Source organism: Trachurus trachurus (assembly GCF_905171665.1).
Source record: "Trachurus trachurus genome assembly, chromosome: 10".
NCBI lineage: Eukaryota > Metazoa > Chordata > Actinopteri > Carangiformes > Carangidae > Trachurus > Trachurus trachurus.
Genome location: NC_139894.1, coordinates 17152762 through 17224850, shown reverse-complemented (window position 1 = coordinate 17224850; position 72089 = coordinate 17152762). Strand labels below are relative to the sequence as shown.

Below are 72089 nucleotides of genomic sequence, written 5' to 3'. Positions count from 1 at the left end.
CCATCAAGAACACTGAAAAACAAGAAAATCGAAGGTGGCAATGAATACGGTAGAGGGGCCCACACCGATATTCTTTCAGGGGGCCCAGAATTCCTAGCAACTGCCCTGGGTAGACCTCGGCTCAATCCCGGGGGGGGATGAAGGCTGTCTTTCAAACTGCCTCTGCACGCAATAGGGTAGCGCTACGACTAATCAGAGCAAAGAGCAGGATGATGTTAGCCTGACAAGCCAATTAAAATGTATGTCGTCATTGCGTTAAGCCGCCCAACGACTCTCTAAACAGATAGAGCACTGTGATTGGTGAACACAATCGGTGTTCGAGACTCAAAAAGTTCCTATGGCTCGTTTCTAGACCCACCTACGGAGCAAATATTTTTGCTGCCGCTAGGGTGCGTCTAGATTTCTAGGCTAAGTCAGCGGTGCATTCAAATGAGAAACGTAATAGTTGTCATAACGGTGAAAATCCATGAAAATAGCAATGCTGGGTTGAGTGGATTCGACCTAAGCCGGCATCTTGTCCAGGAGATCACGTGACTCATCTCTCTCTTCCTCTTTCTGAGAGATAGAGAGAGAGAGAGAGAGAGAGAGAGAGAGAGAGAGAGAGAGAGAGAGAGAGAGAGAGAGAGAGAGAGTGTGTGATTTGTATTTGAACACATGTTTGTTTTTTCCCTGTTTGTGCTCTAGCTCCATGTTTCATAAGTGGAGTCTTCCTTGCACAGCATCCTGCCCCACGTCATAAATTGTTGCTGATAAGCTTTCTGTGCAGCTGAGGTCACCAACAACTTGTTCTCTCCTTTGAAGTGAACAGGTAGCCTATATCTGGCTAAATCCGCAAAAAAGACTTCAGTCAGGGGGAATGTGTCTGTAGTTGAGTGAGTTCTTTTCAATCCAAACTAATGGTCAGAGGTGAAGGTCAACTCAAGATACAGTGGAAAATGAGCTGCATGCTGTTGACTTTACCCTTTGCATAAGCTTCAGCTTGGGTGCACAAAGAGAATGTGCACCAACAGAGTTATGTTTATTTGTGTGTTCAACTTACTTGGTTGTGTGTGGGGGGAGGGGGTCATATGTGTTTGAGTTGAGCACAAGTATGGAAATACACTTGCAGTTTATTTTTAATGTGTGCATAGTGTGTGTACAGTATGAGTGTTCCCCATGCCACAGTAATGCATGTCCCATGCCAGTGATGCCGTTTTATTCGCAGTATGGCAGAACGGCACTCCTGAATCCAGGCCAAGTTATGTTTATACTCCTAACCTTATTGTCTGCAACTGCGGCTCTAATGGTGGCACGAATTAGAACACAATGTTCAGCACCTCCACAGTTGTAGTCTGGGATGGTAAACGATGACCGTATACACCACCTATAGGCAGTAAAAGAGGCAAAGTGAATGATGTCATGAAGATAAAACACGCTGACATTATCACTAAAAAAGTCATATTGTTGCTGACATTGTAGGACAAAACACACATTCTTCACATAATATCCTCCCTTCCTTTGGTCTCACTGCACTTATATCTCAGGGTGAATGCTATTTTGTTTGTTTTTTCTCCTTGAGGCCACTGAGTTCAAGACATCTTTGACCCAGTGACGAGTTCTCTTTTTTTTTTTTTTTTTGCAATGCAGTGCCGTTTATTTTAATATTTGGAGTATGTACAAAATGTGCCTGTTACACAAGTGGATTAGTGTCTGCTGCCTGTCAAATCTATCACACCCAGGCTATGAGTGGAGCGCTTCACACTGAGCTCCATTAACGGTTTGTTATCAGTCTCTCTCTCTCTCGCTGTCAGTCATCTGAACCGGAGCAGCTGGGAATGTTTTCTTGCTGATGTGCCTCCTCTGCAAGTCGACACCTCGTAGCCTCAAAGCTCGCCGATACCACCTGACGACAGATGATTTACAGATCAAAGAGGCTGTGGACATGCACATGTTTACCATTGATGAATTACTTCAGTAGCATTCGCGCAGACAATGTTTCTATTAAAGCGCTGAAGCGATGTAATAAATTATTTTAAAAGGACGAAGGTTGATTTTGAAGAATACTGAAAAATTTGTGTTATAGCTCCAGCAAAATTGTAATGTTTTTAAATCTGTTTTGATACACTATAACTGCTATAATGTCAGTTATTAACAGCTGTTTACTCAGCAGTTGAGGAAATATGTTACAAGTTCATCACCACCACCCGCTCCAGGCAAGAAAACACATTCAGTGGGAGAGACGATCATAGCTACATATAGCACCTTTTAATGACTAGATTTTCACATTTTGGCAGTACAAAGTTTAGTGTAATTGATCTGAGTTATCAAGTAGTCAAGAGTTGAATGTGTTTACGTATTCCTTTTACACTGGAGGTTGAGAGGTTCAAAACATGTGTGAGTGTGTTAATTTGTGTGGCTGGCAATAAAACGTGTTATGTAATAAACGCAGTGTGAATTGTGAATTGTTCGGCTAAAACACATCCCTCTCATGCATGAACTTCGGTGATGTAAAGTTCACTGTGTTAGAGGCTTGTGCTTCCTTTTTTTAAATGTCATCCTGTTTTCATTAATCCACAGTAATTAGTAAATGATGGATATGCACCACATATTTACAATTTATGGTTTTGACTTTTTATTTAGCAACAATAATAAAGTTCACCAATCCAGAAAGGATGCTGATCTCAGGTTATTCACACAGATGGTGACATATTTCTCCCAAAATGCACATTAACTATAATGAATTCTAAGTTAGATCCAAGCTCAACACTGACACAAACACAACCACTATTCATTCATCCCATATCATATCACTAACAGAATTTCAATTCAGTTTTCTTTTGTCACTTCACTACCGGCAGGATGGGAGTGCACGCATGGGACTCATATGTTGAAAATTACATTCAGCAGTGAAAAGGGAATTACACTGCTTACACTGACAAAAGTGGGTTAAAGGCACATCAGCACAGATAGCACTTGTCATTCATTGTCAGGGGAGACAAAGACAGCTGCTGCAATGTTCTGCTTCCATAATTGATCAAGAATCATAATTGTTCATTCTCACGGCAGTTAATGGAACATGGTAATGCAAATACTTAAAGAATGGAAAAGTTAAGATATCATCAAGTGTGTAGTTAACAAGTGTCACTGTGTGAATTATAATACAATTAATTTATTCATAAGGGTAAAAAAGTGTACAGGGCTAACAAAAAAAAGCAAAACAATATTATTATTATTATTATTACTTTTATCTGGGACAAAGATAAAAGTTTCCAAGCCAGCATATCAACCTTCATTAAACAGATAAGACCTTATTTTGCAGCCGCAATTGTTTTTCCAAAAGATTTAATTTTGATTTTCCATTGTTTTGTTTATTTGTATTTGTCTATATACATTTGCACACATGCACACTTATTATGCTACATTTTCCTGTGGGAAAGAAATGTGTACTTATAAAAAAAAAGATTATTAGCTGTTAGTCCTTGAAGGGGCAGCATCTATGGTCAACAACTCTTGTGAATGCATTATAAAAGAAAGAAACACAGCAGTTACCTAATGTGTAATTTAAAAAAAAAAAACATAACCAACCAGTATGAGGACATAAAGATTTGTCCCACTATCTAACAATCATTCCTGATCCACAATAGCTTCACACAGCTGGGGACAGGTTGAACGGCTGTTAAACAACACTCATAAAGTTCACAACCCCGGAAAAACCGCAGGACAGCAATGAACCCTCACAAAACATGTTGTTCTGCCATACATAAGCAGACAGCCTCCCAACAAGCAGACAGGTCGGAACAGGTGTGAACTCTGAGGGCTTGAAGTCACTGTATTCTATCTGGCACCGTGTGTACCTTTATATAATATAATTGTATGTTCAGTTGTAGGATCAATTAGCTATAAGCACCCAATTCCATGTTTCAAAATCTACAGCAGGGTGTAAACAAATAGTAATTATACCTCCTCCCCTGCTGAGTGTAATCACTGAAATATCTCTTCAAAGTAAAGTCGATGAAATTGAATTAAATCAAATTATATTAGAATAAATAGTTGTGTAAAAATGAAAACAAATAACTATAGTGATTTTGGAGATTTTTGTGTTGATGGATCTATATTTACAAAACTAAAATAATAACAGTAATAGCAATAACAATAAGAGTGATAATAGTGATGGATGTCATTCAATTCATAAGAATTTCAAACAGATATGTGTCTGTGATGGTTCACACTGCTTCCACACAGAACCAAATAGTCAAATTCAACATTACATAAAGTCTTCTATAATTGTTTGGTACACGTTATCAGATTCAGTGTTACGCAAGTTTTTGGCATCACCCGCTTGACACGCAATTCGCCCCCTGTTCAACTTTGGGATAGCAGTCTGTCAGACACACCTGAGAAAAGACCGGAGAGGTGAAAGAGTCACGTCTTTGTGTAATACTGTGTGCCCCCGTCACCCTTTGGCCATCGGCTGTCTATCATGCACAGCGATTAGGTTCATGCGACAATTAACAGGTCACAAAATTTTCATTTAGGCAAACCTGTTTAAGCAATATCTGTTGAGACATTGGGCACTTCTCCCGCTGAGTCAGCCTGTTCTTTCCACAGCATTTCCCTTGTGTGAATTTATAAGAAATCGATGTGGATACTGTAAACGCTCACAAGACTGAAATCTGGCATGACACATAAAAACACATTTTAGCCACGAGAAAGAAGGAATTTGCAGATGATCATGTGACACACTGAGCACACACTGTACCTTACAAGTGTTTTCTTATTGATGGGTGAAAAAACTCACTGAAAGTTATGTTTTCCTCATGCTATGTTTGACTGAATACCAATGGATGTTCTTTAAAACAAGGAAATGTGTGACTGTGTCAAAGAGTAATAACAATAACACTCTCCACTTGAACCTGTTTCAAATTGCACAATGGTTAACTGCCTTTCATAAAAACACTGTACCTGAGACAAACAGTTTTTCCAGACATTGAGTAAAAATATGAGATAGAGTGGAAATCTTATCTGTGGCTGTAACAAATTCTGTGCTGCCACACCAAGTGGACTTGGACTGGTGGAATTTGGTAGTTTAACAATGAGGAAGCGTGATTGATAGCCTGCATATATTTTTTTTTACTGTATTCAATAAATGGCCATGAACCATTTTGACACATCAGACACTTAACATGTCACAGCAGGGGAAACCTAGTTGTAACATCACTTACGTCTCAATTTCTTTTGGTTAGCCCATTCCATGGCTCTGATAGGTGGCTCACTGACACACTTGTGTAACAGTGTTTTTAGGTATGCCTGTGTTTTGACATGCTATGACATGTCATTAGATTTGGATTTATTGCTGCCACACCATCCAATGTGTTGAAATGGCTCGAACATCCATTCCTCATCATTCTGGTACGTATAATAAACCACAGGGGGAAAAAAGCACCATGGGTAAATCCTCAAACTCCTTTTGGCTTTGTTTGCTGTGCCCACCAAAATGACAGAACACACTGGTTCCTCATAACATGGCACTGATGAGATCCCTTGCAAAAATATGGTTGAAGAAATTAAGTACAACAGTCTCTAAGGTGCTATTTGTCTAAGGCATTGTTAGCATACTAATTCAAGATCACACTTATTGGGTGTGGGATGTGGGTCCCATAAAAAGGCAGCAACTTTATTCGATAAATTGCATAGTACAAGTAAAAATGCTAAAGCTATTAAAGCTATTGTAGCTACAGTATTAAACCAGATCATGACCATAACCTTAGCCAAGTGCTGGACATAAATAAGTGTAATATTGCTGTAGTCACATTATGTTGATATTTTACTGCCAGAAAAAAGGGACAATTCCTGTCCATTTGGCTACACACACATCATCACATAAAATGTTGTGAATACTGTATCTAACAAACTGCAAATCACCCTGGTCATGAAAATCATAGGAAAATAACTGAATTGATATGATAAAATTGATTACACGTTGAAACTATTTAATGATAGCTGCTGGGTTGGTTGTTCATCACAGCAGAATCTGTAAAACTTGATTTTCTATTGGTTTTCCATTACATTATCCATGTCTTTTACTTGTTTGTATGTTTTCCTGCCTGGCATGTCACAACAAAAGACTGTTTTTTCCCTTCGGTATTATAGGACAGAGACATTGCCGTTATTGTCATGTAGTCTAATATTCTGTTGCCCATGTCGTGTTCTTGACATGACTTGCTGCTGTAGACACCCAGCCAACCCCGCCCTACAGCACGCAATGAAAAGAAACTAAACCTGGATCTGGGAACATTGTGTTGATGTCAAAAAGTTTCAATAGCTCATGCATGAGGCACAGTATCCTACTTAAGCCTGCACATTAAAATGTAACACATTTCCCGATTGATGTTGTCAGACTTTATAATCCAAAAGTCTCTGTGGCCCAAGGATCATTGTGGCCTTAATATTTTCTCATATAGTTTTATTATGTTAAATAACTAAATGGTTGTTATTTATCATTTGTATATGATTAGCCTGAAAAGAAACCCTCTACCAGCTCTTTATAACACAAATATATTCCCAAGGTTGTCTGGGGTTCATTTCCTGCTCTGTTTACATCTTTAACTTCCTGCAGCCCACTGACAGTTCTCTTCACATGGGCCAAAACTAGAACAGAGGATGAGGAATGTTTACCACACAAAAGAGAACACACATTGACTGCAGCGGAGGGAAGGTTGCATAATCCTTAAAAAACTAACTAACCAAACCAAATAACTGTTGAACCCAATTTTTGTGGTAGAAAATAATATGACTGTAAAAACTGTGCCGTAAACCATTCCATAAACTCAACACTGTGAACTGCCTTCTTGTCTTTGTGCATTGGCGGAGGTTTACTGGAGCTTCAGGAACCACCCTCATCTTTAAGTACTGCCATATTAAACTCGGCATCTTTCATTTGCTGCTTTGTTTACTTGCATCCTGCATATACAAGAGGTTAAATATAGATCAAAAACTGCCTTTGCAGAGTCTTTAAAACCACTACATAGCCATTCTGTGCATTTTAAGTTAACTTTATTTACATCTACTAGAGCTCCTGGAAAATATGTACTGTATACAGAGCCACACCCATGGGCGCTGGGTGGGGCTCTGTATAAAAGAACACAAACTGCATACAAGAACACAAACTTGCACCAAAGTATTTTGGTTTTCATTTTGGCCACCTGAAAAATATATTTATATCAAACCATAAGAAGAAAATCTTGTTATAATTAATTTAACGTATTAACGTACGTATAACATGAGAGAAAAAGTATTTTTGTCCCAATACGTTCAATAGTCAGAAGATGATCTTGTGACTGGTAACTGCTGCACATTTTCTGTATTGTGCAGGTTATGCAACCACCTCCCCTTTGACCTTACATGTGTCACATGTTAAGGTTGGGGGGCTGCAGGGCTTTAAATTATGTGCAGACGCTTGCTGTGCAGTGGTGCCATGAACCGGGGTATCGGCATAAATCCGAAACCAGGGGCCTGACCTGACCTTTTGTCTTTAGAATAAGATGTCCTGAGTTGGCCGCATTCCTCAAGTGGCTTTGATCCACTGGGATACAAACATTGCTGACACCGCCGTGAATAAAAACAAGAGGTTCTCAAGTGATCCCACACAATGGCCAAGACTTAAGCCACGGAAATACTAACTGTATTGTTTTAATTATGCCGTCTTTATTTCAAATTAAATGCCCTTGAAAACCAACCAAAATCAGATTTTATGTGCTTTTTTATGTTTTGTCACGGAAAAAAAAAAACAGTGCAGAAAATAATTTGCTGTCTCATTCTACATGGAAAACGTTTTATAACAAATTAACTGTTCAGGAAAGTATATTAGGAACGGCCTGTGCTTGTTTGTATTTGTTATTACACAGACACGCTAACTAGATCTAGCCATTATAATAAATCAAACCGACAGCTTGGATTAAGGTCCGACTCTGTAACATCCTCAGGCATGACGAACCTTATCAAATTTACAGCTTGTTTTTAAAAAAACATGACGAACTCCACAGACTCCCATGAGTATACTTAAAATTCAAGAGTTCATGAGGTTCATCTTCCAAATGGCGCAATATTCTCATTCATAACTGGACCAGACGGTCCTTGAAGACGTTTCACCCCTCATCCATCTTCAGAAACTCCAAATAAAGTCCAATAGCATTTGTATGGTGCTTCAGGAGGCTATTTACTGGCTGTTGAACAATATTGTCAACAAATTAGGGCAGGGAGATTGTTACTGGAGTTTGTGTTATAACCCACTCAGAGAGAAACAGAGAGTCATGGCTTCTGGTAAAACCAAAGTAAACACTTAGAGCCAAGAAACCCCACTCACGTCAAACCCTGTGACCTCACTACAACTGTTGACAATTTAGGAGATTACCGTTTGGCTGTCACGACAAAAATAGACTGCTACGTGCATGAGGATAAACATATCTCTTATACGTCAGATATGCAATGCATTCGAAGATTAATTTGGTTATTTATGATTTAAGGAACACTGTGGCGCAATAACAACTCAGTCTGGGAGGATATACTGTACATTTGAGCAGGCCACAGAGGTAAAGATTGTGTCCTCTCAACATTGTCAGAGTCAAGAAAAAGAAACACCCTGAGTTACATATAGTGTAATTACAAAGCTACAAACTGAATAAAGTATTACACATATCAATAACGTGCAAAGGCAGCAATGAATCACTCTGGGTCTGACATGATGGAACAAAGTCATGCACCCGCTATGAAGAGGTCATGCTACACTTTCCACAACATAATTAAAAAAGGTGTGAAGGAAGGTATCTGTGAAGTCATGTTTTAAGTTGTGTAAAGTGTCCCTGAAGCTAGTAACCAGTTTTCTGATGGGCGGGACCAATAATGTCACATTTTGTGCATTACATAACCATCTGTCATCAACTATTTGTGACTCTTTTGAACTGAGAAAAACAGAGTGATTCTGTATTCATATTACAGGGACTATGCAGTGCATGACATGAAAAGGGTCTGACATTTTCCATCTTAAGCTCTGGCTTTAATGTTGACATGATGAATATACTGGCTTCAGAGGACACACAAGTTGTATATGTCTGCATGAAAAGCAGTCGGACCAAATTATTCCTCTGCATGCAAACCCAACCACATTGAGGCAGGGCTCGCTTATCCCGGCACAACACCTGAATTTCCATATGAAACAGATGTGCTTTTTTTTTCATTGCATAACACTGGTAATCCAACACGAACTCTCCACTTGGCGGCCTAGTTTCAAGCAAGTCCCAATGTAAAGTTTAATTCCACACAGGAGGCTCTTCCCGTGTTTTTAATATGTAATATGTATGCCAATGATGTACAGTGACTGGTGCTTTGACTCAGAGTTTCCCCCTTTTTAGAAAGTCCGAAAACCAAAAGCGGATAACATTCTTTAGTCATTAACAAATGAATGACTGTGAACACGTCCTACACATCAACTAGTGAGCTTTTAACCAGGGTGAGATCAATGTTTGATATGATTTCAACATTGTAACCGTGCTGAAAATGGGAAGAACTGGATGACACATTTAGTGCTTCAATCATACACTTGGTACATCGACACAGGTATGTTACAGTGACGCACCAGTTCATATGAGATCAGAGTGTACTAGAGTCCCATCATTTGCATTTTCATTTATCAATACTAGAAAAAAAATTTTTTTCCCCAGCTGTTACTGGGAATAAATAAACAAAAGGCCAATGAAAAAGCCTAAGCAGCAAACATGATGTTGGCCAAAAGACAAATATGTCTTTAGAGGTAATTTCCTGATTTGCCTTCATTTTCAAACTGGAGATTTATAGCGAATCCATTTCACATAAAAAGCCACATGCACTGAAGTAATTCAAGAACATAGTGTTGCTAGACCGGTCCCAAAATAGAATGACTGAAAGTCTTAAATGAAAACAGTAAATCAAGCCAGAGTCCTAATTGTCTTCAGACGTCTTGTGAGCCTCTAGTCTTTGGCGCACTATAGCTGCACCGCCAGATGATTTTTTTTCCCACTGTGTCTGAGGCTGCATTAGCCATTAGCACAAGTATGATGGTGCTGCAGTAGCAAGCTGACCTTACAGCCTCTTTTCATTGACATGCACCAATGCATTCAGGTGTGTGGATAAAGTCTTGCTCTAATTATCTCGTGCAAAGGAGCCAATAAACACCTGTCCCTCTCCTCTTTACATTACATTAAACAAATGTCCTCCTTCCGTCGATACGCTGCACACCCCTCCAGCCACTAATTAAATGCATTTCAGACAGGCAGTATCGATCGGGACCATCGGTTTCACATCGAATCAGTTGTTTTGACATAGAACACCAGGAGACACCACAGTTTCGTGTGTAAAAGGGAGCAATGGGGAAGACACTGTGTTTCCTCTAGTGCTACTTGATCTGTGTTGGTGGTTCTGGGCCAGCGCTGAGTCTCTCTCTCCTCTCAACGATAGATGGATGTGAGCCTGGTCTACGCACCAGGGAAGCCACATCATATCTAGTTACACACAGGCTGCACTGACTGGCTGCCAATCTGTCTGAAGGGAAACGCTACTAGGACAAACTGTTTTTCTCTAGCAGATTCAAATCCAGTGGCAACCAGCTATTATTACTTCACTATCATTAGTGGTCATCCTGTTTTTGACTCTGAGGCCAAAGAAAAGAATGTTTGTGTACTTCTTAACATTGATTTTCTTTCTTAAAAATCTCAATGAGTGAGACAATGAAATTCCTTTTTTCCGTGTCTGAGGAGCCAACACGCAAAATTAAAAAGTAGCCTTGTGTGAAGCTAAATGTGCTCACTGCAGCATTGTGCCGAATCTTACAAATCACATGCTTGTCAGACCGACCTTGTAAACATAAACAAGGCTCGCAAAGTCGCATGGCAAAAACAGCCTACGTGTGCATGAATGCAGTGATGAAGTTGCTCCAGCTTCAGAAAATAAAAACCATCCTGGGTTGTTGTTACAGACGTCTCCCAGACTGTCTTCTTTGACTGGATTTCCAGTGAGTAAAAGGCTCCATTACATAGAGGATACAGCCTTAAAAAACACAAGTATGAAGGGAAAAAACTCCAAATCTGGCCTGTTTTGATGGTCTCTGGTATTCCCCTTCAACTACACTCTATTAGAGTGTTAGGCACTGGGAAAATTAAGCAGTGACACATTCCATAATGGTTGTTTGGGATGAAACTAAATGTTTTACATGTCCAAAAAATAAATGTAACTCCATTCATAACTCATTCTTAAACAATACTCTCTTCTTAGCATAGCCCGATACTGAATGTTTTTCTTTCTTTGAGTAGTCTTTCTCTGACGGGTGCCCATAGGTGCCAAAGAGAAATTATCCATCTGTTATTTTGGTGTCAAACTCCTGATGCAATAGTGGTTTTTATGTGCAGAAATTTAAAAGATAAACTGGATAAATTAGTAGGATAAGGATGACAAGTCCCCCATCCATAGGGCATAGGGGTAATTGAATGTTTTGTTAGTGTAAAGGTGTGAATCAGCAGCTTTCAACCCAATTAAACACCTATGGGAGAATGTGAAGCAACATGAAACAGCTTTTGCCACCAGTGTCATGAACTCTACATGAGGGAATATGACAACTGATGTTGTTTTTTTTTCCTTTGTCAAGTTGTCGGTGTGTCTTATGTTGTGCATGGAATGAACAAAAAACAAGTGTATCAGTGTATTGTATTCTTGTAAACATAAGGTTTATTGCAAATGTGCAGTTGTATCCAAACACCATAGTGAACAACCGTTTCCAGGATACTGTACAGCAACAATACCGTTATCTTTACAAAACACATAGAAACTTTAGCACTAGCTACAAACAAGACTTCTCCCTGTGAAGTTGTACACATGGTCCTGGTTTGCTCGACTTCTGTTGTTTAAAAAAAAAAAAAAAAAAAAAAAGGCAAAATCTTTGGTAGCTAGAAAACAACAACAGAGTTCAACGTGGAAACATTTTCCTCTCTTACTACTGACAGGCACTGTTGTCATGCCATCGTTTTTCAAGTTGGCATCTGAGCATTAAAAAAAAACAAACGGACCAGATACTGGACGCTGCTAAAATCAGGAGTGCATGTGCAGCGAGAAATGCAGGGGAGGGGGTGGGGGGGTCTGCTTGCTCACCACCTCACCTCCGCTGCCTTCACCTTAGGACGTTATAACTTTTATGTACATTGTAGTTCTCCTTTACTGTGATCAGCTAGGCAAAACTAGGTGCACAGATACCCCTGCCGCCCCTAGCATACAAACAAACATCTTTTAAGACCACTGTACAACGCTCCTATTTTTTACAACAACTGATTTTTGTTCAGAATCACAAACAAAAACAGAAGATATAGCAGGATTAAATTTCCCCCAAAAGCAGCAAGCCCCAACTGCAGACATTACAGGATTACATTATCTGAATCATTACAGTATACTCATCAGTCTACTGCAGCGGTCCACCAGCTCTAATAGGCTATACTGCATTAACCTCCACCTCTCTTGCCTTTTAGCTTATCCTGTTGATTATTCGTGTTATGCATGAACAAATGTATATGAACACATGAGTAATACATTGTAGGTACAGGAAAAGTCCTTGTTATGTGGTGGAAATGTGTGGCTGGGAGTTCTTGAAGCTTGTTTTTTGTGACCAGACAAATCTGCACGATGGGGCTCTTTCTCGTTGAGACTTGGGGAACCGTCTCAGATGGGTCACCTCTGGGTGAGCGGGGGGCAAACCCCCCTTACACACACTTTTTCCCAAAGGTAGCACCTGCAGGGGCCAGCCCGATCAACACCTCCTCATCTGCCCATCTCTTGGGCAGAGGGTGTTTGTTGGAAGGGTTTGGCTATAGGCAGGGAAAGCCCCCCCCTCCCCTCCTCACCGCCACCACCACCACTGTCTGTAAGCAAGCGCTCGTCGGTGACTAGTCAGCCCGCTCTCTATTCTTTAGCGCTTTTGTCTACTAAAGAGAGACTACGACAAAGAGTTGGACGGTATCAGAGGACGGGCCTGACACCGCACCGGTCAGAGCATCATAAGTTCTGTTATGTGCTTAACAGTGTCAGCAGTTCTTATGTGTCCCATCGATCATTTACAGCCCTGATGTTGCACCTTCATGGTTGCGAAGGGATCTCAGCGGCAATTTGGTAATACTTTCATTGAAATGGAGGTCCATTACTGTAAGGAGACAGTGGCTCTGCCCGCCCCAAGGCAGAGCCACTTATACAGCAGAGCCACTGCTGAGGTTGCAGGTCTTCTGCTGGTGCTGGTGCTGCTGCTGCTGGTGGTCTGGGATCACCTGGGTACTCTGGTTATCCAGGGGTAGCAGCGCATCTGTTGGGATGCGAGACTGGAACTTCTCCATCTGCTCTGGACTGGCCAGGTTCTTCAGCAGGTAGTTCTCCCTCTCGAGCTGGTTGTTCTTCTCCGCCAGCTCCTTGATCTGCTCCTTGAGGATCTCCACCTCCTCGCGGACTGCGTACATCAGATGGTTCTTGACCAGATCCTGTCATAACAAAGAGGAAGAGATGGATCAGTTTAGCGAGGGAAACGGATCCTATCTTAACACCTGTCAGGCTGATCTGCTTGGTTGCACACCAGGACAGTTTGCTGTCAGAGGATATCTAGTATTATGTCTGTTTACTTGCATGGATCTCTTGTGGGCTACTGTACACAGTAAAGTATACATGATCCAACTGTGACACATGGTTGTGTTCAATAATTCTATGCTGCCAGAATTTTTTATCAGCTTCTGTTTTTTTGTTTTTGAACTCTCTGCTGTCAACTCCTGCACTTGTTTAGACTACTACCTTGTCACATGAAAAAACAGCTTGGAGCAGCCTGTGCTGCCTGTGCTGCCTTCACGTGACAGGGAATTGCAAATGCATTCATCGGGTGTAGACTTTTTTAAAGGTACACTGGGGAAGGTTAGTAGGTTATAACTGTTGTATAAGTCAAGTTGCTCTCAGGGCAAAAATCAAGAGGTCAAAAGGGGCCATCTGAAAAAGGCCACACCTTTGAGTGTACCCTTCCTTTTCCATTATTAACCTATTTGAAAGAAAGCATCAGCTCAATGTTAAATTAACAACTGTGCAAAGTAGAATAGAGTGAGTCGAGATGTGAACACGTATTGTTCTGACAACATACACGCAGTGTATTAGTGCAGCCTACTCGTGTCTTTGTCTGGTGTTTTTGTGTTCTCAACTTACCATCGCCTGTTCAATCTTGTTGTCGATGGCCACAACGCTAGCACCAGAGGCACTGCAGAAGAGAAGACAAGAGAGCCATAAATGTACTGTTCACAATAACTATTTCTGTTAACCTTTAAGCCAAACTATTCCCAAGAGAAACATCCTGGTGCTCCCTGAGCTCTCGTGGTCTCAGGACAGCGACACAATAAGTTTCAGAACAGAAAGGAAAACTGCTAACCCAGCTGTTATCTAGTTTGTTTTTCTGTAATGTTTAAACTGCATGTTGCAGGTGGTAGGTTGTGTTTTCTATTTAGATTGCAGTGCACGATCCAAGTAAGAGCACGTAACTGTTCAAAGTCCAAGCAAACAGCAGCAGATAAACAGCTGGGCAGACAGCATTACAGGCCAGTCGGTCATCACAAGCAAGCGTCAACCTCTGCACACAATTATAATTATGAACCATTGTATGAAAAAGAGAGTAATCGAGGAGGCCTTGTGGCAGTATGAGAGAAAATTGGCTCAGGCTCGCTCCCGATAGCTAACAAAGCAAACACATTTGTAACGAAATGCTGCGTTCAAGTGTGCCGTGGCGTGAATCGCATATTTACCTGTTGTCAAGTTTGACCGATACCACGTCTCCTCCGACGAACGAGGAGAAGAAGGAGATAGAGAAGTTATGCAACTGGTAGACGGCCACCTCCATTGGGGTTTTAGCGAACATCTCCGTGCTCATATTGAGTACCAGACTCGTTTGGATAATACTTCTCGCCACGTTTGCGACTTGGTTGGTCAACTATTAAGAAGAATATCCGTATTTGTTTTGGTCTTTGTCTTTGAGTAGCGATGCACTAACTCGCGCGCAGTGCTGTGTCGGGTGTGTGAAGCTTCGCCGGTTTTTACAAGCGACTGTCTGATGCTATTTCTGCCACCGGCCGCTATTTGTATGGCTGGCTCACTGACGTCACATGACGCGTGCATGCATTAGTCAAATGAGTTGGCGGGTCGGGTTTTATGGTGCCTTCATGGAGCGTAGGACAAACCTGTTCTTTTGAACTGGACCGTGTAGCGGCACGATAAATACAACCCCCCTACTTCTACTTTTTACATAATGAACTTGAAGGGGGAAAACAACAAAGCAAGCTTGGTCACGTCCTACACCTCAAGTACTCACGAGGTCCACTCTGGTTGTTTTGTAACACTTTTATTAATAGAGGTGCCACTGTGCAGAGTAAAGATTCAAATGCAGGTTAATGCAAAAAAACAAAAAACAAAGCAATCATGTCTACCGACTACAACTATAAAATGCATCATATAAGTGAATGCATTAATTTCACAGACACCAGGCTACTGTACTTTGCAGAAAGAACTCTAGGCTACTTGAAATGTACCTTTTTATTCTGCTATCACTTAGCGTGGAATCCATTATCATCTATAATTTCTTGTTGTCTATCGATCAGTTAATGTGTGAACAAAACGGGAAAAAAATGTCACTTGAACAGTAAATTTTAGGTTGTTTTTCCGCCTGTTCCTAATAAACAGACGCGATTGTCGAAATAACGAGCGCCGGAGGAGCGTGTGAACGCAGCATCCCATCTGCCCTGCTTCTGAACTTCTCGTCTGCCACAAACCGAAATTCATCTGTTCCCTTTGCAACAACATCATAACAACCAACACAGCGATTCTAACCATAGCATGTCTGCACAAATAAGTCACTCGTGTTGCCAATAAATAAAAACAAGCGTCGGTGAAATGTCTCAGACCAGACGGGTTTGTCTCAGCTGATTTTCACAAAACCTAATTGAATCAGGAGATTTTAGAAAATGTCTGGCACTTTTTTTCCCCAATAGAAATCTTAATTTTTCCATCTGAAAACATTTACAACCTAAAACAACTTTGCATAAGTCCTTGATTTCTCACATGATAATAACAACAACATTTTGTTCCCATCCTTTTTATTGTTGTTTATTACAGTAGGCCGTGACGGAATGTACGGCACACACTGTAGTTATACGCACAGGTCTTTGGTATAGGTACTTTTCCATCCGCTCTCCTGGTAAATTTCCCCTCAGTCTAAATCTGAACTCCATCGGCCTCTGGTGGTGAAAAGTTATAATACAGCGGCCCGCAGTAGACAATATTCAGCTGTGTCCCTGCACCCTGTTTACTGAGGAATTTTCCGTTAACCTTTTCCTGGCTCCCTAATTTCTCAGTTCCGGCAATTCCAGGTTGTTTATCCTGCTCAGAAATCCTATGGGAAACTCACACAGGACACTCAAGGACATTTATTTATTTAACATGGTCCATATGACACAGTTATTTTATTCTTTTTTCTTTTAGTTTGTATCGCTCTGCAGTTCTCCCTGATGTGTGGAGTAAACAACAGCTCAGTCATGGATAGTTGAGGGTAACACACATGTATTTGTTGTGTATAGCTACCACCACAGTTCCTATATTTAGTATCCATTCATTGAAGTGGCATTCAGGAACCTCTCTGTGCTCTGGTGTATGACCCTCCTGAACTTCAGATGGTCCTTTGCACTTGCATGTTAGGCCTACTACATGTGTAACAGGTGCACTGAGCCTCATGCATATTACGTGTAATAAACAATCTGCAGTAGACACTCAACAACAGGAGACACAGAGAAGAACAGAGGCAACCTGCTGATGTCTCCTTCTTTCTTTTTTTCTCTTTCTTTCTTTATTTTTTTCTTTTAGAGAATTTTCTGTTGAGCACTGACAGTGGCTGTTATTGAGCAATAGACCTTGTTTTCACTGAGGTGCACATGCAGGTTTTAATGGCCTGAATGTAATTGCCCAGGGCCTCTCAGCTGTCACATTATGTTCCCTTTTGTTGTTACAATTATCTGATTTAATACAGATAATGCATCACAAATTTCTATTAGAGGGCTTCTGTGGCAAAATATTTTTGGGGGCACAACTTCACCAGTTAACAAAGTGCATGGAGAACCAGGAAACCAGGAAAGCTCCAGCAACACTTGCAACTAAGAAAAACAACTTTATTAGATTAACACGTTTCAGCTTGCAGCCTTCAACAGGGTCATCCTTAAAAAAACAGTTTTTCCCTCCCAAAAACCTGTAGAGCCTGATCAGTTGATCAGTTTCTTTATTTTGTTTTACTTTTATGGAACTTCCCTACTGAATAGGCACATTCAACAATGGTGTCCTTTAAATTTGGTTCATTGCATCTTATGAAGAATATTAGTTCTATTTTCTTATAACAAAACGATATATGAATGAAGTAGGCTGCAAATATTATTATTTTTATCTCACAACTCTCTGCACAGTGAACCAATTCCGAGATGCATGGACTAAGGTCTGTCATGTTTTTTTTTTGTTTTTGTGTGGGAGGGTTTTGAGGAAAAAGAAGTTCTGTTACATAACAAAACAATTAGAGTGGAAAGGGTGACTTTTGGTGGGCCTAACAGGGCTAAGCAGAGAGCACATTGACTGGGTATTAGGGCCTATAGTGCCTGTCGTCTCAGATTTCGTGCAGTGACAGTACAACTGCCAGGTTTAATAGCAGGCCCTGTTGGGGTGACGAGGGGCTGAGTTACCTTGCCCTGCTGTGATAGTCCCATTTAGGAGGGGCGAGTCACACCGATTACCTGCGGCTCAGCTGAGATGCCCACAGCAGACGGCGGGGAGCCTTTCTCTGCTGGTCAAGTAAAATACACCTAATGAGCCACAGGCAGAAAAATGGTGACAGTGTAAACTAGAATGCTCTTAACCCTCCTGCTTTGCTTGCTTTATCCACACTTCAACACAAATCACACACAGCACACAACAAAGAGCTATAAACACCATGTTTTAGTTTAAATTGTACCAGCATGTTTGTAAATGTTTCAGTGTCATAGAAATTGACCTATTCTACCTTTAAAAGAAATAAAGACGCTCATATTTCTGTGGAACACATACTGCCTAACCATGGCAATGAGTCACTCCAAATCTAGGCGATGCGCCACGGTTTCCATCAGATGTCCCCTGCACCAGAGCCAACCGCATTATATAATGCCGTGATTCATCTGCACCAAAGGCTGAAGAAGAATGAGCCTGAGACATACCACCAGGCTCCTAGCTTTTGTTATGAGCAGCCCTTTGGAGGTTTGACGCACAAAATTTAAAGATGTAAACAATACAGCCCAATAAAAAAGAGGTCTGATCAAAGAGACAAGAACAATTCTATTGGTTTAGGATCACTTCTTGGTCCAAAAGATGGTTTTTTTCTCGTCTTTTTACTGTGTGTGTTGCATCTTCACTCTCACAATTAGGAATGCATAGCGTGTCAGAGAGTGTGGCCTGAGAATACAGGGCCGCCAGAGGCTGTCTCAGAGGAAGCTGTCAGTGTGGGCAACAGCACTGGTTACAACCAATGAATACTGAACACTACTACATCCCGAGGCAGTCAATCTTTACATTTACACAGGAAGCACAGCAGCCAACAATTGTACTGAGTTTGCCATCAGTGCAAATTTTGACAACTTTCAGCTACATCAGAGAAATGAGATGTGCAACTATGGCATTTAGCTCTTACTACAGTAAATGTAAGACTGGACAAGATGAAAACTGTGGCAGTTTGCAGCTTCAAATGTCTCTTAATGTGACCATAAATGTGGCATGAGCCTGTTCATGACAAATACCACAGCCACAGTTTTATATCACATATACGCTGACACCCAGCCATTATCATCTGTCTTCTCCTGAATTGTTTTTAATGTGCACATATGTCACTGTCACATGTCACTGTCATGCCAAACATCCACTTACACACAAGATAAACTCTCCGACTACCCTCTCCTGCCCCCACTTACCGCCGATCTGGCCTCTTGAACAGACTCGGTGAGTAAGGGGGAGAGTAGCTCATAGCTCTCTCGGGATAGCTGAAGTGCTGGTGGTGACAGCAGTATCTTGGGGACGGTTCTGCCAAACGGAGGGCGCATACCGTCCTGGGAGAAGGTGGCCTAACACCAAAAGGGGTGAATTCTGCAGGACGCGTGTGAGACTGTCCCATCTTGGCTTCCAAATGAAGCAAAGAGGCAGGAGCCCTTTGACTGTATGCTCACTGTTCTGCTGTTGTTTGTTCTCAACAACTGTGTTCTCTCAACACAAAGAGACAATTGAGCAGTGGCGATACCTCTGGATATACAGCTATAACTGTGAGTGCCACGCTCAGACTGGCACTTGTATGTGTCTCCAATTCAGCAGGACACAATAGCCATAGTCACAATGAAAAGTGACAGGTTCCTGAAACCATACCAAATGATTCATAGTATATCCACTGCTGGAGTGCCTGTTTCAGGCAGAAAAAGAATATATATTCTTTCTCATCCTTCACCAGAAGTGAACAATCATTATATCCATCTCAATACCTTGTTTAATAAGTAGTATGATGTTGACAGGTTGGTCATTATTCTATTATTGCCATATTGGTATTGAGGATAACAGTGATATTTATTTTATCAAATTGACATAGTAGTAAGAGAATACATGATAGTATCACGTGCATTTTAATCTTTTCTGTAGCAGTTTATCTGGTTGTTGTTATTATTATTTTTGCAGTTATGGTCACACATTTCTCTTTCCATCCCTCTAAACTTGTATTTGAGCCTAATTGAATTTGGCTGATAATAGCCATATTGTGTTATAATAGCCACTTACATGGAAATGTTTGGTCGTCTTTACTGAAGAAATTGTTACACAGATACTTTTGAGTAGGCAAAATTAATTGTGTAAGATCTTGTGTTGTCTTGTGTAAGATTTCAGATTAGGCGCGTGGCATTCGCGGTGGCCCTAAACACTTCTAAATTCTGATTAAGTACGTTTGTCAGTGACAGTAATCTGCCTTTGTCATCACCAGTGTAATTAATGTACTAATGTTTCAGAGCTATAGCTGCTGGTTAAGGTGTTACACCAAAAGTGAGTCGTTCTCACCATGATTAATTACTTTGTATTTTCCAGTTTGACAGGTTGTCTCACGGTTCTGTCACCAGCTAATCCATTTCACTGGAAGATTCTGATATATGATAGTGTGTACACAGATTGAGATGCATGGACAACTGACAATCATGTCAAACCAGTTTCTGTATGTTACCTTTGGTTTAGAGTATTGCCATGTATCACTATAACAGGATTTAATGTTATAATTGTTTCCTTACTGTGTAGATTTAGGAGACTGAAGAATGAGGAAATATACTGTATGTCACATAAAGTGAGGTCAAGCAAACTACAGAATGTGACCTTTAAACTCAAGACTAGTGATAGGAGAAAGGTAATGAATAAGATGTGTCATTTGGCAGTTCCCATAATTTGGTCGGGTAAACTCTTACAACAGTCACTGTGTCAACAAACGGTCATTTATATATTTGGCACTGGAACATGGTTCACTGGGTTCATTTTCTAACAATCACAGATCATGATCATTATTCAAGCTTATGAGGCAAACAGATCATCCGCCTGCCTGTGGATGTTCTTGCACAGCATCAGCAGAGAGGATGGATGACTGGTTTTGGGCATGTTTACACCCATCATGTCAGAGGCACTCTGGAGCACATTTAATCCTTTTGTATTGGGCTTAGTTGGTCAAACTCAGGTGGACGATTTTTGAGGTTTCACAATGACTTGTCCAACTTTTTCCAGCACTGATACGTCTATTAATTGTTCTAAATGTGGGACAGAGTTTCAGATATTCAAATGCATTTATGCATTTTTCACTATTTTAGAAGATAGTTGAAACTGTCCTTCTAATGACACCATGTAAAATCTGTATTGTGTTTTTGGTTCTGTGCCACACAAGAGGTGTCATGTAATTACCTGCCATTTGACAATCACCTTGTTACGTACACAACCAGTACTGTCTGTGAGGAGTCATGTCCACAACAACAAAAATGATTGACAGGGTAATCCTTATGACGTGCCGCAACAACAGCAAGTTGTTTCTAAAGAAAGGCACTGGGTGAATCATAAAAATAAATTGGACTTTTACTGTCATACCATGTCAAGGTAGCAGAGAGGTCATGAAGATAGGTCCCACACCTGATTGTATCTCAGTTTAAGGCTGTAAAAGTTTTACATTTTTTGCATGTAAAGGTTTTAATAATGGTTTCCCACAGTAGGAAACATAGGACCACTTCTTCCTGTCTTATCCCTATAGTCACAGCTGTTGCAACATCAGCACACCCAACAAGCAGGTGTGTGTGTTTGTTCACATCTGTACCTTTCACCATCTGTGGGCAATCGTATTTAACTGATTAGTCCCTCGATAGAGAATCTCCTTTGCTAGGTAACATCTGTTTGGGTGACACACTGATCTTTTTTCATTACCACTGAGAAGATAAGGACGGGACTTCTCCTCAGTTGCCTTTTTCAGTCAGAGAGGCCCACTTCAATGCTTTGATAATCAGAAATGAATGAACTTAAAGCAGAAGTAAGTGATATATTTGTGTTAATATAAGTCTTAAATAGTTATATCTTCCAACAGCAATCACTTACATAGAGTGTTTGGACCGAAACACGGGTCTGTCAGTCACTCTGCTCTGCTCTGAGCCGAGGAGAAAACATTTCTCGTATCCTACAGTTTTTATCCAATGAGGAGAGAGAACGGCATGCAGGGCTGTGTGTGCAGCCGTGAATGTGGTGACGTAGGGACGAGGACTGTTATGGTGCGTTCAAGGCAGCCCGTAACTCGTGTTTTTCCGACGTATGAAGTTGTACCAGTTCGATCTGGTACGAGTTCACGGGTCGGAAGTTACGAGTGGCCGTTATAGTGCACTTTCACCGGTAAAACAGGTCGGAAAAACACGAGTGGGTTGCCTGGAACGCTACAAAGTCGTAAGTCGTGACTTGAAGCTGTAATTTACGGTTTCAAAAGCCTGTCTGGAACGCAGCATTAGCCAAAACGACCGGATCGCTTACTTCTGCTTTAATTTCAGTTAATGTAAAATGGCACACAGTTAATTTACAGTCGCCTTACTGGAACTAATAGCAGGTCACAACAGGAAAAGCGGTACTGGAGCAAATGGTAGTCTGCAGTATATTGCAGTTAACAAGCTTGGGGTCTTTGCAGCATCTGGCACCGGCCTACGATTCAGCAGAGCTCAGACGCCTTTGGCCCATAATGTAAAGATTTGCCATGTGCTCTAACGGGCAGAATGTCCTGAATAAATTTACTGTGAAAATACTGAAATGCAGCCCAATCCCAGAGGGGTGTATTGACAAAGTATCACAGTATGGTGATAAATGATTTAACACTATGTTCTAGTCCACAGCCCACAGGATTCCCATCTGTGTTTTTAGTGCAAGCATGTGTACTCCTGAGAACATACACGCTCGTAAGAATGCCCGCTCTGAAAGATAAGGGATTAAACTCTCAGCGTTTGGACACAGTTAAATGATCTCACTAATGGCTCTGTGGATGCTCTACAAAAGGTCAAAGGTGGTGGACTCAATTGGCCCAGCAGTGTTAAATAGCAGTGAACTTTGTTATTAGCTATGTCAATGCCCTTTGACTCGCTGACTAGTTAAGCACAAAATGTTACGAGAGAGAGAGCTGTTGGGCTGTTGGTTATATTTTCCTCCTCTGGTCAACTCAGGCTAAACGTTAATTTGAGATACTAATCTAAAAATATCTGAGTGTGAGATAAAGTGTTCTAAAACATGCTGTCTTCACTAAATACAAAACTTGAATAGTAAAGATCTAAAACACACGGTCGAGTGGCAAAAGCTGTCACTTTCCACAGCACTGGTGACAAATACACACTTGGGGGAGGGGATCATGTCCAAGTACAAAAGGTTACAGCGGTCAGTGCCATCTGTCTATATTCATCTCCCTATGTTACTTTAGTGTACTGTATACCTCAACTGTCTGAGTTGTGTGTATCTACGTATGTCTAATCTGAGTTGCTTTGAGCCACGGAATGCAGACATCGAACTAATGGGTACACACTGAAATCCATCACAAGACTGTCCTGACACTGAGAACTGGAAGCATGTGCTGTGAAACTGATTGATACAAGTAGAGTCTCTCTGAGGCAAAGCAACAGGCTCTACTTGCTACGTTGGCCGGTTTTATTTTTATTTCAAGATGAGCCATCTGTTGGGCTAAATTGTGCTGCATGTGGAATTTATAAGTGATTTTGTGATCCGGTCCTTCTTGTCAGCCGATGGAGTTAGCAGCCCCCGCCCTCGTCATGGATCTATTGGTCCTCGTCCCTACGTCACAACATTCACGCGCATCCATTGGCTGCACACACAGCCCTTCATGCCGTTCTCTCTCCTCATTGGATAAAGCTTGTAGGATACAAGGAAGTATACAAGAAGTTTTCTCCTCGGCTTACAGCAGAGCAGAGTGACTGACAGACCCGTGTTTCGGACCAAACACTCTATGTAAGTGATTGCCGTCAGAAGATATAACTATTTAAGACTTATATTAACACAAATATTCCGCTTACTTCTGCTTTAATGTGGGTGTTTTTGTCAAGAGTGCAATTGACAGATAAAATCAAAAATAATTTCTTTCAGCAGGAAATAATAGCAATATTCATGTCAATAAGCTGTGTTATTTTCATGACAATAAGTAATTTTATTGATTTGTTTGTCCTTGGAAATCACCTAGTGCAGCCGCAAATTAGACATTCTTTCATAGCTCCACAAAAAATATAATTATTTCCCATTTTCCTCTCGTCTAAAATGTTGCTCAAAGGCAACACTCGCATCTTTTTTTTTCCAGTCATGCATCTTGGCTGATATTGCAGCTGTGTGACCCAAGTCACCATGAACTGGGACAACACTGGAGGGAGCTGGGCCCTGGATGAGCCGTCCCCTGGTGTGTGTTTGTGTGTTTGCGCGTGTTTTCGTTTCGCCCGTGTGTATGCTGATGCGTGCGGCTGGCCACACGTTTGCGTACGTGCTAGCTCATGCATGTCTGGCCTCGTCAGCACGGGCCGGATTAAACTGGATGATGGGCGCCCCGCTTACTCTCGCCGCCAGTGTCATCCAAACACTGAGACGTTCCCACAGACTCCAGCAGGTTTCTCCGCTGAGCATTAAAGCTAATCCTTTGTCACCTGCGAGATGACAATGAAGCAGTGACTAAGTTCCCAGGGATAATATGATACGAGTCATTGGCGGTCATTGCTGAGGGAAAGTGCACCAGCAGCTTAAATCCATCACTAGGACCATAAATCATGCTTGCAATACCTATTATTTGATAAATCAACAGAAAGGACCTCTTGTCAAATCACTTGACAAATCCCAGTATTTGTTCATGCTAAGTACACCTGTGACCTTAAAGTCATAGCAGTGACCCAGGCCGCATTTGCACCGTGTTACTCATATCCACCTGTTTTCTACAAATCTCTTCAAGCCAAACAAACCTCCTGCAACAAGACCACAGAGTGACTCAGATCATAATTCAATCATGCTGTGACTCAAAGAGGAGAGCTGTAGCCCTAAGCAATGTTGATTGAATAACATGCAGAGGTACATGTATCACCACTGAATTTATAAAAGCCGGTTATAATGTATAGCGACACAGAGGGGGAAACAGCTTTTCTTTTTTTTTTAATGTTTAATCTTTTTGTTCTCTTGCTTGGAAACTGTAATATTTATACACAGTGTATATACAGCCCAGTAAAACATCTATAGGCACATTTATAAGCTACTAAAGTGTTCAAAGAAAGAAGATGAATAGAAACAGAGCATGGAGAACGTATTGAATGTACCGCCACTTTAGTGTTTTAATGTTCACTCCAGGGATCTCACCTTCTGTGTTTTAACTTGAGGCAGCAAAACCAAAAACTTGGATGGACTCCTACACTCGCAGCATCTGTGCAGTCAGGCAATAAGCTATGCTGTGTTCATATGTAAATATGCACATAAATTTAGCCAAGCTGCATAGTTGTATCAAAACCATTCACAAGCCACTTTTACTTTCTTTCAAAGGAGAAACCTGATATAACTCAAAAGTGCAGCTGTGAAGTGGTGCAGCGGGGGAACTCATGTATATTCAGCACCTCACATAACTCTCCCCTCTAAACAACGTATCACGTATTAATACCATTCAGCTACGGAGTCTGAAAAAAAATGCTGGGGGCAATAGGTCTCTGCAGTCCCACAGAGGTACAGTGTGGATCACATGTGAACAGAGAGGAGGGCCGAGGCCTGAGAGAACACGGTGTACGCAATGTTTCCTCAGCCTGTCTGCGTGGTGAGGATCCCCTACCGACAAGAGGACAGGCCGAGATGGACCAAGACAGGGCCAGATGTGTGGGCCCCGTTCAGCTGAGTCTTAAAAGGAAACATGTTGCAAGTTTACTAGAAGAAAGCTTCTAGGAACACTAATGAGAAAGCGTAATTAAGGCAGCCCCATCTCCTTCAGGAGTTAACCTGAAATGTATATCCAGATGTCGGCCACCCGCATGCAAACTGTAAAACAAATACGTTCAGGCTATAAACGCACATATTACATCATCGTTGCCGCTAAATTCAGGAAAGTTAAGGAGGACTTATTAGTGTTAATTACGCTGCACTTTAAAGAGAAAAACGTGAGGGCAGTAATTGCAGCTTTGAGGATGCTTTATCTCTTATATTCAACCCCTGATAAGGTCTTAAACTGTCACAGTGTTTTAAGTATTAAACAGCTGAATAATGTACTTAAAAGACATGACATCACTGGGTTCATATTTTAACTGATAGGGTGACAATCGTAAAGTTTTTATGACCTCATTCAATTTCACTTATGTTATCACATCGTAATTCTCATAAGTCACTGGTGTAGATGCATGCAGGCCCCTTTATAAGTTTATATCTATTTTGTACGTTCCTAACCAGGTACAGTCCCAAATCTGCTCTGAATCTTTGTACTTCACACATGCCTGAAAATAAGTAAGATCTGTAATCAATGACATGCAGTTATACAACAAACTGTGTCCCAGTGAAGTGCTGTGTAACAGTGTATCTATTGCTGCGTGGACAGTTAATGTCTGATTCAACTGTGGAGATGCCTACATGGTTACTGATTTACTAAGAATCATTCACTTGACTCCTCTCGGCTGGACTGTTGAGCTGCGGCAGTGATGTGTGTGTCTGGTACTAGCCTTTCCGAAACCAGTAGTCAAACAGTGCACGGACCGATTATTACTATTACCAATAGAACACTTGTTCAACATTATTTAAAGTATCCCGACAATTTAAATTGTTCAAAAACCTTTCAAATATGTTTTTTCTTACAACTGATATGAGTGCAATAGCGTTTCAAATGAAACATAAGAGCACTATTTCAGGATGTGACTCCACCAGGGGAAGGATCAGCATCAAAAGCTGCTGTGTGATCCAAATAAACTGGGAACACAGTGATATCCAGTACTGTGCGGTGCAGGGAGAGGTTGTTAGGGAGTTCACAGGAACCCCGGCCTATCCTGCCTTCAAAAAGCCGAAAAGCCTGCCCCTTCGAGAAAGACGCATGTCTTATAAGCTTCGCTGATTGGTCATCTGAGGTGAAGTTTTTTTTTTTTTTTCATTTGGTCACAGTCCATTTGCAGACATGCAGCAGGGGAGAGGAGAAAGGAACAGATAAAAAGTTGACTTCAGGATATTTGGAAGCCAAGTCAGAGAATTTGACAAATGCGTTGCGGGGTCAAACTTTGCCTTGCACAGACAATAAAATGAATAAATAAGCACCTACAATAACAGACACTGAATTTGGAGCTGCTATTTCCATCATTTTCTGGCTTCTTTGAGCTGTGAGTGTAACTTTAAGAAAACAAATGAGAGAGAGCTTGTCTCTTTTTCCAGTGGGATCCTTCATGAGAACACCTCTAAGCAACTGTTCATGCTTCTTTGTAATGAATGCAAATGTTTGAGCTGAAATGTGTTCCTGCACTTGCTGAAAATCAAGCTAACAGTGTGGGCTGTCTTGCATTCCACAAAAGCAAAATGGTTTTGAATGATTGCAAAATCTTTGTGAGGTTGTGAGGTTTCATTCAGGAATATTTTTTGTTTTGTTGCATTCAAACCCAAACACATGTGAATGATTACCAGTGAGTGTATGTATGCTTAGTCAATTTCACCTCAGTCTGATTTTCCTAAATAAAAGGATGGATTTTTACTGCAGATGATTGTCTGACAGCAAAGTTGAGGTTCACGCTCGCTTCCCAGAATCAAACAGGAAATACGTCCACTTGAGGTGACTCTTGAACTTAGAGTCAGGGGACACAAGACAAACAGTCTTTTTCAGAGATGTAATTTTCCTGGTCTCGAAGCTGCACAGAAGAGCGTGTAAACATGATCTGCCATACGAGTCATTGTAGAAACGGCGAGAGTAAACAATGCCGGCTGGATTGGCCTGCTTCCAGCGTGTACCCAAGAGGTCCAAAGTTCACTCATGAAACCATAGAACACTCTCGTGTCTGTTTTGCACGCACGTACCACACAGGTACACAGTCGCACTCCCATGAAAGCAAAGGTGTGCATTCAAGCGTGGACGCTGACAACACGGACAGATTCATACCTATGTATGCATGCAAAAAGGACAAACCCTCATCGAGACACGTCGACTTGGGTTCATAGAAATGGATATGCACATGCACCTGACTTGGAGGACACTGTCACTTGCAGAAAAAAAAGCTCAGCGACACTCTCACAGTAATACATACAGGCAGGCTGGCACAAGAACAACACACTCTGTTTTTGTCTCTGTCTGGACGTGTAGATTTACAGAGCTTGGCATGGCAACCGCTCACATTCTTAAGACATTGAAATAGAGAAATTCTTTGTCAAGTTGACACCTTTGGTAAGACTGAACTCTTTATGCTGCTGCATTAAACACACAAAAGAAAGAAATGTCTCTGGAGATTTGAGGATTAAGACTGCCTGAAGCGCAGACCTACAGTATGATAAATGCTAAACTCAATTCTGAAAATGTAAATCTCTGGCATCAAAATAAAAAAAAAATGTTTTGGAAAATTTATGATAAAAGATGATAATGATGGGTATGGTTGAGATCTGCTGGAGATAAATCTGCGGCTGACGTAAAATATCTAATCAGATCTGGCCTCTCGGCAACGAGATGTGCGTAAGAGCCCTTTATTGTTTTGAAGATGGACAGATTTGCCCACGTAAGCACTGTTTAAGAGCCAATAAGCTGTCACATTATCTGCCCAAATCACAGGATTCAGTCATTGACGGATGAGGTTCCCATGAGCACTGCAGAGTCCCGGCTTCGCATCCGCACAGCAAGGTGATGATGGATCAAACAAAGTGGCAGCAAACTGAAAGTTTAACATGCAATTAAGGTCGACTTATTAAAATGGGTTCCCTGGAAAGCAATCACAGCTATCCAGCGGACGAATGAGGAAGAGAATGGGAAAGGTCAAGGGGGTCAAACACTCTCCAGAGCTGTGCACTGATCCGGGGTTGTCTTTGGCTTCGACCCTGTCACAACACGAGATCAGCCTGCAGAATTGTGAAATAGGAGAAATATGACCATGCTTTGCTTTGTTGTTGCAGAACCTTTGCACAAGAAGCACAGGTATGTGCCAGCATCAGGTATCAGAGACAGGGATACCATAATTTATTGTCTAATAACAACATATACTTATTATTCAGTCTATTCAAATGTGTGGATGTTTCAAGAATGTGACCAATTACGGTAATAAAATACTATTGTGGGTTGTGAATGTATCACTTCAGGGTAACATTTCTTTCATTTTGATGGATTTTCATGAAGTGAAAACTTTATTGTTTAATCATCTGACCCCCCCCCCCCTTGTGATTACAGTATTTTTCATACGGAACGTACATGAAACTGATGTCAGTTACGCTATAGAGGCTTTTTGAGGAACTATTTCAGGATTTGCAGAACTGAAACTAAATCGGGTGTTTCACAGTTTCCCACACCCACAGGACAACTCCTGACCTGAACACACACTCGTACCTACACACGCAGACACAGTTCAACCATCCAGTCAAACAAAACTGCAAGTCATTATCTTTGTTTTCCAGCCTATATGTGACTGATTGTCTTCTTCACACCAGTTTAATGACTGTGGTGTTCTTTCTTGGTTCGACTACAATTATAGTCAGACCGCAGGGAGAAGGAGCGCAGTGTGGCGCCTGCAAGGTAGATGCCAAACTTTACAACATCTACACCCCTCATTAAAATCATAATATGTAGGTGCCCCATATTTGTTTTTCTATTTTGTTAAAGAGGCTTCAAGTCAAAAGCTTAATCATGACTGGATTAAGCTGTGTCACTCTTGTGTCTTGTCTGCCACCTTGTGCACAGTCATTTGTCCTGCCGTCTGGATCATCTGGCTTTGCCGTCGCCCTCTCTTGCTCATGTTCTTGTTGTTGTTCTTTTTCTCCTTGCTGCAAGCCACCCCCTCCAACGGCTAATGTTATTCATGCCCTTTCAACCTGTCTCTGAGCAATAAATCCTATCTGACTGGCATACTTCTAACCCTGACTCTATAGCTCCAGGTAATTATCTTGTGTCTGACCTGTCTCGCTGTTGTCTGGTACATGCACACCTATTTTTGGCACAGGCGCTGCTGTTGCGCCATGCATGCTCATCCGACTGGGGCAAGACGGAGCGAGACAGTGCACCGTGTATGTAACTGTGAGCTGTATCTGGATATTTGTGTTTACTTTGTCAATGTACCGTGTCTGGGCCGTGTTCCGAGTAAAGGTGAACACGCAGATACTGTCAGGTCATGCCTTTTCTTCCGCTTGTTAAAAGTGAAAGACATTAAGGAACATCACACACACATCTTCAAGCTGTTGGGGTGTTGAAAGCCAAATACAACAAACACACTGTGCAGCAGTTTTCTTATTTACTCTACTTAAGGATGGCCTTTTGTGCGACATATACACATATTTGTATTTCAGCATCACAGATGACCTGTGTTCGGGCAGATTAAACACTTTTTGACACATGGAAGTCAAGGAAGTGCAGCAAGATATGCATATTTCCTTTAACAGTGACGTGCTAGAGAACCACAATTTGAGGCAAGATGGCCTCCTTTTAGCTAAAAGGACACTGTGTAATCGCGTGACGATTTCTTGTTGTTTTGATTTCTATTGTCTCTCTGCTCTTCGAACAAAGTCGCCTGCGTGTGCGAAGAAAAAAAGAAAACACAATAGTTGCTCAACTATCGAGCAGCCAGACATAATTTAGGCCAATAACAAGAATCCATGGTATCATGTTTCATCAGATCACAGTTCACCAGATACCCTGTGTCTGGTGCAGCCCTGAGGACAGCCCCTTGTTTTGTATCAGAGCCTGAGCAGAGAGCTACCAAACACCAAAACAGGAAAATGCAAAAATGAGGAAGAGAAAAGGAGAGGAGGAGAAAGAGGGAGGGTGGGAGGGAGGGAGGAGAGGGCTTTCACAGCTGTTGTTAGGCAGTGTTTCCTCTGATAGGAGGCCTTGGCTGTACTCCCAGTTCTTTAGGTAAACTGTCAAAAAAACATGGTTACCTTGAGATAATGAAGGGGGCATGCGGGTGTGTTTGTGTAAAAGACGGTAAGATTGATATGAGATGGTGAAGAAAAAAAAAGTTGGATGCACTTTTTGCTTTCTGTTGATACAATCAGCAAAAAAAAAAGATCACATGAGCTGACCCAGAAAGCTTTTAAAAGTACAGGTTAAGAGGGTAACCCCCACTTGTGTTTGTAATATGACAAAACTTGTTTAGTAGGATGTTGTGCGTGAGTAACAGTGCAGACATCTGCAAAACGTGTTAGCCTCTTATCATGGGATCAAGATAATAAGTAGAATGTAAGTCTTTAATCTGTCCCACTGCACGTCTCATTGTGTTTGCGGCGGCAGGTGCCATGGACTGTTTTGATCGTCACCCCAGGTCAACTGTTTTATGCAGTTGTTGTTTTTTTGTTGTTGTTGTTTGTTTGTTTGTTTTTACCACTACAGCCTTGGGCGATGTGGAAAATCAGTTAGAAATGCACACAGATGAATAAATATCGAAACAAGTATGAAAGTTTGGCCCCAAATTCACAGGAAAAATTGAAAAGAAAACCTGGCAGTTACACACTAATTACTCAATTTATAATATTTGCAGGACAGTTTTGGAGCTGCTCTTTTTATAATTCTAAAATGGGGATTCCCAAAAGACATACTTGGCTAAACTCAAAAACTCAAAATGCTGGCTGCGTGCTGACCATCCCAACTGAACCATTGCATTAGTTTCTATCTGTTTCAGTGAAATGCAAAGACCAGATAAGATGCCAAAATGTAGGAGGGGAAAATGAGACTATCCCAAAAAGACAGGTCCTGGGAGAGGTGCTTAGCTTTGCTGTTTTCAGTGCGATGGCCTAGATATTATTGTCACCTAATATTGCGAGTAAATGACAACACTCACGGGACAAGTGTTACTGTGTCTGAATCTGATATCTCCTTCTAGAAAGCTTATTTGAATATGAAAGGGAGGAAGTATCCTGCTTGTCTTTCAGTTTTTCTTTTGTGTGTAACATCCACCTCTTGCTGGCTGTCATAGAATAACAGCAATGGACTTTGTTTTTTTATCAGGGTGTTTCTCTGAGTTTCCCATTGATATTAGCTACAATAGCATCCTCTCCCTCCAGAGGGCTAGGAAGTGGACCACTGAATCGAAAGAGCGCTAGAAATGCACCAAACTACTCATTTTTACCACTAAAATGGATGGCATAAGGACAGTAAAGAAAGAAAATATGTTGTTAATCAGAATGATCAGGTACAACCATTTTAATTATTTGACCGAAAACATCATTTCAGAATCACCACAAGACATCTAACAATGATTTTTCTGCAGAATCAATTGAAAACCTCTGGGATTATAATATGACAGCACAAAGTAAACGGCAGTTCCTAGAATGACCACTAGAGCCTGGTTACAAAAACAAGTCCATTCCCATAGACTCCCATGTTAAAATGAACAACTTCAGCACGGGAAAAAAACATATTCACAGCCTAGAACAATGAACAGTTTTGGTCTCTAAAGCTAATTTTACCTCTAGTGGCAAATGCACAGTTTTTTATTTATTTATTTACATCACCTGTTAAGATTTTATTAAGGCTTAAAGTTAAGTATAATTTAGGGCGTGCCGGCCATTTTCGGATTAGCCTGGACTTCAGTGAAGTCAGGCTGCCTGGGTGGAACAGTTCACTCGAGCTTTTAAAACTCCTCCCAGCTCGGAAAATATTCTTCAATTCTTCTTTATGTAGTCCTAGAGGTTAAACACCAGTCATGGTACAGCCACAAACCCCCTGCTGGCCTGCGGACTCCCCTGTGCAGCTCTTGAGAGCCATTATGTGTCTTGTAGCTACTTTTATGTTCTGCTGTCCTCAAGAGGCTTTGATCCTCCTTTAAATGTAAACACTAGGTGTGTTCTTGTCAGCCAGCAAATGTCCTCACAACAAATTTACTGCTGTGATACCGGTACTCGGAGTCTCAGTACTAAGACTGTAGTAAAATATTTCAGGGATTGCCTGAAATGCATCACGCTTCAGATGTGTTTGTCATTCATTCCAACGAGTCTCCTGACACTATCCTGGAAAAAGGCATATGGACAGGCTGCCAGTGTTTTGCCAACATTTCCACTCTGTTGTGTCTGTCTGTTTGTTATGTAACCTCTGGTGAGAACAGGTCACTGTCTTGGAATCAGGCGGAGCAGTCGACCATTGTAAACCTACAGATTATTCATGGTTGGAGAGTTAGAACATCCACCTATCCACCACTCCAACCACAGATGCATGTCAGCTGGAAACTGGATTTACTTTAATGTGTGTGTGCTGGTGTGTGTGAGCTGGTGAAGTGGTTTGTTCCATTTCAGCTTGTTCATGTCCAATCGTGGTGGAACAGACGGGATTATATTGTATTTGATTTTTATGTAAACGTATTAAGTAAATACATAGGCCTAGCTTTTTGTAAATTATCTTTCTTGCCTTCCTTGTGTGCAGCACTACCACTGCATGCTAACCAAGCTACAACAGTTGTTTTAACTTTATACTCTGGCCCAAGAAACTTAACAAGTCATGAGCATTCAAGGGAAAAAGCTAAGTTTTATATATGCACTGTTTGCCTCCCACACATCATGACCTGGCATATGAAGTTAGCATACAGCAAAGCAACGCTTAAATCATGCTAAACAAGCCCGAAGGCGATGGATCAGTAAAAACATTAGGGTCGAGCAGAGCAAGTGTGTGGAAATGACAGATGGAAATGTGGAGGAGAAGCAGAGAGAGGAGACGTGTGCACCACACAGATGACTATGATTTCCTGTTGAATTCCTGTAGATGTGAGCCTCTACTTTGGAAGCATAGAAAAGGATTTTTTTTAAAAAGCACTCAAAATTAAAGAGGTGGGTCTGTAAAAAAAAAATTTCATTGGACTGAAATCTCTATAGCTTGAAACTTGACTTGAGAGTGACCTTTGCTGAGCATCAAACTGTTGCTTTATAGGTGAAGACTAGGTCAACTTCCTGCTCAGCTCGAGCTCTTCCACAGTAAAAGACAGTTCTACTGACGCGAAAAAATAAAACCTCTTGACCCCAGCTAACTTCCACACTGTTGGGCTCACGAGCACTGAAAGGTCATGACCTCCAGTGTTACATAAATCCCCATCTTTTCTCTCTCCCTCTCTCTCTCTCTCTCTCTCTCTCTCTCTCTCTCTCTCTCTCACTTCTCCTTACATGACACCTTGCATTCAGGCCAGCAATAAATAGGTCTTTGTGTGCACCCCCCCCCCCCCAAAAAAAAAAGAAAAAAAAAAAGAAAAAGGACATGGATGGCAGTCTGGATGGAATGTGTATGCACAAGGGTTAGATGAGAGATGGGAGTTTTGGAGCAACAGATGAAGAAAGGGAGGGGGGGAAAAGATTTTCAACATTTGTCCACATTCCTCCCAGAGTCCCAGACTTTCTTGGCAGGAGTGGCCTCGTTTGTCATCAGAGCTGCGTTACTTTGCTGCAGAAGCATCTACATGTATTCAGATGGCTGTTGTTTAGCTCAACCCCAGACTGTGTAAACATCATGGCATGCAAACATAATGATGAGTCTGTGACTCACTTGACTCCATGACAGCATACTGGAAGGAATGCAGAATAAGGTCATTTAATGTCACTGCTGCTAATTGCTCCTTATGATGGCACAGTAAGATGGCAGAGGGGAGAGAGAGGCATAATGCCCCCATCAGATAGCACCACAGCACAGGCTGCCCCATGGTACGACTGTCTGCCTTTAAACACTCTGACACAAAGAGCGAAGTGAGGGCTTGGACAGGATGCATCTTGTTATTTTCGCTCATTTGACTCTGTTAGTGCCTCCCTCTCCATCTCCGTCTCTGTCTCTCTGCTGAGGAACAGCCAGAAACAATCACAGACTCACTGAAACTTGGCAAATGAGTTCATTTTTCTACTCTCTCCCTCGCAGGCTCTTGTCTGCCAAAAAGTTATCCAGAGAGAGAAAAAGAGCCTGGCAGAACAGGTCTACCTTTTCATTCCACTACTGCTGCCTGCCAATGGAACCAAACTGGTCCCGAGCCCAGCATGCCTCTCCTTTCTTCTGTTGAAGTCATATTGAGGAGAACTGGCTTAATTTTAAGAGCCACAGTTGTATGCAATAAAATGCTGATATAATCAGCTTTTTGTCTTTTTCATGGTCCATGACTCACTGCCATAAATGCATTGTCATCACAACTGTCATCTGGGGAAAAATATAGTGCATTTGGAGGTTTTTCTCTGCATCACATTTTTCTTGTTTCCTCTTTTTCTTTGTTAAGTTGTTTGGTTCTATCTTTAACTCTTTTTTTTTCTTGTAAAATTTCTCTTTGTCTTTCTTTGCCTTCTAACAGAGTGCCTCTCCAAAAGCGCATTTGAACTTGAAGCCAGTGAGAGTCTGGAAATTTGGAAGCACCAGTAACAAACAGGAAACCATATTCATTACACTCAAGTCAGAGTCTGATTATGGTTCATAGGGGTTTGCCAGTCATTTGGACTTTTTTCGAGCATGTATACTGTAAACCGTAACTCATAGTGGCAGTTATATGACATTTACTTTCTGCCAAGCTCTTTGCCGCAGCAGGAAAAAAAAGAAAAAGGAAAAGGAAAAGGTTTTCTTGATTTAGCAATGAAGTTTACTGCACACCCCGATTCAACTGATGAAACAAATGCATTGCACCAGGTTACCCAACATGTTCCCCACTCTGATTAACAGCTTGACAGCCCTGTGAAGTCTCTCAGTTGTTTATTTTTTCTCATCCTCTCAATGTTGCGCAAAGGCCCGATTTAATGATGCAATTATGGATGACAGCACAACACGGGAGTTCCCAGATGCAGGGTGGGTGCTACTGGGGTGACACAGCTTTCACAGTGAGGTTAAAACTTCAGAAAGTTTTATTTGAACTAAATTTTGAAACATCACTCAGATACTGTGGGTTAAATTAAGGATGTGACGGAAAGCAGATGTCACTGACTCCTGTATAATGCCACTTATAAGTTGACATTTACTTTTAAACACCCATCATTTTTGATGGACCAAAACAACATGAAAATGCTCGACCAAATTTGACATAAACTTTCTGACCATAACTGTGTTCTTTTTATGCATCCTAATAGGAATCATTACAATTTTTCCCATTGCATGACAGGAAAGCCATGTTTGGGAAAGTTTGGGCAATAAAATGACACGTCCACTTACGTAGCTCAAAACTGTTTGCTGTAGCAAACACAAATATACAAAAAAAAAAAAAAAAAGTGAGACTTGCCAAACTGCATAACTTCAAAAATACAACATGTGGCTGGCTATGGTGATGTTACCTTTCCTGCGTTGTGGAAATCATGATTTCATGAGGGTTCAGAGAACTAATTGTTTTTTCCTTGACACTTTAGGAGGACTTCTTCTGTAATGGACTGTGGCAACATCGTTGCTAAAGTATGTCTAATACTAGCGCCATGCCCTGCGGGGTAAAAGACATCTTAAGAGTATGGAAGTGTGTGTGGGTGGGTGTGTGTATGTACTCATGTATATTTGATAAGGCTGTACACATTAGTGTGTGTTTTGAGCTGATACGAGATGAATTTTATGTGCATCCTAATTTCCCTGCGTGTGTGAGTGTGTTTAAGTGTGTGTGAGTGTGTATGCCTGTGCACACTCTTTGTAGGGTACATCATGTACCCAACCTGCATGTGAATAGTGCCCAGGGGGAATAAGATAGGCTAATGATAGGTCTCCACAAAAGCGCTGTCTGGCTGCATTGTGTAGCAGACTATTGTGGTGAGTGAAAAAAAAACTGACTCAGTGTGGGATAACAGCACATGGGATTATGAAACAGGCGTCCAGAGAGAAACAGATGGAATACGTGTCAGAATGAATCTGAAAAGACTCAGGGTATGCCAGTCCCTTTAAGTTTAAGGGATGCTGCCAGGCAAAAAAAGTGAAGTCTCTACCAGTTTTTGTACAAACTCTTTCCGTTTGGATACAAAGACAAGTTTTTACGTGTTCAGTCAACAAAATGATTTGTTCCCCATGGGTCTTAAGGGAAAAAAAATAAAACGCACATGAAAAAAAAAGAACAGCCTATATTTCCACTCCAGATCTTCATCACCCCGGCCAAACTGTAACTTGGCCCTCAGCAGCAGGGTGGGTTACCACATTTGCACTTCTCATGCGGAGTTAGAGAAAGAGTGGGAATCCCATAGTAATCAAAGTAGGACAGAACCGCATTTTTTACTGCTCTCCAGCCCGCAGCTTGTGCCGCTCAGGCTGTGCGGTGCTAAGTCTAATAACTCCATCATTTCAGCTTCCCACCATTTACACTATGAACCTCGCTCTAGACAATACGCATATTTTCCACTGCCTGACTAATACGATGACACCGCAGGTTGTCGCGTGTGAGCTGCAATTTGATGAACAGAACAAATCACACCAACCTCTGATATCAAGTGTTATGCAAGCTTTATTATTGTCTAATGCCTATTTAAACAGTGTAAATATAATAAATTGAATGTTTGTGGCATGATGACTCACTGTCAAGTACAGGGCAATATGTGGGTGTGTGTGTATGTGTGTGTGTGTGGGTGGGGAATGTGTTTGATGGCAAGTGTTGACAGACTGCCTTATTATCTAAATAGGCGCCATAGCCGTGGTCCAAACAGATAAGGCACTGAGCGTGAACCATGGTCACTCCAACACCCCCACCCCCATAGACTTACATAAGTCCAACGGCTGCCAACTAGAACAACTGAGATGGAGAGAAAACAAGGGAAAGAGGGAGGGAAAACAAGGATACAGAGAGGAGGAATAGATGTGGCAAATAGAAGAGGGAAGGACGAAGAGAGCATGGATGAAGCATAAAAGGATTTTAATGGATGGGTGGTACTACATCCGTCTTTTGAAGTATTTGCAGAACGACTTTTTTTTTTGAGAACGCTTCCCTCTTTCCGTTGTTGAAAAATTTCCCAGTTTGTACTTTCCATATCCATCTCACAGGTCTCATGCTCTCAGCTGTGCTGTGGCGGGGCGGGGATCCATGTCACTATTCTGACTCCATATTTATCTATTTTTCACCGGTTTGTTTCAAGAATCCTTCATCATCTTTTTAAGTTGTATTTATGTGACACAGCTGAGCCTCATGGGCCCAAGTACGAGGACTTTTTAACAGAAACCACACTATTTTTTTTAACACACTTTGCTCATAACACACAAAAAAGGAGGGAAAAAACAGTTTTTCCTTGAAACTTTGATATTGGACATTTATAATTTATAATTGTAGCATAATAGTCATGACACATGAATTAGGCAACAGGAAAAATACCCTTTGATCTGTTTCTACTTGCATCATTCATTAGCTTGTTACAAATTTGTTTTCGACTCCCAAATAAATACGATTTTCACGGTCTATTGAGTATATATTTAGCACATTTTATGAGAACAAATGTATGCAAACATTAACTGGAAAATTAGTACACTGAGGCTCTTTCGAAGCTCTTTCACAAACATGATTCCTTTTCATGTATTTTATATTATTTTTCCAAAACAAGTCAGCATGAGTTTAGAAGACGGGTTTTCCAGCTCGCTCTGATCTTGAGGATTTGATTCAGATGGCAAACGTGATGTGTTACTTATACGCGTCTAATCCACCTCTGGTACATGCAGTGTCTCAATTCTCTGTCACTCAGGACAAAAGAGCTTAGCTGGATTCTGCTGTGGTGATGTGTCAACAACAACATAATACCGCAGGTCACCTTTTGTGTACTGTATACTGATAAGTGTGTTCATATCTGTGTGTGAGCTGTCTGGTTGCCAAGCAGTGTGCCTTGTGTCTTCCAGACAGACGGATGAACGACTAATTCCTGACCCTTGCAGCTGTCATTGAAGAGTATTGGTTGATTCCAAGATTTGTGTCTTAAAGAAACAAAAGAAAATCCTTCTAAAGACTATCATCTACAATGAAAGTTCAAGGATTAAAACTGGTTTTGTTCATCAATGTTAGCAATTCCCAAGGAAAGTCCAAAACCAACAAACCATTCATCCGTCTTTCAGTAGGCCTATACATTCATGTCCATTAGGCTATTGCTGAAGCCATAGATTTATCAAAATTGGAGATGAATGTGCAATTTAACGGGTAGTTTCTCGTTGGGCACTGAGACGGGGTCATTCCTATGTTCCCACAGCCCTATGTTCCCACAGCCTTATGTTCCCACATTTCTAACTTTTGTTGTCACTGAAAATTAGGCCCTATGTTCCCACACCCCTTTGGTCCCACCATTGGTTGTGTTTAGGCAATGACTAAAAGAGTTGGTTAAGTTTAGTAAAAAGACCCGGTAGAGGCTAGACAGGCCAGATAGATAGAGCCCAGATAGGTAGAGAGAGTCCAGTGGGAACATAGGGCCTAATTCTGAGAAAAATCTTAGAATTGTGGGAACATAGGGCTGTGGGAACATAGGGCTGTGGGAACATAAGGCTGTGGGAACATAGGCATGGACCCACTGAGACATTTTTTCAACAAGTGTAAATTGTGAATTTGTGGGCACTCCTTTTAGTTGTAAGCTGCTAATAAGTGCTAAGACTGTGGATGTTATCAAAACAAAATAAAGTGCAGTTCAGTTCCCTTTTTCATCATTTTATACTTTTTCTGGCTCACACAGACAGTGTCTATATGTTTGTACATAGGTTCTTTGTGGGGAGAGACACTTTTGCAGTAAAACGAAGCGCGAACAAAGCGCACGGAAAGCAGAGATGCTGGCGCTGATTAGCATGTTGCGTTTATCATGTTGTCAGTGGCAACGGAACAAGGAACCACAACAGCATTGGTAAAGAAAAGGGCCGTACACAGGAGGTTGCATCAACCTATGGTACAGGGTGTGTGTGTGTATTTCAGAGTTGACTCACACACACTGCAGAAGAGGGTGGGAATAATGACTTTAATTGTGTGTGTGAGTGTGTGTGAAGTAACAGCATGCATGAAAGCAGTTTGATCACCACTTGGAGAGTAGTCTGATAGAAGAGCTCTGAAATGCACACACACCTAATGCTTTTCACATACACACACAAACACACACTCACATACAGTACACATGCACACAAAGTAGCCAACAGTGGTTCCAGGCATCTTCTGGCACAGCACCAAGAGCGGCCTATTCACACAGTCACAACAAAACAAGGCAGTAACTCAAGAGGTCCATTAAAAAGCCATTATTGTACATGCCTCCTTAAACTGGGCCCACAGTGATAAAACTGGGCACAGGGCTAATATGTGGTGCAAACACACCGAATTTACACCAACATTGTGTCAGAAAATCCTCATCCTCTCTAATATGGTCAATCGATCTCTTGGCTCTGTGCATGTTTTCAACACTGAAACAGTCAAACGCTGAGAGTTATTGAGGAAACCCATAAAAACAGCCGTTAAACAAACACTTTTCATAGCTTTTTGCTTCCTCCCGCGACTAAAGAATGACTTCCTTAAGCTATAGAAAAAGGTTGTGACTTTTACCACAGACGTCTGTCGTCCACCGACCTATGTCTGACAGTTCGACTGAGTGTCAACAACACACTATTTTTAGCAGGCACTGTCTATGTTTTGTCTTAGCGCCGGCCTCCCGCCCGGCTGTTTGTCTACCTCTGACTTGCGCTATCTTTCCCTCCCGCTCTCCCTCTCTCTCTCCTCTGACATTGCTCAGACCTCGCCTTCATGGCCTTTGTTTGTTAGGGATTGGCTCCTACAGTAAGACTTGCCCGGGCCATGAGTCTGTTGTTCCACCCTGATATCCTTCCCTTCGCCTTCTCGCCGCTAATCCCCGAATTTTGTTTACATCCGTCTCCCCTGCCACCTGCAACCCATGAAGTTATGTAACTCCCCCCAACCCTCTGTGGGAAACTGTTCCTTTTTCTTTTAACAGGAGACGTGAAATCACGCTATTTGGTTTTCTTCGCAAGAAGAAAGAACTTGGATATAAAAAAAAAGAAAAGAAAAGTGTAATTGGATACAGGTTCTGTCGTCAGCAAGGATGTGTCTGACATTCATAAGCCTTTTATGTGGGCAAAACTGGGAGAGACAAGAACAGCAATGAAAAGAATAGTTTCAAACTCAGCATATTTATCCTCCTTCATCATGTATTGTACGCTGAACTTTAAATTACACTGCTTTCTCCTTGAGATTTCCTTTGTAGCAGTGGGAGAGATGTGAATTTGAATTTCAGCTCTGGTACCAAAACTAGTTTAACTCTGATCCCTGTGCCTGTTCCAGCTTGTGACAGCTTACATATGGAAATTCATAGACAATGATGCTGTAATTGTGCTGTATTACTACAGCCATAAAGAATACAGAGGAATATGTTTTTTGTTTGCCTTATCCCCATCTTTACATTCCTGGCTGATTGCTGTACTTCTAAAATGATGTTATCAACAGAACAAGCCTCAATGGGAGCAGGGAATAGGCAGATGCCATTTAACTCACAATTTTACAGGTTTAGATGTGAGCGAGCAGCTTGTTCCTCTTCTCTCCCTCCCACAATTTTTCACTCACTTTTTTCACACACAACATAAACATCCAGAGGCCTCTGGGTGCACTATATTGCCTGTGTGGGTCCTTCAAATGTATGTATCACTTCTCTAAGTGTGAGCCTTATATGCAAATAATTTGATCTCAAAGCCTGAGCAGGCAGAACTGCCCTGTGACTGATAGCAGATACCAGTTCCCCGTGTGTTACATACATGCAAATGAACAAAACAGGTCAACCTCTGGGCATGTCCGATATAATGACGGTATTTACCTGATATTCTAGTAGAGAAATGATTCACTGTCATGTAGAAATGTGATACTGTAGTTTAGTAGAGATGCCCCGGAGATTAAAATACTTATGGGTTGTTAAATATACTGTACATTTGTGTGGATTTCTAGACCACTCACACATGGCAAAGACACTTTCCATAACTTTTCCACACAGGATCACTAAAATAGGTCTTCACTCCACAAAAAAACTGGACATCTTGTTGCAGAACTATTTAGTGGTTTATATTTGGATTGCAGAGTGGAGCATAAACACCCAGCTGGGTCTCTGACACAGCTGGATCCTGTCTCCTCTCCATTGTGGGAGGGCGAGGTCGTGTTCAGTAGTCAACTGGACAGCAGCCAACAGTTGGTGGTCCTCTAAGGCCAGAAAGAGGAACTTTTACCGCTGTAATGGGGTCCTATAGGTTACTGGTGCAACTACGTGTCAGAAGTTAATAGTGTCCGAGCAGAAAATTAAAACTAGTCTGAGGTTGTAACTCTTGTGTGAGTATCCTTTGACTGCCATTTTGTTTTTCGTACCAAGAACAGAATTGCCTCTAGTCCTGTCTCACAAACAGGCTGATGCATTCAATTTTATTCAGACATAACAATTACTGTCTTTCCCAGCCAGGCAGCACAATTCTTTCCCCTCATCAGTCAACAGACCTGAACCAAGCGATGCTCGTCATGTCGCGCCCTCAAACATGCCATTAAACAAACAACATCTCTCCACTGTGTCTCAACGCCAGAGACGTTCTCAAAGCTACAGACAGGGCTGGTCTGCATACCTTTCAATCAGATGTGCAGAGGTATGTGTTAAAGTACCGGAGCTCACCTTTGGCGAACAGACGCTTAGTGAAGTTTAACTTGTCTCAAAGGTTATGTAACTGTGCCAACCTCAGTACGCATGGGTTAATCAATTATCAATTATAGCCGGATAATTAAATGTTACACTGGCTTTTGGATCTTGAGAATATCAGACAGGAGACATCTTGCTTGGCTAGTATTAGCGGATGCCATGCACGGCTTCTGTAAGTCTGTGAATGATTGAATTAGTTTACTCCTGTCAAGCAAATGAGGCCACGCCAGGACGAACATCCATGCTGAGGTGAAAGCTGCAGTGCCGGCAGAGTTGAGCTAATCTAAGCTAACAGGTTCAGCTAAGAAAACGTAGCTAAGAACATTCATTTCCGTTGGCGCTGTGTCTGTAGGACAAACTGTCCATGTTTAACAGGCTGGTTTTGGGTTTCAGTGTGGATGTCTCAGAAATGAAGAAACGTCAGTGACTGATGGTTGAAATTATCTTTTACTGCCTTGTCATCTTTACTAACAGGTACATTCAATGCAGCTACTTTAAAAGGCCGTTAGCAGCAACTTTAAGGTGGAAATGTTTTTTTCTGTGTAACTTTGACCAATCAGTGTGTTTTTATTGGCTCCCTTAAATAAGATCATAAACTTTTTCTATTTAATCACCTTGAGAAAAAAAAAAGGTGGCAGAGCATCGTCCCAGAGCGCTCCAGTTACATTACACCTATGCTTTCAAATGTTTTTCACTCAGCAAAGATTTAACAGTTAGATTACAGAGGTCTGTGTTGTTGACTGAAGAGTGCAGACTCCATTTCAGCCCAGTTCCACAGTTGCACCTGTGCCACCGCTGGTTGATTTCCTTCTTTCTTTTCTGTTTTGACTGCTCACTGACTGACTGGTCACAGACCTCAAGTGCTGCGATAAATGTTAGTGTGTCATCACTGCAGGCTCTTCACCCCTCTGAACCCTGGCATGTGACGGTGTTTAGTGGCTGCTAAGTACTGACTGACTGCCTGGGGTGAAGGTGTGCAAGAGTACCCCTTTCATTCCAGCCAAGTGTAGCTCTCTAAGCCTCAAAGTAAATCAGCACATTTCCTCTGGTTTTTATCCTGTGGAAATCACAGATCCTGTCCCCCTCGGGGCTCTCTGGCTCTGCCTCAAACACCAAACAGGACTTATGAGTTCAAATTCTCCTCTCAGCACATTTCCGTGACCCTTGAATCATTTACATAACACGTTTGCTGGTCTCGGCCACTGTCTCAAACTGATATTCTACAAGTCCAAAAGAGCATCGTGGCATGCTTCCATGTGCCATGCTGAATATTTTATTCTGTTAACAAGTGGCAAATGAGAATGATGGCTGCTTGGAGGACTGGCCACCCAGGGTGAAGTCACACAGTAAAAACTTCAGCGAGGCTTTCATCAGAAGCCGAGCCCTCCCGAAGCGAGCACTTGAAAAATGCATGAACTTCTGCAAACCTCAAGCCCAGCAAGGCAGCTTTCTTGACAGGATTAGACTGTGAGCACATGTGTGAATGAATGAGTGCGTTTGTGTTTCTGCATGAAAAACTGTAAGGGTACACATTCAAAATCAATGTTTTAATCCTGCGAAAAAGCCTGTCCATGAAAGCCACATGATCCGTGTCTGTGATTCCCTCTTGAGGAGGGAAGGTTTGGGAACAAAGTGTACTGACTAAAGACTCTGTTTGTCAGGCAAACAGTTGAGCTGGCACAGACAGATGCACGGTCACACTGGCCAATGGCATGGGCGAACACATGCCTCTGCCTCTGAGCCAGAAACGTTGCAAATATTGGCTCTTCTAACCTGATTTTTCTCACCTCCTGCCAGATAGGATTAATTTTTCACAAATATCAACATTTAATACTGAATTATTTTTTTCATAAAATGACAACATATGAATATTCTAATGACCTTAAAAGTTTAACTTTTTGGTTGGTGAAGAATAAACGAAGCAGAGCAGAAAACTGTTGTGTAACACTTTTTACAAAGCCTTGCCAGCAGGCATTATTCAAAGTATGACATTGTAAACACCGAATGAAGTGAATAATAATTCATCTGAGCATAAGAACAATTTGACCGCACTGTACTGAAATAAAAATCTTTTGTTTGAAAAGCAGTATTTGCTCACTGATTTATTTAGCTCTCATGGTCAGAGGGGAGCACCAGCTGGAGCAGGATCTGCAGTCCTCAGCCGAAAGTTCCTTCACCCGTTGTTCTTCATCCTTAATGACACACCCTTGCAATCATAAATAAATACAGAACAACTTGTCCCTATATTCAATAACGCTAGCTCCACTGCACGAACAATATCACCTAAAATGGTGTTAAATTAATGCAGATGCAGCTGTTTCGTAACTTAACAGATGGAAAAATTCAGTGATTGTAGAGATTTTTCAAATGGTCGGTACTGTATGTGATCTTTAATTCAGAGGAAGTTAGTCCTGCTTTATGGTAGCCTACTCGTCTTGTCATCCTCAGAATTTGGTGCTGATTTGTTTTTATCATCAAAAGCAAAAAGTAAAAATAAAAATCAGGCTAAACCCAGTTAAGGTCTAATCATTGCCACCATCAGCCCTATCACTTGCTGTGCACCATAAATTGATTTCCATCAATTCTACCATCTGTAGTCATGTGATAACTATCAATGCCACAGACGATAAGAGCAGCCTGTAACTGTTAAACACATAGTTGAGTTAATACAGGTTAATATTTAACTCATTTGGAATATTCTGTAGCAGCCTGGCTTATGGAGAAGTTTGATAAAACACTGATAAGATGTCTTAGCCAGAGAACATTACTGATATGATATTGCCCACAAATGACTGAATCAGTGATAAGAAATGCCATACTTATTCCAGGTAAAAAAAAGTTTTTATCAGTGCAGACATGCACCAGAGGGCAACTTATGTTGAAAAGCTGTATGTGCTTTTATATTTCTCTACTGATCATAACCGGCCCTTCTGTTTCTTAGTTACAGTGTTGACTAATGGTCCGAGGTGTGTTTCGCAGCTATGATTTTTTCTGTAAAATATCATCATTCCAGCACGTTGCACCCTTTTAGACATCTGTGTGAAGTTTTGTCATAATTAGTACATGGATATGTGAGAGATAACAGTGTCCTTGACCTTTGAGCACCAACATCTAATCACTTACTCCTTAAGTAACAATGAATGTTTGTGCCAAGTTTGAAGAAATTTCTTAAATATGTTTTTTAAGATAGCAGTGGTGAGAGACCCCTAACCATCTTCTTCTTTGGGTTTAAAGTGAAACAGCCAGACATTGGTTGGTTTGAAAATAAAGTGCAGTTGGGGGCAAAGATCAATTTTGATCAATATTCCTTTTTGTACACCATCGTAAACAAACAAGAAAACCCTGTTTTATTACCAGATTATCAGATCAGTGTTATCACATCTTGTGTACTTCATGTCTGACACATATGCACATATACCTGGTCCTGTAACACATATCTCTATTTTACAGACACACATGATGACAACTTCACAGTATATGACATTCAAAGGTGGATGATAACAGTGTGTTGTGTTGTTTTAACTGCCATTTCCCCATAGATCTCAACATTTTACTGCCCCTATAACCACCAGAGACCATGTGTAATGACAGCTTTTCTCACCAAGCATTGTACAGTAAGTGCTGGCTCAGGTTCAGGAGTTCAGTGATGGTCAAAACTGTAGCTGACTGGAGAGATAGTAACTGTTAATTTGAGGCTGAAGTCATTCGACAGTAGCTGCCAAACAAACTGTCCAACTGGCAGCAACTTTGTAGCAGGACATTCTCTTCCTCACAAAAAGTGCGAGGTGAGCTGCCAAACACTGTTTTATAAACACTATTTGGTGGAGACTGAGAAGGAGTCAGGCCAGTTTTAATTGACCTCTAGCAATAAAAGAGTGTTTTAATTGAATCAGTATGACCATAAACTGCTGTTTTAGAGTATCCTTGTGTTTTTGCAAGACGTTCTTTCTAGGTTAGGTTTTGTTTTCTCTCTCTCTCTCTCTCTCTCTCTCTCTCTCTCTCTCTCTCTCTCTCTCTCTCTCTCTCTCTCTCTCTCTCTCTCCACGTAGTGTTTTGTTATTTTGAAGTAAAGATCTGTCAATTACAATCATCCGTTCTAGTTGGAGACAAAATCCAGGAACAACATTTCCTTCTTAGAGTTCAAATGTTTTATTTATGGTTGTCCTCAAATAACATGACCTCACTCAAAGAAAACAATTTATATAGCTAATGCATCAGATATGCTTAATTAAAGTCAAGGAGAGCGCAGACGTAAATAGACACGGTGAGCGACATAAACATTTGGACATGGTTGAAAGTTCTGGAATCCATTTTCTAATTATTTAAATGTGAAATAAAAATGAAAGACAAACATAGCGTGCTTTGTTTATCAGCCTAAGGCAAAGAATAAGGTGAATCAAATCTGCATTTAAATCAAAATATGATGCTATGCACACGTAGGTGTGATGTAAGTCATTGTGTCCTATCTGAAACTCATTTCTTTAACATAATCAGTGCTCTCTCCCTGGTCTATACTTAATACATAACAGTAAATACTTATGTCAGCTGTTTTAAAAAGAAGTGCTGATCCAAAAGAAGTGATTAGTCCCCAAAACCATCTGTTCATTTAAGGACAAGGATCCAAAAGTGGACTTTGAACTGACAGCAGCAAAGTTTAACTTTCACCTGGGGTTCAAATCTTGTGTACGCATGAAAGACCTTTTAGTTTCACTTGTTAGCTTATCAGATAAGCATGGTGTACCTGTCAGACAAGCAAACAACAGACATACCTGTGGAAGAAGAGTAGTATAGACAGCATGGTCTGGTCAATGTTGCTGTTGCAGATCCCTTCATTGAGAAGGAAGCACGGGTCCCTCACAACCGAGTCCAGCGAGTCCTGCCTCATGATGTTGTTCAGCTTGTCCGTGTTCAGGTTCTGGTACATCAGCTGGCTGCGGAGCTGGCGGAAGTGATTGACACTTGGGCTGGTGGGGCTTCCAGGCAGGCCCCCCGTGGTACCGAGGCCCTGAGCCGGACTGCTGGACATGGATTCATCACCGCCATTGGCCAGGTCCAGGCAGCAACTGCAACAGTCCAGGCCGATGGGCGAGCGGCAGTCATCGTCTGACATCTCGGAGAACAGGTGGATGGAGAAGGGAAAGGGAGCCCAGGTGTAGGAGGAGGGCAGGTGCAGGAGTCTCAGTGAAGGATGACAGAGACTCAGGTGTATGAATGGCAGAGCTGTCAATAAGAGGGTGTGCTCCTCAGCGCTGACAGAGAGACAGACAGGAAGCCTGGGCTGGTCTAGTCTACCGTCCTGTCTCCGCTCCAGGGCCAGAAGGGCTAAATGGCAGGTTGAGTTCCTCCCTGAGAAGTGCAGTCACGCTGGGCCACTCTGCTTGTGTCTTTCCCTGAGTTTCCCCTCCTGCGGCTCTGCTGCGTTTAGCCTTTTGTTCAGGGCGACGCTGCTGCAATGTGTTGCTACTGTGGCAGGAGAAAGAGTGAACGCCCCACACACACACACATACACACTCACTCACACCGATTCAGCAGGAGTGGCTTGAAAGCAAAACCCAGAAGCTGCTTGCTGCTTATCACTTTTTTCCCTGCAGTTTTTTTGTTTTTTTTTTGGTTGGCGTGCCTAGAGACACAGGGAGGGTGCAAAAGGAGAGGGAGGGGGCGAGAGAGGGTGGGGAAACCCGTGTGATTGGTAAACAGCAGAGCTGGTTACATGTACTGGGCCCCTCCTCTTTTCTCTTTGGGCATTGCCGCGCACGCATTAGGGGAAGGGAAATAGAGAGAGAAGGAGTGAAGCGTCAGAGCATGCTTGAAACATGTGCAGTTCTGTCAGCTCCACCCTATCATGCTGACAGCAAGGAGGGGTTGAGATAGGGAGGCTGCAGGAACACACACAAAGCAATAGCATACAGTATCTGTCTCACCAATTTGTCAGTAGAAGAAGTAAAAACGTATCTACCAGATATGAGTGTTTCCAGTGAAACCTTTTTAAATGCTTTTCAAATTAAAGGAAACATTTGTTTTGTTGAGCTTGTGTACTTTCATTCATTTATCTGAATTAATTGGATGAGTTTTTGTATATTGAGTAGCAGCACAATTGCACTAGCAGCATACTGAATCGTTGCTATTATGGTGTATGCATGTTCTCTGCATGTCTGCATGAGTTTAACCTTATTTACTCCCATACTCCAAACATATGGAGTTTAGGTGAAATAGAAACTTGTCTGTATGTGAATGCAGATGGTTGACTGTGTGTTTGCCCTGGAATAGAACGACTGCCTGCTGGGTGCAGGGTGTTTCTCACTTCTGGGTTGCACTCGTTATTATGGGGCAAGAGACAACAAGAGAAAAGCAAAGATTTTTTTTATCTACCAAGGTAAAAATTCTAAATTACTCAAGATATTTAATTAAACTGCACGGTGCGTATTGATGTCAGCTTGTGTGAGAGCGTCGAGTGTGAGTAGGAGCAGAGAGACTGCACTGTTGACTTGCCTTGTAAACATAAACATTATCTTATCAAGCCTCCCCTGCCCTCGTTTACGATTTAGTCGATTTCCATATCTGTTCCCAAACAGTTTTTGTATTGGGCAAGAGCTCTGGTGTCTTCTCAACCTCCAGACGAGTGTTTCACAAGCCCTGGTTAATACTAGGACAATGTCATTCCAGCCATACAGACCAGGAGGAATGTACTGCTGAGCCCCTGACCTCAGCTCATGACCAACAAGCGTACTGCAAGCTGTATGCAGATGGCCGCTCACAAAGGAGCACAGCAACAAGATGATTACAAATAGCATGTCCTACTCTGAGGCATGTTGCTGTGTCTGCGACAGTAAAAAATGTCACACCATGCATTGTTGGGTAGCAGTGGGATCAATTAAGCAGAGAAAATGACTGACTATTGCTTTATTGAGTGTGTAATGATGTCCTCGGGCAGCGGGGCTGCTACACTTTGGTTGGAAGGATGGGTTTGACGACACACGCGGGTAAAGGCTTCCCTCTAGTGGGCAAATATAACTATAGTCATTGCTGTGGATGTTCAAAGTCACAAATGCAAATGCACTCCACTAAAAAACGGCATACTCTGATTTCATGCCACGCTGGTTGATATGAATCTGTAAAAGTGGATTAACAGAAGTTATGTGATTTATTTTTAAGGGCGATAAAGATTAAAATGGTCAAAATGCAATCAAAATGATTGATGAAAAAAAGTGAGCAGTGCAATTACTACAGCAGCCATGATAAAAAGCTGTACATTTTTATTGCTTGCATTCAAGTATTACAATTTAGAATTCAAGGAATTGTATTCACCTCGGTGATATATTTGCAGCTTTGGTCATCAATATTATAGATTAAGTACACAGTATATGTGTGAGTGCACAACGAGGCAGCGAGCTAAACACGTAAAAGTTGGAGCTGGCCTTTCCTGGAGGCAAGTAGTGAAACTATGAGAACAATATGATTACAGATGAGAAACAATGAAAAAGTACACCACTAGCTAAAGTCAAACCAAAGAAATGAACTATGCTGCAACAAGGAAGCTACATTAAAATATATATATATATATATATATATATATATATATATATATATATATATATATATATATATATATATATATATATCAATTACATTGTTTCCACATTTGGGAAATACACTTGTTTGCTTTCTTGGCAACACCACACGAATACCACTCCCATTTATTAAACATAAGTCTAGCACCAGCAGATGGTTCATTAAGTGCCACGTTATATCACATTTGTTTAATCCATACAAAAACTAAAGTATAAACATGACAAATTATTTGTTTTATGTTTTCATTTTCCAGTGGAGATGGCAGGCAGTTACTGCTCCCAGCCAGGAAATATAACCCCATAAAACTATGAATCGGTGTTGTTATGTTTTGGTTTTATTTTAGGCTTGCGTACAGATTAAACAGAGATGATGAAGTGTTAATAATTACTGAGCTTTGGAGATGCTGAGAGAGGCAGTCAAGCTGTTTCCCCGTTTCCAGTCCTTCTGTTAAAATAATGTCTCCTGGCTGTAGCTTCATATTTAATGGACATATATTAAAGCGGTATTGATCTTCTTATCTAACTCTCTGCCATTAGGTGCAATAGGACATATCTGTCTCCTAGAAATGACATTTACTGGGTACATAAGTGTTCTCTTAATTTTGCTAGATGAAGAATGTAATCACTGCCAAGCTTTCTTTCCGTGAATAGAGCGGCGCATCTGTTGCTGGGAGGTGTTCAGGGTGTATGGTGGACATACAAGCACGTGACTGTTGCACCAGGGTTCATCAGCAGTTCTGTGTGTGATTTGATTTAAACACTCATCAAGACTGGGGACAGGATGTGGTTTGATTAAATGTTGATACACACATTCTTGAATATTATGTGTGCCTATAAGTCAAAAATGTTCCATATGAGTAGATATTGCATTGCAAAGTGAAACATTTTGGCCTAAAAGAATATGTAAATTAACAACATTTCCTCATTACATTAAGGGAAAACATAATCTGGTTACAATAAAGTGCTGCAGGCGTGACAAATTTTTGTAGGCCAAACCAGATGTTAGCATCAACCTCATTCCCTTGACAAAAAGCCAATGGGTTTGTGCATTGGCTTTTTGATTACAGTACTCTGTGACAAACAAAAGTTTATGATACTTAATTAGGCTTTGTTACATGATTATCATCACCAAATGGACTTAACTTTTATGGTTTATGAAGCCTCTTTACAATCACCAGAGGTAGAAAGCTGATGTTAGGCTATAAACGAACTGCATAAAGATACTGCTAAAAACAGTTTTATTGGATTGTAGTGTGATATAGCTCTTGATTCTTCCTCTTCTTAGGAAGTTAGTGATAGTTTACAAAATCCCTTTATAAAATGCGTGGAAGCTTAAAGAAAACATGACTTAAAGGGACATCGAGGAGTTTCTATTTGGTTATAAAAAAAAGTCTCATGTTAATGTGGATGAATCTACGCTATACCCACACTTGTTAATGGCTCCATCCGATAAATATATCGTTTTGTCTCTATCGTTATTTTGTTATTTTAATTAATGGTGGAAATGCTGGGCGAGCCAACCAGCGTTTCCTTACTTTTGGTTTCGCGGACGCTGCCCGGCGGGTCATGAGAATAATGCCGCCGAATTGCCGTTTATGTTTGGAACTACGACGGTATCTGATCGTCTTCGAACCTCTGATTTTCATTGTTGATGAATGAAAACATTCTTGGCAAGACGTCCGTCTTGCGCCAGTCCAAGAATTCTGATCCTCCCCACTCTCCACACATAGCAGGGTTTCCCGCAGCGCTTTCCTGTTAAGGCCGCCACCCCCCCCCCCCCCCCCCCCCCCGACATCATCACAACTTTGGAAAGGAGCGCGGCACTCAATTAGTTAAATTTTAACCAGCTTTGCACAGTATGGGCACTGCCTTTTTAACTGAATTGTTGAATGTTATTGTTGTTGTTAAGTGCGTGTATTTAGTTTAACAGTGTGTGTAGACGGAGTGTTTGCACATGTCATTTCACTGCAATGATCTTGTGTTGTTGTATGTGACGAATAAATCATCTATCTATCTATCTATCTATCTATCTATCTATCTATCTATCTATCTATCTATCTATCTATCTATCTATCTATCTATCTATTTCACTGTGCGCGCTGAGGCTCATGGTAAATGTAGTATGAAAACACTTCGCTTTCCAAAACTCCTCGTTGTCCCTTTAATAATTTACTGATTACTTAGAGTTGTGTGATCTTGACATTGTCCAATCACCCTAACTCACCCCAAGGAGATAGCCAATATACAAAGCCATGAGGGGTGGAGGGTGGGTGTATGGTGGTGGTGGTGGGGGATGTAGTTTAAAGGGATAGTTCAACATTTTGGCAAATTGGCCCATTGCCATAATCCCTATAGTGGGTTTGTTACTTTTATTTGTCGGCGTAAGCTATTTTTGAACGGCGGAGCAGAGCCGTGAGCTGTTCAGAGCTACACCATGGAGGCTAATGGGATTTCTTGGTTTCCCTCATCAAACTCATCAAATACACAATCCAACAACTCCAAAAAGCTCTCATGGACAAGTTGTGACCTGCACAATAACGGAGTTGTTTCTGAGGTAAATTAATGCAAAACCACTGATGCGCGTTCCCATCAGGGGCAGTTTTTCGGCAAGCAGTCTCTGCATTTGCCTAACATGGTTTACAGTAAACTAAGCACAGGCAAACAAAACTCAGTAATCACAGAATGGCTCCAGACATTTAGGGCCGGATTTACTAAAGGTTTGCGTGTATTAAAACGTGTGCAAACGTGATTGCACGCGCAAACACACGTGGAACCTGATCTACTAACCGGACGCACCGAGGATTGCGTCTCTCAAATGGGCAAAATAGCGCGTGCAATCCATTTAGCGTGTTTGCCTTGATGAATATGTAAATATGGGCGTTCTGCCAGAACACGCAAAATACTGGGAGGAGAAGTTTGCAAATCGATTTATTTAGCGAGGGCAATGTGATTTACCAAACCAGGAAGAGATTGCGGTGGCTGTTTTTGCGTCTATATTTACCACGTCTGAAAGCATGTACTAACTGATACAACTTTGCCAAAACGTATGCGTTTATTGGTTTGATACCTGTCAGAGCCCCATGATCTTACATCTCTGCATTTCCTCACGTCTGGGTAATTCTCTAACAGTTTTTCAGCCGTGTTAAAAGTCTTTTACGCGCCGTTACGCACGGGGCACGTCTGTCCTGCAGTGCGCTCCTCTCTTTTCCTCTCCTCTCCTCCCTCTCCAGTACCTGGCTGCTCAGCTCCGTCTCTCAGTCCCGGTCCCGGACTGAGACACGTCACCGCTGCCTTCACCCGTCTTTAATCCCTCTGGTCAGTGGTCAGAGCGTTTAGATCCGTGTGTCCCACCTGAGCTCTCTATTAATCCACTGGATCATGGGCGGCATACACACACACGTTATAGGTGTGTGATTGTCGCTGCAGCTGCTGCCTGTTCGTCATTATATGACGAGTTGGGCCCTGTAGCGATTTGTGTTTATTTATCTAAACAGAGCGCGAGAGAGATACACACACATGCTGTCATTGTATGCATCGGATCAAATGTCATTCTGTCCCTTCGTTCGTCCAGCTCTCTGTCCACTCTCTCCATGGCGGAAACGATTACCAAGCGCAAAACCCTCATTTACATATTGCGGTTTGCACGTGTTTTCATTTAGCGGGTTACTCTTAGTAGATCACCTGTTTTGCGTGCACTAACCAAACACGCAATATTTTAGAGGGCGCAAACAATATAGCGCCCTCTATCTGGGATCTTAGTAAATCCGGCCCATAATGTTCTAACAGCAGGTTTTGGGTTGAGGTAAAAGACATTTCACAAAACAATCTTTAGTGAAAGGAAATGTACCAGTAATAGCAACAAAACACTCAACTGAAAGCATCTTCCTATGGCAAAATACTCACAGCAATTGGTGACACAGCAATGTCACCAGTACAGAGTCCAGTGGAGTAAACCACTAATGTCAGCTATCACAAAGGTTGTAAACAAACTGACGCTTTAACATTTATCTACACATCTTATGAAATCAATGTGGATTTCCCATTAGCTGCATTCATCCACTGCTGAGAACAGCAAGGAGTATACAAAACTACGGTAAACTTCAATACATACTAGAAAATGTGTTTTCAGACTGGTCAATTTTGAATTTAAAAGCTGAGCTGAGCATATTTCATGAATACATATTCATATTCAATCTTAATGGCAGCTGCAAAAGTGTAACACATTTTGGTCTTTGTTCTCTTGTGTTGGGTGACAATTTAGCTTCCAGAGGTACAGGCAGCACTGAGCTAAGCGATGTGGACAGTCTACATAAATTATTAATTTGAGGAGAATTGCCTTTTACAGGCTGACTCCCACAGCTGTCTAAACTAGGTCAGTGAAACTAGGATAGTCGAAGCTCACTGCTACCAGTGGCACATTCCTGAAATCTGTCCAAATAACACTGCTAAGTCCAATAAGGCTACAACTTACATGGCCTTCTTCTGTTCCTGTATGCAGCTTAAAGGCAGGCAAATGACAGGGTCCAGTTGTTACTCATTCATACCGTTACGATTGCCATTTCTTTTCTTTTTTTCTTTGCATGAGCAGTAAAATATATTCTTTCTGAAGCCAAACTAAAGCACAATAACCTATCAGGGTACTCAATCAGGGACAGTAATCGTATCAGTTTTTATCTGTACTCAAATTTTAAATACTCTCATTTATATTGCTGGATCCGTTTAACATGAAAAACAATTATCCCATTCATGAAATTTATTTTGGAATACATTGAAAATGGCCTGAGTCTGGGTATTAGTTATAAATGCCTTTTACGTTGCTTTGCCAAACATGTTTCCTGTGCTTTAATAAGTTTCAGGAACCCCACAGGGCTTTGCCAAAGTGGTTAGTGAGTGTGTACGCTGGCACCAAAGTAATACATGGTGAACTCACACCTTCTGTCTGCAGCCCCCAGACAAAGTTGCTTTTGGTGCCTTTCCCAATGCCCAATAACTTATGAGAAGTGGAATTATTGATGGCTTGTTTATTGGAATGGGTTTTTATAGGCTGCCAGCCCTGGCATCAGGGTGACTCAAAGCAAATCTGACTTCTGTCCACAGCTATAACTAATAATGGATTTCTCTGTAACTGCATCTGCTGTAAGAACCCAATATGCAATAGTGACATGGGCATTAGTCCAGGTTTCATGCAAAGGTTTCCTGACATTACAGCTGCTGTAATGTAGATGTCAAGGTAAATAACAAATTCTCATTTCTACCCAGAAGGGACTGGAAATGATGTAGTAAACTGCAGCAGCGTTTCTACTGATCTCTGTGTCCTAGTTTAGGTGATACAGACCTCAGAGGGCATGAAGACATTTCCTGTCTGTCACCAAAATGTTCAGACAAGTTGCCCTCAAACAGCTGACAAAGTGCAAATACAAGAAACTGGGGCAAATTTTCTGATACCTGATACAGTAAGTTCAAGTACACAGTAAGTCATGATATTTCCTCTTAGCATAGAACTTGAAAGTTATAAATAGTGAATAGAGTTTATATTTTTGATCTGTCAGCATTACTATGTATAAAAATAAAGAACCAATTTGTATACGTTTTTCTATGATGTCCAGTGGATGTTAGTGTATGATATTGTCCTTGGTGGTGGTCTACACTTTCTGAGTGTTATTCCATTTGAGGTTTTATATTAAAAGAGATATTCTGGGGTAAATTTAACCCATGGTCTAACGCAGGGGTTCCCAAACTTTTCCATGGCAAGGCCCCCTGAGTAGTATTAGCTTCTGGTTGGGGGTTGCGATATGTTATATAATCATAAATTAGATTTTATGATAACATATATGCCCAAAATACAATCATTTGATTTTATTTTGTTATTTGCATTTGGTGTAATCTTCCCTCCAATTTGCTGAGGACCCCCTAACCCCTGGTGGCCCCCCAGGGGGCTCCGGCCCCCACTTTGAGTAACGCACCGTGACACTGAGTTAGACCCCCCCCCTCGAGAGATTAAGTCTGCTAACCGCTAGCTTCTCTAGTTGTAGAAACTTTAGCAAAGACCACACCATAACAAACAGCACAGTCTGTTTCTCCACGCGCAAACCACGATCAAAAAGCCACAAATAATGCTCAGAACAGCACCAAACCTCATCAACAATAGGCTACAAACAAGGTCCCAGCAAAGGCATTAAACATCATTAGCTTTGCCTGGTTTCTATTGAAAAGAGACAAAAAAAAAAAAAAAAACTCACCCACTCTCCTCCAGTTATACGTTACGCAGCGGCTTTCCACGTCCAGGCTAAATAACACGTCCTGCACAAACATTTCAGCGGCCATGCAGTGACCACACATGACCTACCCCCCAGGCCCAGGCTCAGCACATGCAGGTAGTCCGCTGGTGTGGAGGCGATTACGGAGTGAAGTAGAGTCCGGCAGCTCAAGGATGAAATTGTAGTTCCTATCTTGCCCATCTACGGAAGCCGAGAACGGCCACGTCCATAAAAAAATTTTATTATCGTTTTCTTGTGATAACGACTTATTATTTCGTTATCTCGAGATAACAAAGTCCGTTTTCTCGTGATAACGAATGATCCATGGTAGCAGCTGGTTAGCCGCTGTATGTTCGTAGCAGGAGGCTAAAGCGAGTCTGTTGGAAACACTACACATCTACAGATCTAATGTAACAGAAGAGATGTTTTCGTGGGATAATTGCCCAGAACCATGTGTAGAACTCAAATCAGTGAGCTGATTTATGTGATCACATCATCCTGATTTCAGCCTTCAAGAGCTGCCTAACGTTAGTCTGCTCTGAGGAGCTGTCAACAATGAAGTACCGGTAAGTTACACCAAAGATATTCAATAAATGGAAAGATACTCCATGACCTGTGTAGCATCCCCGGCTAAATGATGGTCGGACTCTCAAACTGATGGTTCACAATGGTTTATTCCTTGGACCGTATTCAATGTAAACACACCGTAAGAGCTATGAAAAGAAGAAAACAAAATACAGTTACCTTTACTCTTACTTGAAATTACCCTTTAACTGCCTTTATCACATAACAATCATGTAAGTTGACTCTCCTTTTATCTAATAAACTTATTGTAGACTCACAGGTTTTACTCCATGAATTTAAATATATATTTTAACTGCTACGATTGATGTTACAGTCATGAGGGAAAATTCACATTTTAACTGAAAGACAACCTCACATAGAGTGCAATATAAAACAATATTTGACATGAAATTAGCATTTTTAACCGTTCGTTTTTAACCCAATAAACAGTTTTTAACCTTAGCAGACCGCATATAAAACAGACAAAATACGTCCTGTTGCATTACCAAAACAACCTACGAGTTAGCTTATAGCTTCATCTCACTTCAATACAGACCGACACGGCAGCTCGCCGATGCTAATAGTAGCTACCGCTAACCACAATACGCTTTATGCATGAAAATATCCACGGCAACCAAACTCGAGCCGGACATAAATATAGCATGAAATGGTAACAAAACAAACCTTGTGCCCCTTATTAGCCAGGTGCTAGGGCGTTCCATGTGAGTTAGGCACACTTTGCTTGCTTTTAGCATTGAAGACATTCCTTTAGCCTTGCAGACATACTTTTCCTTCTGCCGGTAAACTCCGAAGCACCGGATGTGTACGAGGTCTCAGCGAGACGCTTTCAAAATAAAAGCCCTGAATATCCGTCTGCTTAATATATAAAAAATAAAAGCCTGGCTTTAAAGAATGTTACTAAGTAAACATAAAAACACATTTATAGAAATACTATGCTCATATTAAAGGTCATTTACACTCCCACCAAATCATTACTGGTTTTTTCATCCCCTTATTAGATGTAAAGCATGAATGATTTCTAAACCATGTGACCTTTAACCTTTAGTGCTTGAGTCAAAAATGTCCATAAACTCTTCATACTGTAAAGGATAGGTTGTGGAGTGAAGGGGGTGATTAAACAGTCTCTAGGAGCAGGATCAGCTTCTGCACTGGACGTTCAACGATGGATGGCTTGCCAGAACGCTGTCCCTCCTTTCCCATCTTCTGGTCTCCAACACGAATCTTCACTCTCCTCACTAGTCCATCTTTATCAGTCACTGTCTCTACAACTTTAGCCAATTTCCACTCGTTGCGAGGTTGATCTTCTGTCTTTTCCATCACAATGTCACCGACTTTGAGGTTTCTCTTTGGAGTATGCCAGCGTTGTCTGGTGGCGATGTTGTACACATACTCTCTTCTCCACCGGCCCCAGAACTGCTCTGCAAGGTACTGAACACGGCGCCACCTCTTACGAGCATACATGTCCTCTCTGATGAATCTGCCAGGAGGTGGTAAGGCTGCAGTGGGTTTCATGGTGAGTAGGTGATTGGGCGTTAGCGGCTCTGGACTATCTGGATCATTTAAGTTGTCAACGGTGAGTGGACGACTGTTCACAATAGCTGCTGCCTCATAAAAGAATGTCCGTAGAGAGGCATCGTCCAGCCTGCCTGATGAGGGTGAAAGAGTTAAACGAAGAACATTCCTCACCGTTCGGATCTGTCTCTCCCATACGCCTCCAGCATGGCTTGCATGCGGAGCGTTCATGCTGAAGTCACACTGTTTCTCAGCCAAAAACGTAGTCAGACGATCAGCATCCAATTGCTTGAGAGCTTCATTCAGTTCATTTTTAGCTCCAACGAAGTTCGTTCCTTGGTCACATTTTATGTCACGTACTGCTCCTCTTATTGCAATGAAACAACGAAGTCCATTTATGAAGGCATCTGTCGACATGTCGTCTAACATTTCAATGTGGATAGCTCGACAGCAAAGGCAGGTGAAAAGCAGTCCGTATCTCTTTTGTACCTTGCGTCCTTGTTTGGTGAAAAACGGACCGAAACAGTCCATTCCACAATAGGTGAAAGGTGGTGATGGATCCACACGCTCAGACGGCAAATCTGCCATTCGCTGCTCCTCTGTGAATCTTCTGAGTTTTCGACATGTAACACATTGATGCAGATGCGTTGCCACAGCTCTGTTGATTCCTGGAATCCAGAATCCATTTGATCTGATCTCATTAATAGTCAAGCCTTTTCCTTGATGTTGGACTTTCTCGTGACAGTGAGCAATTATTGCCTTGGTGATGGGATGACTCTTTGGTATGATCACTGGATGCTTCAGTGAGGTAGGGAGTGATGCATTTTTCAGTCTTCCTCCCACCTTGAGGAGTCCATCCTGATCAAGAAAAGCATCCATCTGAAACAGTTTACTCTGAGAGGGAAGTTGAGTTACCTTACTGAGCAACTTTAACTCTTCTGGATACACTTGCCTCTGTAAGTCTCTTATGATGATTTCATCCATAAACTTCACATAATGTTCTTTGTACTTGTCATCCTTCGCCAGCTTTCTTTTAAGGTGACTGAGCCGTACCATCGCCAGTTGTTTGTTGTCAGGGAGATAGGGTCTCTCTTTAAAGGGGAGTGGCATCTCGTAATGTCCATGAATGTTCCTCTTGATCCCTTCCTTTAACACATCCAGGAAGCGGATGTCATCCTGAGACACAGTCTTTCCGTCCTTATTGGCATCTTTAAAGTCAGACTCGAGAACCCTGAGTGCCTCAGCTGGGGTCACTGGAGGAAGCTCTCTGACTGAAACTCTGTGACACATGTTGGTGATGCTTGGTGAGTTGTGGTGAGGTGAACAGCCTACGATACTCCACCCCAAATCCGTCTGAACTGCATATGGTTCGCTATCTCCTCCAAGGATTACCTGCCGTGGTGCCAGTGCCCTTGAGCAATTGTAGCCGATCAGCAGACCGACTTCACATTCCAGCTGTGGTGGGATTTCATCTGCTATTTTGATGAGATGATTCCAGTTCCGTGCCGTGTCACAGGTAGGAATGTGTGTTCGATTCACTGGTATACAGTCCTTGGTGTAAGCAGGGGGGAGATCAATGTGGATAGCAGAGCAGTAACCTCTCACTCTCAAACCTGACACTCTTTGACTATGCATTAATGCATCCTTTCCTGTCATGGTTGTTAGTTTCAGTCTTACAGGATGAGTTTCAGTCTGTAAACTATTGCTAACTTCTTGGTCAATGAAGACTGTATCGCTTTGGGTATCAAGCAGCGCATAAACAAGTCTTTCCGTACCTGGATTGCTGACAGAAGAAACCCACACTGGCACTATCATTGAAGTGTTGGTAGATGGCTCCTTAGTTGCCACACTGAGAGCCAATGTGGTTGCTGTTTCCTCTGTGTTACTTTGATTTGAGACTGACGTGGGCTTGGCCTTGGTGTAGGTGTCATCATGGAGAAGCGTAGGATGTCTTGCTTTACATTTGTCGCATGAATGTCTATTGCGGCAGTCCTTGGCGTTATGGCCCGTCCTCAAGCAGCCATAGCAAAGCTTCTTTTCTTTCACATATTTCCGTCGTTCCTCCAGAGCTTTCCCTTTAAACTCAGGACAGCGATGAAGTTGATGTTTACTGTCTTGACAAAACACACATGGTGGCTTTAAACCTGTTCTTAACTGTCCTTGTGTTTCATTCTCTGTAACTGTCTGTGTGTGATAAACACTGGATTTACATTTCTTTTCTTTCAGATGACGTGATGAGTTAGCCTCTGATGAGTGGAGAGCGTGGAATGAAGTAATAGGATTACATGCAATTTCTGCCTCCGTTACAATGAAGAAGACAAACTCCTGGAAGCTGGGAAACTCCTGGTCAACTCTCATGACTTGAGTGACCTTGCGGTTCCACTGTGATGCTGCCCAATCAGGTAGCTTTTGGACCAATTTCTGGTTTTCTTCACAATCGTTCAAAATGTCCAGACCTTTAACATAAGGCATGGCTTCCAGACATGAGTGTAAGAAATCAGCGAATGCTCTAAGTCCCTCAGCATCTCTTGGATGGACCTTTGGCCAGTTTGTTAGTTTTTCCCTGAATGCTTTTTGTATAACAAACGGCTGACCATACCTGTGGTTGAGACGGTTCCATCCATCTTTGTAGGCTTCATCATCATTTCTATAAAATATGCCATCAAGTGTCTTTCGAGCTGGACCTCCTACATATTTTTTCAAATAATGTAATTTGTCAGCTGAAGCAATGTTCTTTTTGTCTATGAGGGATGTGAAGGAAGCCTTCCACTCAATGAACTGGATAGGGTCACCAGTAAATACAGACGGTTCTGGCATTGGGAGCCTGTTCAGAGCTATGCTATCTTGGACTGCCTGAGCCAGATAACTTACATCTGTCCTTGCAGGTGATGCTGTCACTGTGATATCAGTGGGCTGCTGGATGAGAGCTGAAGGAGGAGGATACACAAACTGATGTTCTCTCATTCTCATCTGATCTACAGAATGAACACTTGCTTCCTGCATTACTTCCTGATCATAAGTTGTGAACCTAGCTCGTGCAGCTTTAATGTCCTTCTCTGCCTTTAATCTTTCCAACTCACGTTTTTGAGCTTCAAGTTCTTTCCTTTGTTGTCCCTCTAGGAGTCGAATCTTTTCTTTTTGTTTCTCCTCTAAGACTTGAATCTTTTCTTTTTGTTTCTCCTCTAAGACTTGAATCTTTTCTTTTTGTTTCTCCTCCTTCAATAACACTTCATACTCTGCTTCCTTTGCTGCTAATTCTGCTGCAGCGTCTGCTCTTTTTGCTGCTATAACAGAGTGTTGACTTGAACCTTTACTTGAGTGTTGACTTGGAGGTGAAGCTGTGGATCCGTAGATGGAGTGAGCATAGTCTCTGTTAAGAAGCTCATGAAGACGCTGCTTTACTGCTTCACTATCAAATTCTTCATCTATGCCTGATATCCTTTCAAGAGCAATTTTAACAATGTCCCTTGTAACTGCCTCACAGGCATCAATACGACGTCTTGTCTCATTAGATGGAGTGAGGTGAGCTCTGATGTCTATGTACAGGTTTATAACACAGTTTTTTCCTTCTTCTAGTGTGTCTATAAGAGTTGCAATGTCACTTTCAGGAATGTCAAACTTTAACTGTTTTCTAGCCTTACGTGCCTGGATCTTCCATTGTTCATAAATGTGAGTCAACCTTTTCTCCTTTTTGTGGGCCTCCTCCTCATGAAATGCAAGCATCTTTTCCGTGGGATTCCGTAGGCGACCAGAGCGACGGAGATCCTCCTCTTCAGTATCCTTATCCTTCATCTGTTCGGAGTCTCTGTCGTCTGGAGGCGTCTTTACTGATGCTTCCATGTTGTGAGCAGGTACCACAATCCTTGACCATCACATCAGGTCCCTCTACAGTTGTCCATGGTCAGCGGCGTGATGTGACGGATGAGGTGAAGCTCTTACTGTAGCATCCCCGGCTAAATGATGGTCGGACTCTCAAACTGATGGTTCACAATGGTTTATTCCTTGGACCGTATTCAATGTAAACACACCGTAAGAGCTATGAAAAGAAGAAAACAAAATACAGTTACCTTTACTCTTACTTGAAATTACCCTTTAACTGCCTTTATCACATAACAATCATGTAAGTTGACTCTCCTTTTATCTAATAAACTTATTGTAGACTCACAGGTTTTACTCCATGAATTTAAATATATATTTTAACTGCTACGATTGATGTTACAGTCATGAGGGAAAATTCACATTTTAACTGAAAGACAACCTCACATAGAGTGCAATATAAAACAATATTTGACATGAAATTAGCATTTTTAACCGTTCGTTTTTAACCCAATAAACAGTTTTTAACCTTAGCAGACCGCATATAAAACAGACAAAATACGTCCTGTTGCATTACCAAAACAACCTACGAGTTAGCTTATAGCTTCATCTCACTTCAATACAGACCGACACGGCAGCTCGCCGATGCTAATAGTAGCTACCGCTAACCACAATACGCTTTATGCATGAAAATATCCACGGCAACCAAACTCGAGCCGGACATAAATATAGCATGAAATGGTAACAAAACAAACCTTGTGCCCCTTATTAGCCAGGTGCTAGGGCGTTCCATGTGAGTTAGGCACACTTTGCTTGCTTTTAGCATTGAAGACATTCCTTTAGCCTTGCAGACATACTTTTCCTTCTGCCGGTAAACTCCGAAGCACCGGATGTGTACGAGGTCTCAGCGAGACGCTTTCAAAATAAAAGCCCTGAATATCCGTCTGCTTAATATATAAAAAATAAAAGCCTGGCTTTAAAGAATGTTACTAAGTAAACATAAAAACACATTTATAGAAATACTATGCTCATATTAAAGGTCATTTACAACCTGTCTCTCTAAATGGGCGTGGCCAACCGTCACCCCACCTCGTCTGTGAACGTGTAGGCTATTGACCCCTTGCACGTGACGTCACGTTCCACTCGCGGTAGCTACGGACGCCATGATGGACGGCAAAAGAACAGTGAACGTCAATTTAATTCAATGGGCGCGTTATAGTTTTGTGGTTGTAGGGTTTCCCCTCCTTTTCCACTGAGCTGGTTCGAGTGCTGGTTCGGAGCCAGAGCCTGACTAGCACCGGTTCTTTGCTTTTCCACCGCTTAAGAACCGGTTATTGGTTCTTAAAACTGGTCCCAAGCACCAACTCCTTGCTGGGCTAGAGCTAAGAACCAGGGCTGGCCACTGGCAGCGGAGTTACATGAGCAACAGGACCAGTGCGAAGATATACAGACACGTTATCTATGCCATTATAAGTTAGTTTATCTACAGTGTATAGTCGATGTAAACACAGTTGAAGCTAACTAGCTGAGCTACATGCTGTGGCTAACAACAGCTAACGCTCGTATTAAACATAGCACCGTCACAACGTAGTTGCCACCGGCGGATCGCGGCGATTACAACGAAGACGGCTTCCTGTCTTTATTTTTCAGCCGGGTTTAATCAGAGAATGATCACTAATTATACAGACGTCGGGTCAGGTCTTCAACACCCACAGGTCGCACCAGGTTTTAATTTCCAGGTCCGTTAACTGTAGTTAGCAGCAGCAAAGACAGGAGCAGCTGCTGTATGGGGAGTGTGACACTGACTTGACGTTAACTCCTTAGCAGTGGAAAAAGCACAGAAAACTGAGATATTCTACGGCGAATAACAAAAAAACAAACAGAATATTGCAACGGATAAGTAGATATTCTATTTAAAATAAGTGATAATGCTGTGAGGTTGTAGTGTGAAGTGATCGAGCCACATTGTTGGACGGCACCCATACACAGTACATTATCACTGAGCACTTTCTGCCGTCCGTCATGGCGTCGCCTCTCGCATCACGTTCTAATTGTGACGTAGCTGCAAGGGGTCAATACAATTCGTAGGTAGATGAAAGTGAAATATTTATATTTTCTTATGATAACATTACATATTTACACTACTAACAGTAATATTTAGCATGACAAAAATAATTTAAATCATTTTCACGGGAGTTCACGGCCGTTTGTTTGACGTTGCCTAGGAGATCTGTGCCAAATCTCGCGAGAGTGTGTCGTAGCGACAGAGACAGGTCTTGAACAAAGTGGATTTTCTCCTGATGTGTCCGTCTGAAAATTGCCATTTTCGTGTCAAACTGTTCAGAAGAGATGTGGCTTGTGAAAAATGAGTCCAAAATGTACTTAAGTGACTGTGGGGAGAAAGACTCGACCATAATCTGTGTTCACGTTCAATTTTCCCATTGGAGTCAATAGAGAGCCTAAGCGGAAGCAGGAAGTAACGGTCAACATTGGACCTCAACTCGCCATAGAAATGAACGGGACTGAAAATTTTATTTTGTGATCCGTTTGAATTGTGCCATGAGAAAAAAATATGTCCTCTACCTGTTTAAAACATCACGTTTCATCCCGAGAAATGTTGTTGTAAAACTATTGTAAAATAAAATTCAGAAGAATCTGTAACCAGAAAGACTACAAGTCGCGTAGGTGACGTCACACACCAAATGCCGCCCTTTCCCGTGGCAGTTGGTGACGTATTTTTTGTGGGTCACAGATCTGTAGTCCTTGGAGCGGTCTTTACACAAAATACATTCTTCTGTTGCCGTTTTATGATAAACGGCTGATTTCTCGGCATGAAATGTGACGTTTTAAACGGGTAGAGGACATATTTTTTTCTCATGGCGCAATTCAAACGGATCACGAAATAAAATTTTCAGTCCCGTTCATTTCTATGGCGAGTTTTTCAGAGTTGAGGTCCCATGGCGCCGTTACTTCCTGCTTCCGCTTAGGCTCTCTATAGAGTGCCGAAGCGGAAGCAGGAAGTAACGGCCCCATGGGTCCTCAATTCGAAAAAAGGCTCCATAGAAATGAACGAGACTCCAAGATTTATTTCGTGATCCGTTTGAATTGACCCTTCGCCAACTCCTCCCACAAACGGCTATTGTCCAATCCTACGTTAGCAACCGTAACTATAGGCCTGGCAAGCTTTCCGCAGTGAGTCATTACGTTTGCTTTTGTGGACACATTTTGAGACTAGGACGAAAAACATTTGTTTGTAGAGAAGGATGTTGTTGTTGCTGCTGCTACTACGGCGGCGGCGGCGGCGGCAGCAGCAATATAGAGATGTTCAGATACGAGCGGACTTTTTTTTCGACTTGAGCAAGTGTAAATATGGGGATAACCATATGTTCACCTCCGAAATGACAGCTGTACTTTTAGGGCTTTTACCTGGGCTTTCAGGCGAGGGATCCTCCAGGCAGGGACTGCTTTCACTGACTGATACAGCGGTGGGAGAAAACAAAACAGCAGCGAAAGCTGTATGTGGTTCACAATCGCCCAAAAACTTGCAGTTTGACAACGTTTCATGACCAGTGAGATGACGTAAGTCTTCGTGGGTTGATAGACGGTAAAATTACCGGTCCTTACTGCTGCTCTGTACATTGTCCAGTCGTGTCGTTGAACAGATGTTTTATCCTCCTGCGCGAGTCACACGTCACTGAAAACTATGAATGATCTTTGTGACTTCTTCTCTCTATTATCTCAGAACAGTTTATCCAGAAATTTGCTGATATTTCCTTTGAAATCGATACCAAATACTGCCAGGAGCATGGCTGGGAGTGAAAGCTTGCCCGCCGTAGCAACAGTAACCAAGGGGGCGGGGCTTACGCGAAGGGTCAATTGTGCCATGACAAAAAAATATGTCCTCTACCTGTTTAAAACATCACGTTTCATGCCGAGAAATCAGCAGTTTATCGTAAAACGGCAACAGAAGAATGTATTTTGTGTGACGAAGCTGTGTCTGAGGTGATCGACCGGTCACCCAGACGTCGTCATGCCGGTGGAGAAAGGAGCAGATTAATTTATGGTCTCATTGATTAGTTTGTGTAAATGAAAAGTGAAGCTTCAGGTGTGTGCTGGTCAGAGGAGCATTGCTGACTTGCTGCTGTCTGTATGTGCAGAAATCACCACATTTACATCAATAAATAAATGTTTTACAATTAACTGATTGGTCTACATTACATTTAATTTAATCAGAAATAGAACAGAGGGGAATTCGTTGCGACGTGCTTGTGTTTTTCCTCATAGACCGTCTGTGTTTTCATCCATATCCGCGGTGTCTGCCGTAAACTAAAAGAAGGGGGGAAGTGCGTGTGCAGAAGCGTCTGGAACGGATCGTGTTCCGGGTACGGATCGGGCACGGACAGGCTGTTTTCGAAACCGCATACTACCGTACTGCCTACTACATACTGCGTTATACTACTGTATACTGCATACTGAATGTGGGATTCAGTATACTACTTCAGCAGACCGACGCCGTTATCATCGCAGTATGCAGTATACGAGTTTCCCAGAATGCATTTCACGGCAACCGGTAGCAGTAGCTGTAAAACAGGCTAAAAGCTGTTTTATTTCTCGCTCTAGCGCTGTAATTATGTAACTTCATTAAGTTTTAATATTTTTTCATGCGAGAAAGTAACTTTTAAGACCCCAAATATACGGCCAGTTTATCCAAATGACGGCTGTTTAAAAGTTTGCTCCGATGTTTTTCGGAGAAGTGAAGCTCCGCAGCGACCGGGACATCACAGAGGCAGCAGCCCGGCTCCTGACGTGCTCGGCCGGCCAGCACTACGACGTCATTCCGGAGGAGAAAACGGTCGCTAATTAACTTACCCGCAGGTTTTTAAAGGTTTACCACCGGCTGGTTAAATTATTTTCAGGAGATAAATGTTAGTCTCATTGATGAAATCTCAATTGTGGCAGTAGCATTAGTTTGTTTGAATGTAAAGTGAAGCTTCTTGTGTGTAAGCAGCGCTGCCTCGGGGCTCTGGAGCCTAACGTTATGTACAGAAATCACCACATTTACAAAAAAGAAATAAATATTTTACAATGAACCGATCAGTCTGCATTAAGTTTTATTTTATTATACAGTACACGGCTACACTACCGTCTTTGGTTACGCTCTGGTTACGGTTAGGGCGTCAGGGGAGCATTGCATTGTGGGATACAGTACGCGATGTAGACTGGTCAGATGCATACTGGAGATATTTTCCGAATCAGTACGACATCCGGGAACTTTTCGCATACAGATTTTGCATTTGTTCGCATACTGCATACTACATTTTGGCCAAATCAGTACGTACTAGCAGTATAGTACGCGGTTTCGAATACAGCCACAGTGTTCACAGGGAAATGAACGGAATTGGGCATTTCCAATTTGCGGGAGAGAATCACGTAAACAAGCGCGAGATTAGACGTGACGTCACACACGAGATCAGGATGACGTTTGTTGCCGGAAGAGGCTGCCTGTAACATAGTGAAGGAGACATCACAGCAGGGACAACAGGCTGGTAAAACGAGAAGAAGAAGAAGACAACACGGCTGAGTTCATGCGGTTTGAGAACAAGGACGACTTTCGATGGGCAGTCAGTTTGAGACCGAGAAAAGTGAAAGAGGGAGATCTGCCGGGGGAGTCTAGGCCGTCCTGTAAGTTACCTGGGGGAATCAAGTGGTCATGGTGGTCACTGCCTGACCATGGCCGCTGAAACCAGATGTTTATGCTGCCAGTCGGCCTCGGACACTGGACGCGGAAAGTTGCTGCATAACGTAGGACTGGAGGAGAGTGGGTGAGTTTTTTTTTTTTTTTTTTTTGGTCTCTTTTCAATAGAAACCAGGCAAAGCTAACATATTTTGATGTCTCATATTATGTGATGGGACCCTGTTTGTACTTTTGATGACGTTTGGTGCTGTTCTGAGCATTATTTGTGGCTTTTTGATCACGGTTTGCGTGTGGAGAAATACGTATACTGCGCTGTTTGTTATTGGGGGGGACCATGGGTTAAACTTACGCCGGAATATCCCTTTAATTTACCAGGCCAAGGCTGAAACATCTGAACCATTAGTCACCATTTGACTAGCTACTGAAGGGTATTGATGCTCAGGTTATGTCCCATAATAATGATATCCTGTAGTTTGGAATTGCTGACTTCAGCACCGGTACAGACCAAAGGTTGTATCCATAGCAGGTCAAGTTCAGCAGCAGATATATACTGCTATGTTCTCACCATTGCCGTGACATGCATGGCACTGTGAACTAATCACGCCTATGTGTTACTGAAAGAGCAGTGGAGGAAAGAGAGTAGGTGAGTAGGAGTGGGTCAGGTGTGAATGAATGAGGACAGTTCTGTGTCATCCACCTTAAATGCTCCCACAAGGTTCATTTCACGTAACCTAGATTTTTATATTCTGGTTTATGTCATTCTTGCAGCTGAAGCCAGGCTGGCTGTACTGCAAAACAGAAATAAGAATATTTTTGAAAGATTTGTGTCTCCTGAAAATTTAAACATTTTCTAAAACATAGTCTAAAAAAGACGACAAGAGCAACACATCTAGTGCACTTCAGATGGACCTTTCAGCAAACTAGATAAAACCCAAAGTTTGCTCTGCTGGGAAAACACAAAAAAAAAAAAAGAAAAAAAAAACTGACCCAGTTGAGTAGGTAAGGTCACTTGAGTCCTTGATGTACAGAACAAGGTATTCCCAATTTCAAATGAACTTTGATTTGTTTGTATTTCCGTCATCTTATCGCAGCTATTGCAAATAAACTGATTTGATTGCTTTTATCAGTTCAGCTGAAGAGTAATTATGGCGGTCTACCAATCTTCTAGCCACAGTGAGACGTCTCTCCTATGCTGCCCCTCTTTGGCAAGCCACTGAAACAACATCAATGATCCCTGTTGGGAAGCATCAGGACTCTCCACTCACGGAGGTTATGTAGGTCAGATCAGTGCATTTTATTATCCAGTGGTGATAAACATAGATGTTGTTGTGTGAAGTATAGGGGAGGAGAGTAGATTCATCATATTCAAATAGACAGATTAGACAAAAGTACAACTACACATCTGTCACACTGTCTATAAAGGGATGCATACAGGTTTTATTCACCTAACAATACTTCTAATAACACCATTAATGTGATCCATGCAGTGGATTTTTTAATCATCTGAGTAATACCAATAATTAGACACTAGAGGGCAGTAAAGGCAAACAGAACATATTCACACCTCAATCTCTAGACTAAGTAATGGGCTCTGTGCTGTTATTTCTACCATACACTGCTCTGTTTGTTTGTGGTGTACGAAGGAGTGGGGATCCTGCTGCCTGGTACCAACTCGTTCTGTAAGTTTAAAAGTCTCTTGCTTCAGTGCTATGTTAGGTGGTGACTAAACAAGATCATACTGAACCAATAGTACGAAGTAGGGCTGCCCCCAAATAGTCGACCAAGCACTGGTCGACCAAAAAATCATTAGCCGACCAAAATTTCATTGGTCGATTGGTCGCAGGAAAAAAAAAAAAACATTTGGAGCCGTGTCTTGTCAAAATTAAGCCAACATCAATGACTGAACTGTATATGAAAGGTTATGGGGCTTTTATTTTGAAGGGCCAGATACAGGAAGTCGTGACGTGACACTTTTTTTTTTTTTTTTTTTTACACGGCACGGCTGGTCTCTCTCGTATCACCGCTGTCACCATTAGCGGTGCTGTCTGAGCCCCGGTCCCGTCCCACAGCGCTCACCGGCGGTCAGTCTCAGTGTCACGGAGCGGATCCATGATGGTCCCCGCTGCAGTCAGAGACCCTCACCCATAGACACATGTCTATGCCCGCACCGCTCCACGCCGCGGACCCCCACCCCCGCACCACCGTCACACAGCCTGAGCTCAGTAACTTTTTACCCTCCTCATCTACTGTGTTTATTGGTGATAAACGGGCATTCTGCCGGTAATAACGGTGAAACCCGACCGGCTTGTTGTTGAATCTCGGACCCAACACGGCCGGAGTCACGAGCATTAATTAATTAATTCTCAACCTGACCGCGGGCAGCAAAAAAAAAAAAAAAAAAAATTTTTTTAATTAAATTTTTTTTTTTTTTTTTTTTTTCGTCAAGGTGGGGGGTCGATTAGTCGACTAATCGCCATAAGTGACGACTACTGGTCGACCAACAAAATCTTTGGTCGGGGGCAGCCCTAGTACGAAGTTTTGTGTTTGATTTCATAACGTGTGGTTGTTTTGGTGCAGGATAGAATGGTGAAAGGAAAGGAAAGGAAAGGAAGGGAAAGGAGAATATTTTTGTTTCCTATCACGTTGATGTGTTGATATGTAATTCATTCAAATAATTTATTATTGTCTTTCAAGTATTGAAAGAACGACAACAGATGATATCCATTATGTATTCATGCCTAGCATTGATTTGACAGACACTGACGTGTTGGGGAAAAAATTCCAACGAAAGCACAAAATGTTCTGTGTATGGTATAAATATTTAATCAAAATTCATATCAACAGCGCAGAAAACTGACATGTTTATGGTCGAAGAGATTGTTGGATAAACATCCACATCAGAATCATTGCTGGGTGCTTCAATAAAACACAAGCATGCCTATATTTTAACAATGACACAACTAAGTAACAAAGTATATATTTTTTCTTAATTCAGATACATTTTGTAACTCAGTAAAGAGTAAAGCGCCACTCTTGCTTTTTCCCATGTGCATTTCATCCTCTGCCTCAGGCTGTGATTGGCCAAGACATCAGGGCCAGACAGTCTAAAATCCTCTCATTGGCTGGTGAGATATGGCACATAATCCTAAACCCCTCTCCCCCTCTGAGGATTAAATTTACTGTCCAGTCATCTTTAAGAAGTGTGCCCCATTGGTTTGGCTTGGATTGTAGAAAAGTAAAGCACAAACTCTTTGCAGGCAATATCTCATCACAGGAACATACAGCGCCAAACTCGAGTGCTGAGCATTAGTTGGCTGTGAAGGAGATTCAGGCCATGAGCTAAGCCAGGGAAATAATTACCACTGTCAGGAAACTGAGGTCTGAACTCTCTTCCCCTCCGACTGTCAAGACTCGGTCTCATGCACTCCAGTGCTCTGCCCTACCATCTTTCCCGCTATTCAACTTTAATTGTATGCTTTCACCCTTTTTCTTCTCTGTTTCTCACCATTAAGGTGTCTTCCGCTCCATCTCAGTGTTGTCTTCCTGGCTGAGGAAACCTGTATTGACTCAGTGTCAGTACCTTCCACTGTTTGCCTACAGCTTTGTTTTAGCTTGTTCAGAGGCCAGAGCTTTACCCATCTAATATCTCGCACTCACTTTCCCTGTTAAGATGTCAACAGACAAAATCAGTTTTCATGGAAATCTAGAGGAATTGCTGAAGATAAATAACGTCTATCTCCTGCTATCTCCTGCTGTCCACTAATTAGACTTGGGGTGATTAAAGTCAAATACAAATGACTATAAATCCTTTGATGGGCGAGGTCTAGATCTGGAATCAGCTTTGGTGCTCCTCTTTGAGACGGATGACTGGAGAAACCTTTGAGCGCAGACTAAATATAGCATTTGGACCAAAAAACAACACTCATCTAAACCATTGACTGAAGTTAATGAACCATGATGAACCATTAATCCATAATGTGATGATGTTGAGTGCATTTTATATTTAGATCTCAGCACGATGACTAAAGAATGAGATATGGTACAAAAACAAACAACGTTGCTATAATTTAAAAGAACATCTGAGTATCTAAGTAAGTGTTCTCAATTACAATTCAATTGTCCCTGCAGTCAGTGTTTGAAGTTCTGCTACTTTGATTTATGTGCCTGATCTCTCCACTACATTTGTCTCCAGCTTGTTTGAAGTTCAAACGGATTTGTGCCAAGCAGCTGATGCACTTTCAACAGCAGCATTTAGATATCACCTCTAACAATCTCTCTATGGTGAAAGCATTTATTCATTATTGCTTTCACTATCTT

The 72089-nt window shown here is 41.8% G+C and overlaps 1 protein-coding gene across 2 annotated transcripts; it reads right to left on the bottom strand.

The window, feature by feature from the left end:
• Nucleotides 1-11707: 11707 nt before the first annotated feature.
• tsc22d3 (TSC22 domain family, member 3) lies at nt 11708-47881 on the bottom strand. Of its 2 annotated transcripts, none has more exons than XM_083981236.1 (3): nt 47109-47881; nt 14221-14272; nt 11708-13517 (listed from the first exon to the last, which is right to left on the bottom strand). In XM_083981236.1, the coding sequence occupies exons 1-3, from the start codon at nt 47447-47449 to the stop codon at nt 13233-13235; spliced, it is 678 nt and encodes a 225-aa protein (XP_083837362.1). In that variant the 5' UTR covers nt 47450-47881; the 3' UTR covers nt 11708-13232. The 2 variants fall into 2 exon arrangements, with proteins under 2 accessions (XP_083837362.1, XP_083837363.1); XM_083981237.1 differs by lacking the exon at nt 47109-47881 and adding an exon at nt 14811-15131.
• Between the last annotated feature and the right edge of the window lie 24208 nt (nt 47882-72089).

Bases quoted from the DNA above. Each gene is read 5' to 3' on its own strand.
- tsc22d3 (XM_083981236.1), bottom strand. From the start codon at position 47,449: ATGTCAGACGATGACTGCCGCTCGCCCATCGGCCTGGACTGTTGCAGT. The intron at 14,273-47,108 runs GTATGTCTGTTG...TCTCTTCTGCAG, and splicing joins ATACTACTCTTCTTCCACAG to TGCCTCTGGTGCTAGCGTTG. The intron at 13,518-14,220 runs GTAAGTTGAGAA...TTGTTATGACAG, and splicing joins ACAAGATTGAACAGGCGATG to GATCTGGTCAAGAACCATCT.